Here is a 72,089-nt window from a genome sequence, read left to right as displayed (position 1 = left end):
CTCATGACCAGTCAGCTCAGTCTCAGCTTTTCCAGCCCCCACAGATTGAAGCTGTCCATTCTAAACTCATCCCTCTATCAGACGTAAGAGAAAACCTTGTGTTGTTCCGGAAGGCTGACCTCTTTGCCATTTGTTACTAAGGTGGTTCAGGTTGCCTGGCAACACCACAGTAGATTCTCTTTGGGAACAATTCCCATGTGGGCACCAAACCATATAGAAGTGATTGCAAATCATCACATGGGGAATGGTGCTGTGAAAGTGATAATCTGTGTCTGTGTAGGTGCATTAGGTAGGACTTTATATAGGGACATTAAACAATAGAAGAAGAAGAGGAAGAAGAAGATACCTCTCTTTTGGTGTCATTCTCTCATTTACCCCAGCTTTTGAGCAGTGCATCTCTCTTGGCTTCAGTGCAGTTTTTCCTGATTTATATTGGGGTAAGTGAGGGAGGAATTGTTTCCCAATTAACTCCTTAAAATGCTTAAATCTTAATTTCATTTTCCATGTTAACCAGTTATTGTAATGCACTTTTAAATGTGCACATTTCTCTATATTTATTGATTGGTTTATATTTTATTGATTTCCCCCACAAAACATAAAAAAAGAATGGTAAACGGTCTCGATGGGAGGGAAAGAGAAGGAGAAAGGAAGGCATGGAGGGGAAAGGAGAGCAACATCTTAGTTTCCATCCATTAGTGATTAATTACAAGCTTTTAAAAGTTAGAGCTGTTTTTTCTACATTTGTCGGAGATCCTTCTTCTTCCAAATGTTACCTTCTCTTTAGCTGCCCTGTCACTGTGCCAGGCTTCTACCCCTGGAGGCAATCAGCTTAGCTCTTTGCTAGGAGCTGAAAACCTCTTCTGTCACACAAGGGTAATTTGGAAACTCATTTGTGTTAAAAAGCCCCCAAATGGCTGAGACTTTAAAAACTGGCCAATAACAGACCATGAATCCCAGTGATAATGGAACCTGGGGACAAGTTAAAGGGAAAGAGTTCTGAACCATTCTTGTAGCTCTTTGCATCATGTGATACAGACTCAATAGACAGTCTGGTGTTCAGAGTGATGTTTGGGGATATTGGGTTTGCTGGTATAGCTGTGTATTTATTTCTGTTGATTTCTGTTTGGATTGTGTTATACTGGGACATTTGTGTTGATATTTGTGTGCGGTAAATAAGGGATTTGTGTTCCAGTTAGGGATTATGTGTGATTGGGTTTATTGGGTATGCTGGTTGAGTTGCAGTGTGAGTGAGTGCTTGTGATGATTTGTGTGGGGATTCTGTTGTGCTGGCAGATTTGAGTTGATCTATGTGGGTGTGTGCTGCTCTGAGAGACTATGTGTGCTCAGGTTTATTGTGTGGGATAGTTGTTTTATTGTGAGGGTGATAGTGTTGATTTATCAGCCTTCTTGATGTCATCTATTTTTCACCTTCCTAACTAATGTACTTATAATTATACTTCTTTTTGGGTTTTAGTCATTTTGTGCCTTAGCGTTTCTTATTTTCTCCCAATGTGTTTGTCGTATACTTTTGTATTGGTCCTCAGCTATTTGTCCATGTTTCCACCTTTTACCAGATTCCTTTTGGTTTTTCAGGTTTAATATACTTCAGAATGACACATGGCGTCACCATCCTGGAATCTTATTATAGAGATAGTCACCAAGTCAGTCATGGGCAATGTTTGGAATTTCAACCAATCTGCCCCATTTTTCTCACTGACAATTTATCTCTGTGGCTATTCGATGAATATGTCCCATTGAAATTACTTTCAGCATTTCAGAATCCTCAGCTTCTGCATTCTGCATTAGGTCAAAATTCTAAGAGGGGTTTATTATCTTCTGGGTGGCCCCAGGTTCTGTATCCTTGCTGAGAAATGAACATGCTATCTGATTAGCCTTTAGGGGAGATTTGGAGACTTGGGAGAAAGGTCAGAATTTGGGGAGAGCATGAGCTGTTTTATCAGGGATAAGGGAGAGACAGGACAGAACTGGGGGAGGGGGTGTCAAATCAGTATCTTAGATGTCAGTATACTAATGCAAGAAGTATGAGAAATAAGCAGGGAGAATTCAAAATGATAGTAAATGACCTCATCTATGACATAGTTGGCATCACAGAGACCTGGTGGAATAATACTCATGACTGGAATATTGGTTAAAATGTGTACAGCTAGCTCAGGAAGGACAGGCAGAGAAAAAAGGGAAGAGGTTTGGCCTTACATATTAAAAACTAACAAAATCATCCAAAGCACAGGACTTGGTGGTGACGGGGGACTTCAACTACTCAGGCATCTGTTGGGAAAATAACACAGCAGGGCACAGATTATCCAAAAATTTCTTGGACTGTATTGGAGACAATTTTTTTTTTTATTTTAGAAGGTAGAGAAAGCTACTAGGGGAGAGGCTAGATTTGATTTTGACAAATAGGGAGGAACTGTTAGAGAATTTGAAAGTGAAACGCAGCTTGGGTGAAAGTGATCATGAAATGGTAGAGTTCATGATTCTAAGGAATGGTAGGAGGGAGAACAGCAAAATAAAGACAGTGGATTTCAAGAAGGCAGACTTTAGAAAACTCAGGGAGTTGGTAGGTAAGATCCCATAGAAAGCAAGTCTAACAGGAAAAACAATTGAAGACAGTTGGCAGTTTTTCAAAGAGACATTATTAAAGGAACAAGAGCAAACTATCCCTCTGCGTAGGAAAGATAGGAAGTATGGCAATAGACCACGATGGCTTAACCAGGAGATCTTCAATAATCTAAAAATCAAAAGAGTCCTAGAAAAAGTAGAAACTAGGTCAAATTACAAAGGATGAATATGAACAAATAATATAAATATGTAGGGAGAAAATTAGTGAGGTCAAGACACAAAACAAGATCAAACTAGCTAGAGACATAAAGGGTAACAAGAAAACATTCTACAAATACATTAGAATCAAGAGGAAGACCAGGGACAGGATAGTCCCATTACTCAATGGGGGGGTGGGGAATAATAACAGAGAGTAGTTATCAGTGTTTACAGTCATGTTCGAAGGGCATAACGAGTGGTTTCCCACAGGGATCAGTCATGTGTCCGGTTCTGTTCAATATCTTCATCAATGATTTAGATTGGGGTGGCAACAATTTTCACAGGGGGGACACTCCACGAATTTTGGTAAGTAATCATGGGCCGCACATGTCTACTATATTAATATAGGGGCTGCGGGGTCTGGGACGGAGTTTAGGTGCAGGCGGGAGCTCTGGGCTGGTGCAGAGTGTTGGGGTGCAGGAGAGGGTGCAGGGTCTTGGAGGGAGTTTGGGTGCAGGAGGGGATTCTGACCTGAGGCATAGGGTTGGGGTGTGGGAGGGGGTGCGAGGTGCATGAATTGGTCAGGAGGCATTAACCACAGGTGGCTCCCGGCCGGCGGTGCAGTGGAGCGCTCAGTGCCATGGCCCCACACCACTCCCGGAAGCAGCCAGCTGCTGCTGGCATGTCTCTGTGTGCCCCTTGGGGGGAGGGAGGCAGTGGGTCTCTGTGCGCTGCCGGCACCTGCAAGCACCGCTCCTGCAGCTCCCATTGTCCGGTTTCCAACCAATGGGATCCCTGAGGGTAATGCTGGGGGGGGGTGCGCAGAGACATACCAGCAGCATCCAGCCTCTTCCAAGAGTGGCGTGGGGCCATGGCAGGCAGAAAGCCTGTCTGAGCGCCCTGCTGCACTGCGGGACTTTTAGCATCCTGGAGCTTGTGAGGACGCACCCAAAGAGCCTGGCGGGATGGTCAGAAATGTTAGACAGGCTGGATTTGGCCAACGGGCCATATTTTGCCCACCCCTGATTTAGATAATGGCATAAAAAGTACACTTATAAAGTTTGCATATGATAACAAGCTGGGAGGGGTTGCAAGTGCTTTGGAGGACAGGATTATAATTTTAAATGACGTGGACAAGCTGGAGAAATGGGCTGAAGTTAATAGGGTGAAATTCAATAAGGACAAATGCAAAGTACTCCACTTAGAAAGGAACAATCAGTTGCAAATATACAAAATGGGAAATGACTGCTCAGGAAGAAGTACTGTGGAAAGGTAACTGGGAGTCATAATGTACAATAAGCTAAATAGGAGTCAACAGTGTAACACTGTTGCAAAAAAAGCGAACATCATTCTGGGATGTATTAGCAGGAGTGTTGTAAGCAAGACATGAGAAATAATTCTTCTCTAGTCCGCTCTGATTAGGCATCAGTGGAGTATTGTGTCCAGTTCTGGGCACCACATTTCAGGAAAGATGTGGACAAATTGGAGAAAGGCCAGAGAGGATCAACCAAAATGATTAAAGGTCTAGAAAACATGACCTATGAGGGAAGATTGAAAATTGGGTTTGTTTAGTCTGTAAATGAGAAGACTGAGCGGGGACATGATAACAATTTTCAAGTACATAAGAGATTGTTACAAGGAGGAGGGAGAAAAATTGTTCTTCCTAACCTCTGAGGACAGGACAAGAAGCAATGGGCTTTAATTACAGCAAGAGAGGTTTAGGTTGGACATTAGGAAAAACTTCCTAACTGTCAGAGTGGTTAAGCACTTGAATAAATTGCCTTGGGAGGTTGTGGAATCTACATCATTGGAGATTTTTAAGAGCAGGTTAGACAAACACCTGTCAGGGACTGTCTAGATAATACTTAGTCCGGCCATGAGTTCAGGGGACTGGACTAGATGACCTCTCAAGGTCCCTTCCAGTTCTACGATTTGAGAGAGAAAGATCTCTAAATTTCAAGACATATTAAGAAAACGGTAAGTGCTATCACCATCAACTATTTTGTAATGGAGAGAACAGAGCCTCAGAGAAAGGAAGTGTAAGCCCAAGGTCAGGGAAAGAAAAAGCCAGGAATAAAACCCAGGTTTCTGCAATCAAATTCTACTGTCCACTCCACTGGAATCTGGTGGACAGATTCCAGTGGAGTGGATAATTTCAGATATTGTGGCTAATGTAACACATAGACATGATCAGGAAGCTGAAGGTGAGATGTGTTTAACCATAGAAATACTAGACAGCAGTAACATTTCCAATGTCAATTAACTTAGGCCATTTTGAAATTTTACCCAGCATGCCTCTGCTATCTGGAGTCTTCACTCAACCATTGGGATGGCAACAAGCAGAGAGAAGCCAGAAATGAAATTCTGACAATTTTGCAGTGGAAGCTAGACTCTAAATGGCAGAATTTGTTTTATTTCCCCTAGATGAAACCCACAGGAAACAAATGCCAGGGAAATCAAACTACCATGACAGAATTCATCCTCCTGGGATTTGGGGATCTCCCTGGACTTCACGTTCTTCTCTTCCTGCTGTTCCTAGTGATCTACATTGTGACCATGGCTGGGAACATCCTCATTGTTGTGCTAGTTGTGACTGATCAGCACCTGCATACCCCAATGTACTTCTTCCTGGGGAACTTGTCCTGCTTGGAGACCAGCTACACCTCTACCATGCTGCCTAGGATGTTGGACAGTCTCCTGACTGGGGACAGAACCATTTCTGTTACCAGCTGCATCATACAATTATATTTCTTTGGTTCTCTGGCAGGCACAGAATGTTGTCTACTATCTGTGATGTCTTATGATCGGTATTTAGCGATATGCAAACCTCTGCACTATGCAGCCCTGATGAATGGCAGGTTGTGCCTCCAGCTAGCGGTCGGGTCATGGATAGGTGGATTTGTGTCTGTTGCTTTTTTAATATCTGTGATTTCACAATTAACATTCTGTGGCCCCAACGAAATTGACCATTTCTTTTGTGATTTTAGTCCAATAATGAAACTGTCCTGCAGTGACACTCACTGGCTGGAGGTTTCGGCTGTCATACATTCCTCCCTATTCACATTTCCTCCATTTCTGTTGACCCTTGCATCTTATGTGAGTATCATCACCACTATCCTGAGAATCCCGTCCACCACTGGGAGACAAAAGGCCTTTTCCACCTGCTCTTCCCACCTCATTGTGGTGACAATTTTCTATGGAACCCTCATCATTGTGTATCTACTATTGGACTCTGATGCACTGAGGGTCTTGAACAAAGTGTGCTCTGTTTTCTATGGAGTCCTGACCCCTTTGGTCAACCCCCTCATCTACAGCCTGAGAAACAAGGAAGTAAAGGAAGCCTTGAGAAAAGCTCTCCTTAGATTTTTTGTCTTTTACAGGAGTACAGGCATTTCAGGCTAATCATAGATATATGAACCTGCAAACTCTGACTCATGTGTAGCCCTAATTCAGCTTTCTGTGCCAGTGGAACTCTAGACTAGCATGATCAGGACTTCTTGTGTCCAAGGGCAGATTCTACTTATTCGACTTATGGTCATGTGACATGTTTTGGAGAAAAATTAGTACACCAAGCCAAATCTTGAGACACGCACCACACCCCCATTTGCACTCTCATCTCTGAAGCATACAGAGTATCCTCCTTGAACATATAGTACTTATTCTTTGTGTGTGGATGACTTTCAAATTAATATGAGAATTACTTCATGCTAATGAAATAATTCAAAATGTGCTCTTTCAGAAAGTTCACATTTATCCTCTCTCCTGATTTGTCCAGAGTGATTTTAAAACTGGAATCAAAATGCAGTTCAATTAGAACGCATTTGAAATATGTATGTAGGCTTCATTTTGTTTTAATAAAGCTAAATTGTTAAGAAAGGTTGTGTCTAATCATTAGATTTGGAATAACTGGTGCATATAGCAATGTCATAGCTGAAATTCATTCTTAAGTGGGGCCATGGTAACATCAGAAGTAACTCAGCCGATCCTCACTCTTTCTCTCCTGGTAATTTCCATACGGCAGTTCTATTACCTGAAATGACTCCTTGAGAGAAGGTAACTGTACAGGCGGGCAAGAGTTCTCATTGACGACTTTACAAGAATTCAGTGATTTTAAGCTAATACATATGTGTATATTAATGGGTTAATCAGGGGATATCATCTTGCAAATTCTGCCTCACGTGAGTAGCCCATATTTATCTTTCTGTGACTGTTGAACTCATCAGAATCAGGACTTGTGTAGAGTCTGGGTGTTGCCTACCTGTGGCCATCTGACTTGTTTTGGAGGAAAATTAGGACAAGAAGCTATATCCTTAGACATTCACTATTCACTTACTCCCACTGTAATGTGTGAAGAATACTGTGCATCCTCGCTGAATTTGGATTATTATTCTCTAAGAGTGGATGGCTTTGCAAGTAAATGTTTTAATTAGTTCATGAGAATAAAATTTTATAATTGGGATCCTTAAGAAATTTGGCATTTGTCATCTGTAGCTTTGTCATGAGAGACCTTCAGAGTGGAATAAAACTTACTCTTCACACTTTCCGTAATGTTAACACTCATTTGAAATATGTGTGTAGGCCACATTTGAAAACATTAGGTTATAATGCAGCTAAATTGTTAAGAGAAGTTCCGCCATTAGATTAGGAATACATTTTGCTCATTGCCAAGCTCTGGTAAATAGCTCAGGTCACTTTTAAATGGGACCCCAGTGACATCAGAAGTAAATCAACCAATCCCCACTCTTCATCTCCTGCTAATTTGAATGTTACAGTTCTGTTACCTGAAATGACTGATTAAGGGAAGGTCAATGTGCAGGTGGGCCAAGAGTTCTCATTGACGCCTTGACCCCCATGAGTATTATTCACACAAGCTACCTGTTCTTGTGCGTCATCAGAGGGGTGGTGTGTCTCTGCTACACAGTCCCAGGACCAGCCAAGGGAAGGGTTTCTGACTCAGGAAGGCTCAGTTCCCTCCTCTCTGCTTCCCCCGGCTCCCTGGTAGTTGTTATTTGCTGCTGGCCAAGTCACTGGGGCTGCAAACTAACATTCTGCCATTCCCTGATCCTTCCCACTCACAGCCCATCAAATATCTGGACACAATATTTGTCACCATGGGGTCCTGGGGAGTAAGAACGACTCGTGAGAGTGGGTATTGAGAGTCAGTCCAAGTCGGGTACCAGAGGGTCAGAATCCAAGAAAGGCCAGAGTGCAAACCAAGAGGCAGGCATCAGGAGGCAGGCTAGGTCAGAAGCCGGAGTCTGGGATCTCTCATGAGCAGGGAAATGGAAGAGATTTTTAGCATAATTTCCGCTAAAGGCTTCGTTATCCACAAACCCTCGGACAAGCATTTTGGGTAACTGTCCCAAGAACAAGTTCTCCTGGTTACTGACCCTGCTGCCCGTGGGGATGCTAAACACTTTCATTCCCACACGGTCCACGGGGTATTTAGCATTAGCAGTAAGCAGGGCCTCCGCGTGCCCCAGATGGACTCCCGGGGCCACCCGTACTTTCTTCACAAAAAGGGACGCTGATACAATGCGCAGTTTAAAGCCTTCAGATGCACTGCCCATTAAACAGAAAGCGTCTTTACTGTGCTTCAGTTTAATTTTCACATCCACTCCGTTTAACAAAAGTTTTTCTTGAAAAAACAGGTCGCTGTGTAAATGGCCCAGCAGCTCTACCGTCTGCTTTGCACTCCTCACAAACCCTAGATTCCCTCCATCCAACTCTGTTTCTTCATGTTGTCCAGCAGTGTCTTTGTAAAACAGGCCAGCGGAAAATTGCATGGCGAGGGTGTCGTCGCTGTAATTGAGCACCGATTCTATAAAGGCCCTGTAAGGGTAGCAGTTGTTGCTTTGGCTTATGAGGCGGTCTCCCAGCGTGACATCCAACTGACTGAAAATAGAGGCCACGGGGTAATTCACCAGACCCACTTCGGCGTCCACGGCGAGTTCAGTTCTGTCTCCTTTTACAATCTTGCAACACAGGTACAGTAGCGTGTTGTTTAAATCCATATAATCTATGCCATTCCCTGCTATAAAAAAGTCAATGGGGGCAGACTCCGTAATGGCCGATAGAGGTGGCACCTCGATGTAGATGCTTTTCTCAATGCTGGTCTGCGTAGGGGCTATTTGAAACAAGTCTAGTTCGGATTTGGTGCACTCTTCAGACCCGCAGTGAACAAAAGCCATGTTGATTAAAATATGTCTCTTTTACCAGGCAGAGCGCGTCTCCTCTTTCGTCCAGGCTTCCTCTTGGACTTTTGCTTATGGCCGGCCCTGCGTGTCAAAGCCCTTCTTTTAAAGGGTTTCGGGGGACCTGTGCATCGCAGGTATGATGTATTTCTCTTTCTCTTCCTCCTTTTAATGTACATCAGCCCCGATCCTTCCTGTGAAGCTGTATTCCCCACCTTCTCCAGAACAGCCCGGGAGACGTGACCTACCACATCTTTAGCTATGTTTTGAGTGGCAGTTTTTACGTGGGGTTTAATAATCTCTAGCCCCCTCCTCAAAAGCGGTACGGCATTTCGAAAGAGGCTACGAAATATACCACCCACACCCGCTCCGTACATCATGGGGGCCCCATGATATCCAGGAAGGGCGTATCCAGCCTGGGCTTTGTAATAGTTCCTGTAGATGGTGGGGTCGCCATATTTTTTTGGGATCGCCATAATGGGTTTTGCTCTTTTTTTTTTTAGAAACCTCGCTCTCTCTGCGTCTGCAGATGCAGCTTGACGATCACCTTGCCGAAGCAAAATGAGACATGTCTGTTCTGATCTGTCTTTATTTCAATGGTAATGGTGTCAATGTGGTGTTTACTGACAGGGACGTAATGAGGTTTGTCGTAGGTAATGGTAACAAACTCGTTGTTCCTTCCTCGGACAGGGACGCAGTGTAACAGGGGAACAGAAAAGTCCCCCACAAACTGGTGTTCTATGATATCCGTGTATACATACAAGGAGTTAAAACCTCCTGTGATGTCTACCGAGAAGGGGAATTTTTGGACGTTGCGTTTGTGGCCCAAACCCAGAATGTTAGCTAGCTCCCGGTCAGTAGAAAACACATACATAAAATTGGTAGATTTAAGTCTCACTTTTCTACCCACAGGGTCGTAGTTCATGACCACCTCAGGCGGTCCGGGATGACGAACCACGTTGCTGTTCATATGCTCCAGTAATTCGGGTATGGTCGAGTAATAACCTCGTCGTAGGATGAAATTCCACGTTGTAGCTCCAAAGGTAATTTCGAAAGGGGTGTCTTCGTTGATAGTATTCCAGCTGTGCGGGTATTGTATTTCCACTAACCCCACCTCCCAGGCACCCGGGAGATCCAAGGGCTTAATTAGCCATATTGTAAAGTTCAAGATGGTGTTTTGGGGAAAAACTGCAGAGATGGCAGTGCTGGGCAAAGTAATGTAAAACCCGCCGTCACTCATTTTTCTCTCTCTTTCTCTGTCCTTGCAGAAGGAATCTTTTTTGTTTGTTTGTTTGTTGGTGTCTAGATGTCACAGAGTTGAGAAGCTTCCACCCAGCTGTTAAACTTATCAGGCCACCCCAACCATTTCACCAGTAGCTGCTTTTTTCTCCCTTTTCCTTTTTGTGCTAGAACTTTTTCAATTCTGTAAATCCTGTCTCCTTTGGGGTTTACTTTTTGTAATTCTTCAGGGTAAAAAGATCCAGTAACTGCCTCACCCTCGTAATCTTTTAAGCGGTATTCAGGTCTCTGGCCCCTGGTTAAGGCTTCATCCACTATGAATATCTCATCGATAAACGTCTGTTCATAACCTTTTTCAAAAGCGCCTTTGGTTTTAGATAGTCTCACGTGGTCACCTTTTCTAAAAGGGGCAACAACCGGTTTTATTTTAAAACCATCTCCGTAAACCGTTTTCCATACCTTCAAAGAATTTGAAGGGTTAACATCAACGGGTCTGGTACGTATAGTTCTGTGAAAGCTCTGGTTGTAACTCTTTATAAAGTCAGGTAAGACGTCAATGTAGCGAAAGGTGTTATGGGCTGTAAAATATCTCCACATCCTAGTTTTTAAAGTTCTGTTAAATCGCTCCACAACCCCTGCTTTGACTTCATTATTGGTAACAAAATGGTAAACTCCATGCCGCTTTAACAATCCACTTAAAGGTTTGTTTAAAAATTCTTTCCCCCGATCGGTTTGTAATTTTTGAGGCATGCGACCTTCACTGAAAATAGCTTTAAAGGCCTTGGATACCTCACCACTCGTCTTGTCTTTTAGGCCTAAGGCCCAGGTATATTTGGATAGAATGTCTATCACTGTTAAGATGTACTTAAAACTGCTGTTGTGTTTGGAGAACTGGTGCATAACCACCAAATCTGCCTGCCACTGCGCATCCACCTCTGAAACAGTGGTCTTGTTTCTTTTAAAACGTATTTGAGCCAGTTTGTGTAAAGTGTAAGCATCCTGGTCTGAAAGCCATGCTGTTACCTGTCTCCTGTTTAAAGTTTTACTATGCTTTCTGGCCGCTTGAAAAAGAGGGTTGACCCCGCCGAAGCTCCCAACTTCCCCGGGGGCATAATATATTTTCTTTAACACAGCCGTCTGTGTAGACATGACTGTTACCGGTACCGTCTTTTACTACCACAAGTATGAAAGGGAACACATTCATATTGACACATTTAAATAAGTTTTATTAATCGCCTGGTTTAACACGGCCATTTTTACAGCCACCTGTAAAAATGGATGCCATGACCCCTACCATAAGGGAGTCTCAGATGGCTCATTCTTCCATTTTGTCCTCTTCGGTTTGAGATATGTGTCTCAGACATGAGCAAAAGCAGCTGACGCACGATATGTTTACTCCCACAGGGCTTCCAATGTGTAAGTTCTTAAAGGCCTCTAAAAAGGCATTGTCGACCTGTTGAGAGATTTTCAGAAAAGAAACCGCGTAAGCACCCCCACTGCTTGGGGTTTTTTGTTTTTTTTTAAATTTACGCAACCCCCGGTTCCTACCCCATTACCCACCCCTCCTCGACCACCGCTTCTTAATCATTCATTTTACCTGAGTGCCGTCTTTTCCGTTCACTTTGTTCGCCGGTGCCTCCACCGAGCCGCGATTGCCTTCCATCTTTGAGGGGGTGGACAAAGAGAGGCCATCACGTTCATTGGGCTGTCTCACGAGGGTTTCGGGGTTGGGTTCCGGCGTATCCAGGAACGTCTGGGCCAAAGGGCTCCCCTCGGTCGCTCCCTCCTCCTCCTCGAAACTGTCGCTGATGCAACGCCTGCTCCACACAAGGTCAAACGTGGTTGGGGCTAAAACAATGTCCGACGTTCTCACGGGGGTGGTGAAGGAGTCCATGTTTCCTCTCAGCAGCCTTTCCGCGCTTTCGAAAACACGTGTCCTTGGTAAGAGATGGCAGCCTCCTCCCTCTTGCGCTGGGCTTTATGCGGGTAATGGTGCTGCACTCTGATTGGTGGAGGGCCTTGGGAGGCGTTCTTAGTGGGGTCACACAACTCCCTTCCGGAGGAGTCACCCCAACCCAGAAGTCACCCTGGTTGGTCAACATCTCCTCTCGGGGCGGTCCTGTCGGCATGAAACCCCACCTGATTGGTAGAGGGTGGTGGGGGGAGTTCTTAGAGGGGTCACATGACCCACTTCCGGGCGGGTCACCCCCGCCCCGGAAGTTACCCTAATTGGTCAAAATCGCCTCTCGGGGCGGTCCTATCAGGACAAAACCCCTCCTGATTGGTAGAGGGTGGTGGGGGGAGTTCTTATAGGGGTCACATGACACACCTTGCTTCCGGTCAGATGGCACCTTGACTCCGGAAGGAATACCCCTATGGGGTGGGACTTCCGGTGACAGGTGGGAGGGACCAAAGGACCAAGGGGTGGGGCTTAAGGGGTCAAGGGGCGTGGTTAGGGTTTGATTGACGGTAGGGCCCTTATACTACTCAGAATTCTCAAGCTGTCCTCCGAAGTGCTTGCAACCCCTTTCAGTTTGGTGTCATCTGCACATTTTATAACCAGAAATGTATAAAACAGATGTGTATGGGAGGTATCTATCTATCTATCTATGAAATTTATTGAATCCTGAATCACCTGTAACAAAAAACTCAGACCTCTAACACTTGGCCTAAAGTAATAACATTCTTTGCATGTCAATTTGTGACAGGGTGCTGTATTTGTTTTGTCCAAACACTAGAGGGAGACAGAAACTTGTGCACATAAATGGTGCATTTTATACTAGGTTACCACATCCACTAAAGTGCAAAGGTCTTCCTGAGCAACCAAAGATGAGATACTGGAGCCAGCTGCCTGCAGCATTCACAGCAACTACTGCTGCACTCGACTATGGAAGAAGTTTGTAGACCTGAATAATGTTAATCTTGTGCTATAAATTGAGTTACATTAGGTGTCAGGGTATGGGTTAGGACAGGGGACAAAATTCACTTGCCTGTGAATCCTTGATCCTCAATGTGAGTAATGCAAGTAGCACCATTAACATCATAGGAAGTTTGCCTGAATAAGAATTCAGTCAGACCTTCAACATTTGGCGTTGACTTTGAAAGGACTTGGGGGTTGCTATGGGTGGCTGTTGTGGAGAACACATATTGCAGAGGCTGTTTCCAGGCGATGGCAGAATGGCGGCAGAAAAATGGCTGGCTGGTAAAGAGCAATCCCTTCTATTGAGGGTGATACATAGGAAAGGATAGGGGGTTCTGAAGTAACAATACAACTGTATCCAGATCCCAGCCAGGGGACATGTTCTGCCTGATGGCCAGACTGCACACAGCAGGTTTGAACTTTTCATGCACTGTGGAGGGCAGATCGCAGCCCTGGAAGGGCTGGGAGATGAAGGCAGAAAGAAGATAGGCAGTATGCAGGAGGAGGAAGAGGGGAAAAATCTGTCTTCTCTCCAGCATGCGAAAAGACTGGGAGAGAGCCTGAAATGTTGAAGGAAAGAAGGAACAGGCAAGAGGTAAAGACGGTCCAACTCCGTCAAAGATACTGGAGATACAGTAGGATTGAAACTGCTTCCTAGCATGCAATGAGGGTGATGGAGGGTACCCCAGGCTGAGTGCCCTTTGACAACATCTGCATTCTCATGCTGCATCGGCATGCCAGCATCACATGGCAGCAACATGGCAGAGCACAACTCGAGAACACAGTCACTGCAGAGTAATGGCTTTGGAACCACAATCATATTGACCTCTCTGCTGCTTTGTCTGATGACCAGCCGACCCCTCCTCAGCTCTTCCATCACCACAGATCGAAGCTCTTTGTTCTAAATCCCATCTCTGTATCAGATGGCGAAGAAAACCTCATGTTGTTCTGGGAAGCTGACCTCTTTGTCAGTTGCTACTAAGGGCGGCTAAGGGTGCTGGGCAACATCACAGCAGATGCTCTTTAGGAACAATTCCCACATGGTCACCAAAATATATATGGAGGTGATTGCAACGCACATGGGGAATGCTGCTGTGAAAGTGATAATCTGTGTCTGTGCAGCTGCACTGGGCAGGAATTTATAGAGAGACATTAAAAATTAAAGAAGACGCTGCCTCTCTTTTGGTGTCATTTTCCTCTCACTAACCCGTTTTATAGCAGTGCATCTCTACTGGTTTCACTGCAGTCATTCCTGATTTATACTAGGGTAAGTGAGAGTGGACTTGTTCCCTAATTAACTTCTCAAAAAACTTAAATCTTCATTTTATTTTTCATGTAAACTCAGTTACTGTAATTCACTTCTAAATGTGCACATTTATTTTTATTTATACATTTATTTCCATATCTATTTTATTGACACCCCCCCCCCACACACACACACACACACAAACAAAAGTTATGGGTGAATAGACGAAAAGAAGAAGAAGAAGAACAGAAAGTTAAAGAAATTGGATGGGCGGGTAAAGAAGAGAGGAAGCCAGGCAAGGAGGGCAAAGGAGAGCAACATCTTGATTTACATCCACTAGGGATGAATGAAGACCTTTTAAAAATTAGAGCTAATCTTTTCAAATTTCTCAGAGGTCCTTCTTTTTCTAAATGTTACCTGCTTTCTAGCTGCCCTGTCAGCCAGGTCACTATGCCAAGCAGATTGAAGGCAATCTGCTCTAGTAGCTGAAAGCTTGTGCTGTCACAGGAGTGTAATTTGTAAACTCATGTGTGTTAAAAAGCACCAAAATGGCTGAGAACTTAAAAACAGGGTGATAACAGACTGTGAATCCCAGTGATAATTGGACCTGGTGATAATCTAAACAGAAAGAGCTCTCAACTGTGCTTGTAAATGTTTCCATCGTTTCATGTGGACTCAACAAACATTCTAGTTTTCAGAGTGATGTCTGGGGTTATTGTTTGTGTTGGTTATGTTGTGTGCATGATTGTGTTGATTTCTGTGTTTCTTGTGTTGTATTAGGACATTTGTGTTGATTTGTGCAGATGTGCACTGCAGTAAGGGGCTGTGTGTTCTTGGGGTTATTGTGTGTGATAGTTGTTTTAGTGTGCACATGGTTGTGTTGATTTGTCAGCCTTCTTGATGTTATACATTATTCGTTCTCTTTTCCTGTCCACTATAGGAGCCACACTTTTCTTCATCTTTCTCTTGCTCCTAATGTACTTACAATTCCTCTTCTTATTCCCTTTTATGTCCCTTTCTAGGTGTAACTCATTTTGTGCCTTAGCCTTTCTGATTTTGTCGCTACGTACTTGTGGTATTCTTTTGTACTCATCATTAGCTGTGAGTCTGTGCTTCCATCTTTTACACTATTCCTTTTTTCAGAGTAGAAGCCGTGTTAGTCTGTATCCCCAAAAAGAACAGGAGTACTTGTGGCACCTTAGAGACTAACACATTTATTAGAGCATAAGCTTTCGTGGACTACAGCCCACTTCTTCGGATGCATATATTCCTTTTGGTTTTTAGGCTTTGTATGTTTCAGAATGACACACAGAATCACAATCCTGGAATTTTACTATATAGAAGTTTGGAATTTCAACCCATCTGCCTGATTTTTGCCATTGAAAATATCCCTCTATGGCAATTAGGTGAATAAGTCCCATTGAAAAACTTTCAGCATTTCAAAAACCTGAGCCCATTCATTCTGGATTAAGTCAAAATTCCAAACTGGGTTAATTTCCTTCTGGTTGTCCCAATTTCTTGCATTTCATGTTCACAATGTATATGAGTCATGCTCCTGCACACAATGGAAAATTATTAGAGTCTCCTGATTACACACCTGAAGAAGTTTTTATGCATGTGCCTGTTTGCACATGTGCGCACGTATGAAAGTATTCCAAAGTCTTTTTTTGCAAGTTGAAATTTTGGGTTCTAGTTGTGCATTTTATTGTGTGGTGGGTGAGGGCATGTATGGCTTTGGGCACTAATTGTGTGCCAGATTATATGTGTGAAGACCATCTTTCTCTATTTACACGTATGTTACATCATTACATCATATTACCAAATTACAGTCCTGTCTGTGCTTTCTGGCAGCAGCAATGGGGCTACGAACATGGGGAGGGTGAAATAACAAGCCATGACAGCTGTGCTTTTAGTAGCAAATCTCTAATGGTCATCAGAAGCCTTGTATCTAACAGGTGACTACAGAAATCAACAGACCCTGTGAGGGGTGTGTTCTCTTTTTTGGATTATTGAATATCCCTATGGGTTTGTTTAATGGAGCAATTTCAAATTTTAATCTCAGTGGAAACCTAGAGGCAACCGTGATATCCTGGTCCTGTTGCCCTTGCTGAACACACTCTGGATTGTTGTCACATTATCCAGCTTCTGAATCCCATGTTCTGCGTAGCCCTGTGATCTAGGTAGTGACTGGTCACTGTTCCTAGCTCACTGTCTCTGAACAAACGCCCACTGCTTCACTCCAGGGTGAGGGGTGAGCCATTAAGTATTGATGGCCCTTGATGACTTTGTCACTGCTTCCAGGCATAGCTTCTCCACAACCAGTTGCATGTTTCCTGATACAATAGAGATGAGCTCATCCAGGAAGATGATTACAGTAAAAAAAAAAAATCATAAAACCAAATGGAATTAACAACTGGACAAACATGGATTCCCCACACTGTCACAGCAACCTTAGCCACGGAAGTATTGGCAGACCTCCTTAATATAGTGGTCCCACCTAGGCTTGTTAGCATGCTGTTTCAGGGCCAGATGTTCAAAGTTACTGAGAGTCCTAACTGCAGGTTTAAGTGCAGGGATAGTTCTCAAAATCTGGCCTTGGGCACTTTTGAAAATGTTATCCATAATTTTTAGTTGTCACAAGGCTCTCAGAAATAATGGTGCATATCCTGGAAGATAAATGAACACACTATCTGATTCTTTGCAGAAGAGATTTGAGAGATCTCTGGGGTGTGAAGTTAAAAATGGAAATGTCTAAAAATGTTCCGTGCTGTTAAAAAACAATTGATGCCATTTCTGCAGAAATTGAGATGGAAATATAAAAGTATGCTGTGACTGAGGCATGGCTAGGTTCTCTTCCAATTGTGCATTGAAAGTTATGCATGCTCTCATGGCAGCATTATGGCATTTATAAGTTATACAGCACTCACTAACAGCGATATTAAAGAACATTGTCACATGTCTTAAGTATCATCTCCACTTTACATGAAAGCCATGGAGCATCTGCAGAGCTCTTGTTTCATAAACCTCAAATCATATTAAGAGAATGGTAAGTGGTAGTGTCGTCAACAATTTCACAGAGGCGGGAACAGAGCTACAGAGAGAGGAAAGGGCAAGCCCAGCATCTGGGAGTGGATGAGCCAGGAATAAAACCAGGTCCCTAGAATTAAATTATAGTTTCCACTCGGCTGGAATCTGCTGAACTCTGCAATGTAAGTATGTGAAAATTAGGTATAAGGCCAGCAATGGCCTTTGGCTGGGGTTTTCATAGGAGCCCAGGAAGTGATAACCTCAGACACTGCAGGTAAAATAATACACAATCATGCTCATGAGTTCTGAGGCTAAGATGTGTTCAGCCGTAGAGATACCAGACAATAGGAATATTTCCAGTGTGCTTCAGCTCAGGCCCTTAGGAAAATTTTCCCCGAATGCCACTGCTATCTGGTGTCTTGACTCAACCATTGGGACCGCAACCAGCAGGGGGAAGTCAGAATTGAAATGTGGACTGTTTTGAAAAGGAAGTTAGATTATAAATGGCAGAATTTGTTTTATTTCCCCTACATGGAATCCACAGCAAACAAACACCATGGAAATGAAACTACCATCATGGAGTTCATCTTCCTGGGATTTGAGACCCTCCCACAACTGCAGATTCTTCTCTTCCTGATGTTTCTAGTGATCTATGCTGTGACCGTGGCCAGGAACATCCTCATTGTTGCACTAGTTGTGGCTGATCAGCACCTTCACACCCCCATGTACTTCTTCCTTGGGAACTTGTCCTGCTTGGAGACCTGCTACACCTCCACCATCCTGCCCAGACTGCTGGCCTGTTTCTTTACTGGGGACAGAACCATTTCTGTCACTGGATGCATCACACAATTATATTTCTTTGGTTCTCTGGCAGCTGCCGAATGTTGTCTCTTATCAGGAACGTCTTGTGACCAGTTGTCATGGTGCGTGACTCACCGCTGCGGCGCCTCCTGCTAGTTGTCTCAGGGAATTAGCGGTTCTAGCCTCCAGAGCACCCTCTGCAGGCCGGTGTCCCACTGCCGCTGGCCTCCGTGTCCCTCCCAGGACCCGGTGCCCCTTGTCTTTGGGGTGCTTCCCCCGGCAATACCCCCACAGTCTCAGGGTCTCCCCACCCAGCAGAACCCCCAATCCTCTATCCCCACCTTGCCTCAGTCGTGGGCTACTGCCAGTCATCATCTAGCCCCCGCTCACTGGGGCAGACTGCAGTTTAAAAGCCACTCATCATAGGCAAGGGGGGGTTGGACCTGCTGCCTCTGCCTACCCGTGGGCTGCCCCTTGCAACCCAAGTACCTAATTAGCCTTCCACTAGGCCGCAGCCTGGGGGATTTCCAGGCCGGAGCTCCCCAGCTCCCTTGGCCTTCCCCCAGCCCAGCTCCACTCCTTCTCTCAGCTCCCTGCAGCCAGGTCCCTCCCTCTCAAAAGGCTAGAGAGAGAATGTCTCTGGCTTCTGGCCCCAGCCCTCTTATAAGGGCCAGCTGGGCCCTGATTAAGCTGGCCACAGCTGTGGTCAGCTACCCACTCACTTCCCCAGCCATTCTTAATCCCTCTTACCCTGCTGCAGCCCTCTCCAGGGCTGCTATCACTCTTCCAGGGCCGGAGCGGGTGACCACTCCGCTACACTGGTATTTAGCGATATGCAAACCTCTGCATTATGCAGGACTAATGAATGGCAGGTTCTGTATCAAGCTGGTGGCCACGTCATGAATCGGTGGATTTATATCTGTTGCCTTCTTAATAACTATGATGTCACAATTAACATTCTGTGGCCACAATGAAATTGACCATTTCTTTTGTGATTTTAGCCCAATAATAAAACTGTCCTGCACTGACACCCACACTCTGGAAGTTACTGCTTTCATACATTCCTCCATATTCACATTTCCTCCATTTCTGTTGATCCTGGCATCCTATGTTTGTATCATCACCACCATCCCGCGAATCCTGTCCATCACTGGGAGGCAAATGGCCTTTTCCACCTGATCCTCTCACCTCATCATGGTGACAATTTTCTATGGGACTATAGTCATTTTGTGTCTGCTATCAGAGTCTGATTCACTGAGGGACCTGAACAAAGTGTTCTCTGTCTTTTATGGCGCCCTCACCCTATTGGTCAATCTCCTCATATACAACCTGAGAAACAAGGAGGTGAAGGAAGCCTTAGAAAAGCTCTCCTTCGATTTTTTTTCTTTCACAAGAATACAGATATTTTAAACTAATATCTATATCCAGGGGTGGCTCCAGGCAACAGCACAGCAAGCGCATGCCTGGGGCCTCTATCCATAACCATAGAAGACCAAGCCAAATCCTTAAAAATATATCCCCTCCACTCCCACGCTCCCACTTTAAGGTCTGATCAACACAGTGTATCAAGAAAACGATGTGCCTGACCTTGGATTACCCATTCTTTGAGTTTGGATGACGTTGAAAGTCAATACCTTAATGTGTTAATGAGAAGAACATAATTTTAAAAGTACTCTTCTTGAAATTTAGCATTTGCCTTCTCCTTGTTTTCTCCTGAGTGATTTTAAAACTGGAATAAAACATACCCTTCACACATTCCATAACATTAATCCTCATTTAAAATAAGTGTAGGCCACATGTGAAGCTATTAGGTTTTAATGAAGCTATGTTTTTAGAAAAGTTGTGTCTAATCATTAGATTAAAAATAAATTATACACATGGCCAAGTGAATAGCTCTGGTCACTTTTAAATGGGACCCTGGTGACATCAGAGGTAAATCAACCAATCCCCACTCTTCATCTCCTGCTAATTTGAATGTTGCAGTTCTGTTACCTGAAATGACTGATTAAGGAAAGGTATATTTGCAGGTAGTCCAAGCACTCTCATTCATGTCTTGGCCTTCGCGAGTGTTATTCAGGTTTCCATAGCCACCAGCTACCCACTCCTGTGCTTCATCAGAGAGGTGGTGGGTCTCTGCTACACAGCCAAGGGAAGGATTTCTGACTCAGGAAGACACAGTTCTCTGCTCCCTCCTTCCTAACCAGTTTAGTAAGATGAGGCCCTGAGTCATAAACTCTTGGTATCAGAGGCCCGGTATGAGGCCTGAGGCCTCAAGTGAAGTAATGGTCAAGACATTGCTAACATAAAGCAAAGTTAAGCTGTGAGCCAGAGGAAGGCCCGGCTCACAGAAGTTGGCAAGAAGAAGGCTGCTAAAAGCACATATTCACATATAAGCACTAATAGGATGAACGTGTGCCAGGATGGCACCAGAACATCCACGAGATAACAAGGAACAGGCAGACCCATCCTAAAGACAGGGTCAAAGGGACAATACGATGGATGGACTTGTTTGTTCTAACCAGCTTGTACCTGGGGAGAGGCGTAGAGGGGTTGTACCTCAATGCATCAGGAGTTATGTGTAACTCGTTTGTACCTGTGTATAAGAATGCATCCCTCAGTGGATGTCTTTGTCTGGCCTAGGAGGCAGTGGAGAGTCCCACCACTGACTGAGCTGGTCCACTGTTAGGGGCATGTATTCGTAGTATGTCCTGTGGTGTCTGCGGGGAATTATTACTGTGCTTTGTTTGACAATAAACCTGGCCGGGTGCCTTTGTACCTTATCAGAGTCTGTGGTCATTGGGGGGGGGTTCTCTTGGGGTCTGCTGTGCCAGCTATCTGCGCAGAGCCGGGGCAGCACACAGAGGGAACGAACACACGCACGCAGCCAACTGTTATCATCATTGAACAGAGCAGAGCACCACACCAGTGGCGTCTGACAACACCCAGAAGCAGTAATTTGCAGTTGTCCAGGTCACTGGGGCTGGAAACTAACATTCTGCCATTCCCTGATCCTTCACGTCCAAAGCCTGTCAAATTTGTCCCCATCTTGCTTAAAGTGCGGTGCCCAAATCTGGACACAATAGTTGTCACCACATGGCCCTGGGGAGTCTGCCCGACTGGTTGGAGTGAGAATCCCTCACTTATGCTGGTGTAAATTATGAGTAACTCCAGTGAAGTCATCACAGCCACACTGGTGTAAAACTGCAATAAGTGAGAGGAGAACCAAACCTGGTGGTGTGGGTGGGGGGGAGGAATTGCTTCTTCCTGGCCTCATGGGCAATTGCCTCACACCATGAGGGTTCATTACCTGGATAATGTGCTTATAGGGTCATGTTCTCCTCCCGTTTACACTACTGTTGATTTGATTCTATCCACAATAATTCTACTGACTGGAAAGGAAGCCACTCATATGCCACCAACTTTAGATTCATCTCCAGGTTCCCTGCTACCAACTATAATAATATTTACACACAGCCTCATACAGTGGGAGCAAATCAAAACTGTCCCTGTGATTTTACACTGATGTAGACCCACTAAAGTCAAAGCCATTAAACAGGAAGGTGTTGTATCATGGCCAGTAAATGCAAAGTCCAGTCTGAATCTTAATGTATTAACCTTCACATGGTCACACGAGGGGGTAGCTATTATAATCTTCGTTTTGAAGAAAGGGAAGTTTATTCTGTTTTCTCATTTCTAGGAACACATGAGAGTGTGAATGATAGCCTCACACAGAGTCAAAGAGAGAGCTTCTGTGTTCAGTAATATACAAATAAAACTCATTATGACAAACAAGCCCAGGTTTATTAGTATTGCCAACTCAGCAGAGAGAAACATTAAAAGGAACAAGAAGTGAAGGGGGTGAAGTATGAAGTGGAATGATTACGGAAAACTAGAACAAAGATGATCCTAGTGATTATTGGAGCACTTGGCTATGAACTAGCTGCTCAAGAACACATTGGGGGTGCAAGACATCATGATCAGTGACCTCCACAAGACAGACACTATGAGAATTTCAAGGTGAGTAAAAGGAGAGTGAGTACAGATGAGCAGCTAAAATGCAGGAATTCTGCAGAAGGTTTAACAACATTCCAGACTACCCAAACCAAAGGCATTAATTTGTGGTCAGCATTTATTGTTGACTTGTGGGGATACATTTAGACAATAGGTTTCTCCTTTTTAAGCTTAAAGATCTTGTATGTTGTGAAGGCTACTTTTTTAAGGAAAATTCTCATGATGTAATACTGAAGGATAATAAGAATAATAAAAATAAAGTTTAAATTGAAGCATTATCATTATTACATTTTTAACACAACATCTTATAATTATTATATCATTTAAACCACCATTAGTAGCGTAAAAAAACCACAACATTTTCTTTAAAAATTAATCTGAGAGAAAGAGAGAGAGAGGGTGTGAGGGAGAGAGAGAGAGAAAGGTCAGTCCTAAATTTTATTGACATATGTTGCTGTTGTAAACCCCGGTGATTCCAAGACTGGAGAGATAAAGAGCAATTAGGGTAGCCTAAAAAACCCACCATATATTGTTTTTAAATCAACCAGATAGACAGACAGATCACTATCAGTCTTGAAAATGTATTGAAAGATGCTGCTGATACAACCCCAGTGAAAGACAACTTCTGAGAGATGATGAAATCCTCCCCTTGGTAAAGGGTCTACACCAGGCGTCGGCAACCTTTCAGAAGTAGTGTACCGAGTCTTCATTTATTCACTCTAATTTAAGGTTTCACATGCCAGTAATACATTTAAACGTTTTTAGAAGGTCTCTTTCTATAAATCTATAATATATAACTAAACTATTGTTGTATGTAAAGTAAATAAGGTTTTTAAAATGTTTAAGAAGCTTCATTTAAAATTAAATTAAAATGCAGAGCCCCCTGGACTGGTGGCCAGGACCCAGGCAGTGTGAGTGCCACTGAAAATCAGTTCACGTGCCGCCTTCAGCACACGTGCCATAGGTTGCCTACCCCTGGTCTACACAAAGGCTACAGGCCACTTCTTTTACATTTCACTGGTGAAAATAGGGCCTAGGTGGGGAAATGAGTGACACACATGTGTTAGGTAGACCCTCCGCACTGTGGGAAAATTCACCATTTCCAACTCCCTGCTACTCCCATTGATATCAGTGGGTAATAAATGGAGTTGACTGCAGTAGGAACTGGATGGGTTCTGCCCCATTAGCTCACATTTCCCCAGGCAGATATAGGGTCCATCCATCCCAGAGTCAGGGATTGCTTGGCCCTGCTGCCCTTATTTGTACAGGTAGCTCTTCCTGACAGCAGGTGTCCCGTTGTATTTAAAAGAACAGCTCTAGTAAGTAAGAGCTGTTTGTATGACCTGTGTTTCACAGCATCATGCCACAAGATAAGTTTCCATTATCTTGACTTTATTGCAATGTGCAATAGCTACATACAAAATAATTTGATATTTGTTATGAAATTCATAGCCTCACTAGTAGATTTCCTCAGGGCCTCCTTCACCTCTCTGTTTCTCAGGCTGTAGATGAGTGGATTGGCATGGAGAGTCAGGACTGTGTACAAGAGAGAGAACACTTTGTACAGGTCTCTCAGTGTGTCCGTGTCTGGAAGCAGATAGACAATGATCAGGGTTACATAGAAGATTGTCACCACTCTAAGATCAGAGGAGCAGTTGGAAAAGGCCTTTTGCCTCCCAGCGGTGGAAGGATTTTTGTGGATGGTGATGATGATGCACACATAGGATGCCAGGATTAAGAGAAAGGGAGGCAGTGTTAATATGGAGGAGAACAGGAAGATCACAAAAGCCATCAGGCGGGTGTCACTGCAGGACAATTTTACTAACAGGGTATAATCACAAAAGAAATGGTCAATTTCATTGGGTCCACAATAAATCATTTGTTATATCCAACATGTCGTGATGGTGCAAGCCACAAACCCATTTACCCAAGACCCAGCTGCCAGGCAGAAGCAGATGCTGCCGTTCATAATAGGGTGACCAGATGTCCCGATTTTATAGGGACAGTCCTGATTTTTGGGTCTTTTTCTTATATAGGCTCCTATTACCCCCCACCCCCATCCCGATTTTTCACATTTTCTGTCTGGTCACCCTAGTTCATAAGGGCTGAATAATACAGATGTTTGCATATCGCTAAATACCGATCATAAGACATTGCAGATAAGAGGCAACATTCCACAGATACCAGAGAATCAAAGAAATACAGTTGTGTGATGCAGTCAATAAATGAAATAGTCCTGTCCCCAGTCAAGAGACCAGCCAGCATCCTGGGCAGGTCTTCAAGCAGGACAAGTTCCCCAGGAAGAAGTACATGGGGGTGTGGAGGTGCTGATCAGCCACCACTAGCACAATGATGAGGATGTTCCCAGCCATGGTCACCAGGGCCGGCTCTAGCTTTTTTGCTGCCCCAAGCAGCAAAAAAAAGCGCCGCCCCCCGAACCTCCCCAACCGAGCGCCGTCGGAACCCCCCCCCAAAGCGCCGCTCCCCCGCCGAGCACCGCGCGCCGGAGCCCGCCCCCCCCGCCGTACCGAGCGCCGCCGGATCCCCGAGCCCTGTGCTGCCCCCCTCCCGCCGAGTGTCGGAGCCCGCCCCCCCCACCAAGCGCCGCACCGTGCCGCTGGAGCACCCACCCCCGTGGACTGCTGCGCCGCGCTCCCCCCGCCGCCCCTTACCAGGTGCCGCCCCAAGCATGTGTTTGGGTGCCTGGTGCCTGGAGCCGGCCCTGATGGTCACAATGTAGATCACCAGGAACAGCAGGAAGAGAGGGGTGTGCAATTCCTGGAGATTCCTGAATCCCAGTAGGATGAATTCTGTGATGGATGTTTGATTTCTCCAGTCTCCAGTCCATTATAAAGTAAGAGTAAATCCATGGAAGTCTAAAAGGCTCAACATTTGAATAGCTTTGTGTATGGCTAGATTTTCCTCTCACTCACCCCACATGGACAGGTATGGTGGGTCTAGGTCTCCTTTCACTCGCCCCAGTATAAATCAGCAGTAATCCTATTGCAGTCAAGGGGGCTGATTCTTCGGGGGCTCACTTTGATGTTAATCCAGAGTGACTCTACTGAGGTCAGTGAGCCATATTCTCCTGTCACTCATCCTGTTGTAAATCAGGAGTAACACCACTGAAAGCCATGAGGCTTGGTGCTCCACTCACACAACACACTTTGAATTAGGAATAACTAATGAAATCAATGGGCCCAAATTTATTCTCACTTATGCTGGTGCAAAATCAAGAGAAACTCCAGTAAAGGCACAACAGTTACATTAATATATGAAAAATGTTCACAGAACAAGATGTTAACTCCCCCCTTTACACACCCACACATACACCAAAAAACTAGGGTTACCATACGTCCTCTTTTTCCCGGACATGTCCGGCTTTTCGGCAGTCAAACCCCCGTCCGGGGGGAATTGCCCAAAAGCCGAACATGTCCAGGAAAATGGTGGCTCTGCTCCTCCCCGACTCTTCGGCTCTGTTTAAGAGCCGGGCTGCCCGAGTGCTACCGGCTTCGGGCAGCCCCGTGCCTCCGGACCCTGCGCCACCGGAGCCCGAGAGGCTCCCTCACCTGCAGTCTGTGCCCTCGTCCATCTCCTCTAGAGGGTTTTATGTGCAGAGGTTGGGATTTGTAAGGGAGTCGAAGAGCAAACAGCATTACCTTAAAGCACCTAGAGGAGCTACAGAGATCAATGAATGCACAGCATGTTAACGTGCTTTAGAACTCGCACCTCCTATACAGCAACACCACCAGCCCGTCCATGTAGACAAGCCCTCAGTGAGCCAACTCGATTTCCTTAGGCTCCTTGGAAAATCCCATGCATAATCTTTATTCACATGCAGAGTCTGGTGACTTCACTGGGACACATGATTGAATAAGGAAGAACCACAGTCCAATCACTTCATATTTTATTTGACCTTAAACATGTTAGCTTGAATATCGGGATTCTGAGAAACCCCTGATGTTACTGACAACTTTCCTCAGGGCCTCCTTGACCTCTCTGTTTCCCAGGTTGTAGATGACTGGGTTGACCAGGGGCGTCAAGACAATGTAAAAGACAGAGAACACTTTGTTCAGGGCTCTTGGTGCATTGATATCTGGTAGCATATAGACACATATCAAGGTCTGTAGAGAGGGTTCGTCAGGGCTCTTCCATATCTGGGGCAGCAGAGAACCACACCGCCACCCTTAGTCCCTACACTGGCCCCTGGGGAATCAGTCGGACCACAGGAGTCCTGGCTCAAGCTGTCCGGCAGGGGCTGAGCAAACATAGATAACAGTTAGCAGTTAACAGGCCCAGGCCCTGGGTCAGGGCGGGGCAGTAAAGAGTTCAAGGCTCAGGCCCTCAGGCAGGGGCTGAGCTGCAGTTTATATAGGTACAGCAGAAATGAGTCTAAGGCTTAGATCCTCAGGCAGGGCTGAGCAAATGCAGGTAAATAGCACAACTGGGGCTTCAGGATCTGAGCGGCCTGGGAGAGGGGGAGACTGCCACCCACATGTTGGGTGGGAGCGGGGGACGCAGGCCCTCCAACTCCACTGTGTCCCAGCCTGGGGCCCTAGCAGCGGCCAAAGGCCTGCTGCTGTGTCAGTGGGGATCCTGGCCGCAACAGAGTGACATGGGTTCCAGCAGTTTTGTAGCCAGACTCGGGTTGGCTGCCCCCGGGCTACTTCCCAACTCCTTCTCTGGAGGTACCTGGGTCAAGGTGGTGTCCTCAAGGGGTCGATCACCATTGGACCCTCAGGGTAGCTGGCGAGGGGTAGGTTCAGCGACTCTCCCACATGCTGGTCCGCGTCAAGTATCAGCCGGTCATGCCAGTCTCCAGGTCTGCCGCTGGTTGCTGGAGTCTCCCCAGTGGGAGCTGGGCTGGAGGCGTCTGGCCTCTCCAGCGGCTGCCTCTTGAATGAACTCTAGGGTTGGGCTCTTATACTTCCTGTCTGGCACCTGACCCTCTGGGGGGTGGGCTTGGAGTTCTCTGGCTTCGCCCATTCTGGTGTCTGGTGGAGCTCATGCCTCTCCGGGGTGACGGGGAAGCACATCACCTCCCTTCAAGATCCCATAGTAAATTGTAATCACAGTAAGGTGAGAGGAGCAGGTGGAAAAAGCCATTTGTTTCCCGGTGCTGGACAGGATTCTCAGGATGGTGCTGATGATGCAAACATAGGATGTCAGGGTTAATACAAAGGAACCAGGGAGAAGGCTCAGGAGCATATGAAAGCCACCACCTTCAGCCCACGGAGATCACTGCAGTTGAGTTTTATTACTGGGTGAAATCACAAAAGAAACTGTCAATTTCATTTTGGCTGCAGAAAGACAATTGTGACATCAAAATTATTACTACGGTGATAGCTGGAAACCCACTCATCCAAGACCCAGCTGCTAAATGTAGACATAACCTACCATTTGCTATGGCTGCATAAAGTAGCGGTTTACATATGGCTAAATACTGATCGTAAACCATCATGGATAAGAGTTAACATTATGTACACACCAGAGAAGCAATAAAATAGAACTGCGTGATGCAGCTGCTAACAGAAATGGTTCTGTCCCCTGTCAGGAGACCAGCCAGCATCCTTGGCAGGACGGTGGAGGTGTAGCAGTTCTCCAAACAGGACAAGTTCCCCAGGAAGAAGTACATGGGGGTGTGGAGGTGCTGATCAGCCACCACTAGCACAATGATGAGGATGTTCCCAGCCATGGTCACAATGTAGATCACCAGGAATAGCAGAAAGATAAAAATCTGCAGCTCTGGGAGATCCCCATATTCCAGGAGGATGAATTCTGTCACTGTTTGATTTCCCCACTCTGCAAAGTCCATGAACTGTACATAGAAAAATTAAACAAAACCTCTGCACTATAAATTTGATGAAGTTAGAATTTTAATACACAGTCAATAATTAAACACATAAATATTCATAACCCCTCCCCTTTCCCTAGTGTTCAGTAACACATGTTTGAGCTGAGAACCCTGTAAACATGCGTTTTCTGGTCTCTCTGTTGCCTGAGGCAAGCATAAATGCACCTCTTCATTTCATAAGCCACCCACTCTGTTGCAGTCTCCATTTCTTCCAACCCTAACTATAAGACCCTCTGGGATTAGAAACTGGGCCCATAGGCCGGGGTGGGCTTCTGACAGTTCCACATTGCCACTGCAAGCTTAGTTGGGAGGAGTCTGTGAAGCTAGGCAATGCAAGAAATACCACCCAGTAGGGCCTGAGTGGTGGACCCTCACAGCTCAGTGATTGGCTGATGCTGGCTGAACAACAATGCAGGCTGCCTGTCTTATCCTGCACCAGACCCAGTTTGATGTAGATCCTAGACTCTGGCTTCTGACTCTGTTTTTTCTGTGATTTTACTGTTTGCTTGCTGTCTATAAACTGGTGCCTGACCCTAACTTCCTGACATCCTGACCTGGTGGGACCCTGACTCTGCTATTTGCAACTTGGTGCTTGGCTCTGACTTCCTGGCATTTTGACTTGGCTCACTCCCAGTCCCAATGCTTGTCTCCTGATTATGATTTTGCAGCTGATGGGTGGGCACAGCCTGCCTTCAGCCCGGCCGTGACACTAACTCTGGTCTTGCAGACACCTTTATTCAACTTTTTCCCACTTGTTTGGACAGAATGCAAACCCGTGTTGAAATAAAGCAAATCTAAACTCAACCTCCTTTCTTTAGCAATGTGGGACAGGGTGCAGATTTTCAAATGTATTTGAAGCTTGCTAGGGACCTAACTCAGTCAATGGGATCATGTACTTAGCATGTGTAGACGCTTCTGAAAATCCCACACTGGGTACCTATCTGCATCTTTAGGTGTCATTAAACTCCTTTGAAAATCTTCACCCAGGACTTCAATTCGTGTATATTGTCAGAACTGCTACAAATTCCAAGAACTATGCCAATGTACACTTGCTGGAGGTCTGGCCCATTAACTTCAATGGAGCGCCTCTGATTCACATCAGCTGGCCAACAGATTTCCAAAGTTACACTGGTTTACCACAGGTGCTCCATTGACGGTGGTGGCATGGACCCTGTGTATTTAAAAATGAGACAATCAGTGTTTAAACAGCTCCACCTTGTGGAAGAACTCTACCTCTTTTTCTTCTGTTAAGATTTCCTTGATCTTCCAACTTGTTCTGCTCACATTATAAATACGAAACGGTAGGGCATGCCAGTTAATAGGCAAAAGCACACTAAAGCCATTTCTATCACCCTTCTTAAAGAGCAAGATATTGATATTTGATTCATATCCTTTAATTATATACTTGTGACATTGACATTTCTCAACAGCTTTGCAAGAACTGGAGCCCAGCAGCTAGCTTCAAGATTATATGTGTATCAAGTAGGGATGGAAAAAAGCTTTCTGGTGTCTTATATTTGTTTGACATGGGAAGCGTCTATAATTGGCAAAGGTGCCTACCAGTGAAGAAGGTAGATCACATTTGTTATTCAGGCTGGGATTTTGAAAGGAGCCTAAAGTTCTTAGGCACTGAAAATAACATTTTCCAAAGGACTCAGAGGTCAGATTTTAAGGATATTAACAAACTTGACTCCTCTTGATTTGACTCTGGCCTGAAATGACTTAATTCACAGCACTCCCACTTCATAAAGATATGAAGGTGAGGTTCCCCACTAAATCCTCTAGCCCACAGACATTTCAGATTTTCAGAAATAACTTGTCTAAAACCCTAGGTAGGTAGATTCCTGCCAGCCAAGGAGCCATCAATTTCATCACAGGTTATAAGAAGTGTATTAAATGGAACTAGCTGAAAAATTTTGTTGACTTCTTTTTTTTAATGAAAAATGGCTAATAAATTAAACAGAAGGAGGGCTCTGGGGACCTCGAAAGCTTGGCTCTTTCACCAAAAAGAAGTTGGTCCAATAAAATACATTACCTCACCCTCCTTGTCTCTCTAAATGTAAAATATCAATGTTCATTTAAATATTTGGGCTTTTCTTTGAAAAAACAAAATCTAAATATCATTTATTTCCCTTTGGCTCTCCAAAAATCTAAAAGAGGATTACATTCTTGGGTTTGCAGGTTTTTGACAAAAACATGAAGAAAAAAAAAATCACAGAAAAATGTTGACAAAAGTGATTTTCATTTGCTTTGAAGATTTGATCAGAAATTGAAATGTATTTGTGGGCAAGCTCTAACGTTCAATATCTAAATGTTTTTCAAATAGATGACTTCAAATCATGAAGAGAACCCATCGAAGCACTGAAATCTCAAGGAAGGAACAGCGCTATTTCAGGGTCTGTAACCAACCAAGTTCAAGTAAAAACGTCTGGATCTTCCCAAGTAAATTCCTGCTAGTTCTGACTCCATTCCAGGAATTGATGTAAAAACATCTTTACCCAAAATAACTACAAGAAGTGGGCGTTTTACCCATAAAAGCTTATGCCCAAATAAATCTGCTAGTCTTTAAGGTACCACTGGACTCCTTGTTGTTTTTGTGGATACAGACTAACACGGCTACCCCCGATACTTGTCACCCAGAATATTAGCTTTCGAGGCCTGAATTTTCAAGACACTTTAATAAATATACCACAAGGCAATGAGAGAAGAGACATTCTTGCTTTCTTAATACAGTCAGAGTGAGCCACATACATCTACTGCTAAATAGATTCCCAGTGGGAGATAGTCTAAGACAGAAATTGAGAAGCAGGGGAAGAGAGTCTCTGATATACCTCAATTATCTCAGTTGGTTCCATTGTGTGAGGGAAAAATCTTGCATTTGGTAGATGGGAAAGAAGATCGATTTATATATATTTCATCTTCTCTAACTCCTCAAATCAGTAAGGCACTTATATGTAAGTATGTGACTGACATCAAATGAAGCACTCATGTCCTTAAAGGCGTGCCCATACTTCTTGTTGAATCGGGGCTTTGCTTTCATTTCAGAGATGAAGGTTGGTTTTACCTTTCTGACAGGTGAATTACAAGCTGATGCCAGTCCTTGATTCAGGTTTTCTGGACCAAGACACAGGATCTGCAGTCTATTTTCTATCAAATAAATCAATGCTTTCAGTAGGGAGTCTGGTATCTTCCTCAGTCTTTTAAGTTCTGCTGACCTGGTTGGTATATTCCGGCCCGTGTTGTTTACAAAAGGGAAAAAAGGATTCTCTTGATTCATTAATAATCCTTTATGGGACACGGTGAGCTCTCCAATGGCATTTCGGGTCCTGGGAATTTTAAATTGATGAGCATGGAACATTTATCACAGACAAACTTAAGAGGGTGCAAACAACAGTGTTAATGATGGAGAACTTCCAACCTCAAAGGGAAAATCATGGTGAAAGGAAAACTAACCTCAATCTCCTGATAGGATAGATGAGGTCTATGCCATGTTTCCTATCTATGGAACTTACCAACACCAAAGTATCTGAGCACCCCCAACATTTAAAAGGTTTATATCCTCACAGTTCCCCAGAGAGGTACAGGAGGATATTATCCCCAATTTACACATGGGGAACTGAGGCACAAAGAGAGAAAGGGTAGATGTAAAAAGGTGTAAAGATGGAGATAGGCATCATGGGGTAGTCACCTAAGTGATTTAGGTGCCTAAGTCACATCAACTTTCAATGAGAGTTAGAGTCCACATGTTTAAAGGTTTTGGGGCATCTAAAGATGCTGACAGAAACCTAATGGGATTTTCAAAATGGCAAAGCATCTAACTCCCATTGGTTGCAGACACACTACTGCTCGTAGTGCCTATTATATAGGATAGATCAGTGGTCCCCATACATTTTAGGGTTGCGCCCACCCTTTACCCCTGTCCATGCCCCCCCAACCACCAGAGCCAGGGCCGGGAGTGGGGCCATGGCTCCGGTGGGCGGGATGCAGACAGGGATAAGGGGGTGAAGGCTGGGGCCACAGCAGGGAGTGGGTCTGGGGTCAGAAGTGGCGCCTGGGCTGGGAACAGAGCCGATACCAGAGGCTGAGGCCTTGGCTTCAGACAGGGCTGGGAGCAGAGCAGAGCTGGGAGCAGAGCAGGGCTGAATGGTGCCCCCTCCCTGCTCCCCATGGGTCCTGTCCCCTTGGATGTTACAAAGAAGCCCCTCCTATGACTTCTCCTTTTATACATTGATACAATAAAGTTACGTATCACACTCCAGATGTTAGTTACCACCCTTATTCTCTTACTTGCTAGTTTGCACAAAACATCTTCATCCATTATCCTGTCATTCACTCCTTATGTTACGAGGGGTCAGTGTCTTCTTATACTATCTCTTACAACTGTGTTTATGCAGTTACTTAAGAGATCTGTATGTTTTTGTACCATCCTCTTATTTTGGGAATGTGCTTACTTGGTTATCTGATACCTGGTGCATTGCTATTTTGCCAAGGCCAGGCCTATTCCAGTTCCCAGCCTTTGGTTCACACTGTTTCTTATGCTTAGGGCTCCAGCAATCCTTACAGTCACAGCATCCATTATACATTTGTCTCTTAACCTTTTGTGTCATCTTATAACCAGTATAGACCCCATTTTACCATTTGTTACTATTCTTTACCATTTCATTTATTAATTAGTCTAAAAGCCTTGGAAAATAAAGCTATATTTTTAATTTGCTATGTCATTTTTGATCTCTGTTTTGTGAGATGAGCTGGTGAGTTGCTTTTTATTGTTTTGTTTTGGTTTTCATTTTGTTACTATGGAGGATGTGATGGGTTCCCCCTGGGGTGCCACCTGGAACTGGGGTGCCGCTGAGCCCTCTGACCAACCAGCCTGGGCTCCCTCTCTCACACTGTGCTTCTGTGACAAGTTGCAAAGACCTCCAAGCTTGTACTTTCACCAGCCTTCACCCAGTGACACGCAGGCTCTCTAACCACCAGCATCCCAGCCTAGGAATCCAGAGCAGTACCGTCCTGTCCTGGTTAAAGCTGGCCAGTATATGGGTTTAATACCTGGTCCATCTCTCCCTCAATGTGAAGAGGACCATGCACACTTGTGGTGACCAATCTTAGTTTTCCCCCAGACACCTTAGTCAAATGCACATTGGTTTGCATTAAAAAATAAAATAAGTTTATTAACTACAAAACAATAGATTTTAAAAAAAGAACAGGAGTACTTGTGGCACCTTGGAGACTAACAAATTTATTAGAGCATAAGCTTTCGTGGGCTACAGCCCACTTCTTTGGATGCATACGAAGAAGTGGGCTGTAGCCCACGAAAGCTTATGCTCTAATAAATTTGTTAGTCTCCAAGGTGCCACAAGTACTCCTGTTCTTTTTGCGGATACAGACTAACACGGCTGCTACTTTGAAACCTGTCAATAGATTTTAAGTGATTATAAGTGATAGCAAACCGATCAAAGCAGATTACCTAGTAAATAAAACCGCAAACTGAGTTTAACATACTAGATAGGTAGGATATAAATTAACAAATTCTCATCCTGAGAGATAAACAGGCTGGCAGATTCTTAAGGTACAAGCTGCCTCAGCTTTGCAGCTTGGGTTTTTCCTAGGTTTTCATAAACAGGCTAGAAATACCTTTGCCTGGAACCGTCACTTTCCCCCTGTTGAGTCTTTATTCCTCAGGTGTTTACAGGTGTGTTGTTGTAGGGAGAGTGAGTCCCAGCGTGATGTCATTTCTCCCCTTTTATATCTTCTTCCCAGTGCTAGAAAGCTCTTTTTCCTGTGACCTGGGTCAGACAGTTCCCATTGTGCTATCTCTGAGAGGTTTCTATTGTACACAGTTCTGTGGTAATCTTTGTGCTTCTGTGCATTTTCTCAATAAGCCATTAACATTGTTTGGCATTTTTACTATTGTACCTGAAAGGCTGCTTGTGGGTGTTTTCAACCTCACAATATGTTTCAGTAACACATACATAGGCAAACTTCAACTTCACATACAACAATAGCACATACAATCCAATGAGATATTAATGTCTAGCAGATCAACACTTTTAGAATCACAAGGCCTACTTTGTACAAAACATATCCTAATTACATGATAGTGGAGAATGTTGGGGTGCCAGGGTGTCACAGATGAGACCAAACATTTTGAAAGAGAAAAGAAAATCCTAATAAAACAGCCTTTCATATATTGTGTGTATGTGTATGTGTGAAAAGTTGTTAAGTTTTTAATTTTTGTAGGGTTTTTTGCATTTATTTTTGTGATATAAACATTTATTGAAATAGATTATCATTTTTTTTATTTACCTAAGCAGTTTCAGTAAATAAAAAATTGTGCTAACCATTTAGAGAATACAATTTCACTAAAATATTGTAAATAAAAAAACCTGTCAGTAGTAATACAGTACAAAGTTAAATAAAAAAAGACAAAAATGGGACTATTTCAATGTTCAAATGAAAATAATGTCTAGGCTTTTATTGTATATTATTGTAAATTTTATTTTTTCGTGTTTTCAGCAATGTTATTGAACGTAGATAGGAAAACACAAAGGAGAGAACTTTAGCACCCAAATAACGTTGAGTGGCCCCTAGAACAATGCGGGGAAATTTGCCACTTTCATTGCAAATTCAGTTTTCCATGAAAACTTTTCTCAGTGCCCCTTCACATCTTTGTTCCTCAGGCTGTGAGTTCAACATGGGGGTTAATATCCTGTAAAGCACCGAGATCAGTCTGTCATTGTCCAGCGAGTAGCTGGAGATGGGCCTGACATAGGTGAGGATGGAGCTCCCGTAGTACATCAGGACGATGGTCAGGTGGGACCCGCAGTTGGAGAAAGCTTTGAGCCTCCCTTCTGTGGAGCGTATCTTCAGGAGGGTGGAGATGATGTAGATGTAAGACAAGATGATGCACAGGAATGGGATCCACCCAATGAAGACCCCGACGGCAAGCAGGATGATTTATTGAAGGAGGTGTCTCTGCAGGAGAGATTGAGGTGGGGCGGGATGTCGCAGAAGTAGTTGATCTGCTTGGCCCCGCAAAAGGTCAGCCGGAAGGTAAAAAATGTGTGCACTCCAGAGTTGAGGAAGCCACTGGCCAGGAGGCACCAGCCAGCTGAAGGCACAGGGTTTTCCTCATGATGACCAAGTAGTGCAAGGGGATGCATATCTCTACGTAGCGGACATAAGCCATCACCACCAGGAGGATGCACTCCATACTCACAAAGGCCAGGAATAAATAGAGCTGGACAATGCAGCCTGCATAGCTGATCCTCTTCCTTTCCACCAGTAGGTGCACCAACATCTGGGGACATTGGTGGTGGTGTAGCAGAGGTCCAGGAAAAAGAGGTTCCCCAGGAAAAAGTGCATGGGGGTTCTGGATCTGGACATCCGTGCAGACAATGATGATGATGGAGATATTCCCCACCAGGGTGCACAAGTAGGTGACCAAGAAGACCCCAAAGAGCAAGAACTGAAGCTGCTGGAGGTTGGAGAACCCCATGATGATGAACTCAGTTGGGGCAGTTTCATTTGCCATTTTCTTCACAGCTGAGAGGGATGACTCCAAAGGGAATAAATTTAAGGAATGAGGCTGAGGTTGTATGCCCAGTCTTTATTACAGTTTATGGGAACTGAGCATCTAAATCTCTTAGGTAGATTTTGAAAAACTCAGATGTAGGTTGTTTGTGAACTAGGACAGAACATTTTAGGGGATAATTTCAGCTTAAATTGTGCAATATCAAGGCAGGCAAGTGTGTCTGTGTGTCTCCTCATGTGTGTATTTGTATTTGATTGCATGATTGTGTTTATTACTGTATCTGGTTATGTGTGTTTGTGTCTGTGAGAGTTTTATTGTGTATATATACGATCTGTTCTGAAAACATCCACTCAGTGTGCAGCGGCAGTCATCTGAAAACATCTACTCAATGTGCTACGGCAGTCAAAAAAGTGAACAGAATGTTGGGAATTAGTAAGAAAGGGATAGATAATAAAACAGAAAATATCATATTGCCTCCATATAAATCCATTGAACACCCACATCTTGAATACTGCGTGCAGATGTGATCGCCCAATCTCAAAAAAGATATATTGGAATTAGAAAGGGTTCAGAAAAGGGCAACAAAAATTATTAGGGGTATGGAATGGCTGCCATAGGAGGAGAGATTAATAAAACTGGGACTTTTCAGCTTGGAAAAGAGATGACTAAGGGGTGATATGACAGAGGTCTATAAAATCATGAGTTGTGTGGAGACTGTAAATAAGGAAGTGTTATGGAAGTGTTATTTAGGGGCGACCAAATGAAATTAATAGGCAGCAGGTTTAAAACAAACAAGAGGAAGTATTTCTTCATGTAATGCACAGTTAACCTGTGGAACTTGTTGTCAGGGGATGCTGTGAAGGTCAAAACTATCACAGGGTTCAGAAAAGAACTAGATAAATTCATGGAGGATAGGTCCATAAATGGCTATTAGCCAGTATGGGCAGGGATGGTGTTACTAGCCTGTTTGCCAGAAGCTGGGAATGAGCAACAGGGGATGGATCACTTGATGATTACTTGTTCTGTTAATTCCCTCTGGGGCACCTGGCATTGGCCACTGTCAGAAGACAGGATACTGGGATAGATGAACCTTTGGTCTGACCCAATATGGCCATTCTTATGTATATGTTTGTCACAGTGTTTGTGATTGCAGTAGTGCCTATTTTCTATTATATATGGATATGGTTGTGCTGTGTGTGGTGTTCTTCATGTATGCGATTGTGTATGTGATTCTGTGTGATTGTGGTAGTGTCTATTGGTGTTCAATTGTGTATGCATATAGTTATGAATTTTTGCTAATTTATATGTAGGTGTTTGTTTGTACAGTTGTGTGTGCTTTTGTGTGATTCTGGTATGGTCTCCATGTGTGTTTTTCAATGTGCATATATATGATTGTATGTGTGTATTTGTGGTAGTGTCAGTGTGTGTGTTTAATTGTGTTTGCATGTGTGTAAGTGCAGCAGAATATGTGTGTGGATTCTGTGTCTGTATATGTCTGTGGTTTTTTTTACTTACCTATTTCTACTCAATACAATTTTGGGTTGCAGATATAAAATTCCTCATTGATCAAAGAGAGGCTAATCCCTATCTATAAGGCTGTGGGATGCTATTTCAGTTCTGGGTTGGGCATTACAGGAGGAATCCTGTCTCAGATACAGCTCTGATACTAAAGTCATAAAGCTCTAAAACACTCTCCTATGGCTGGTGTGTGTAACATTTTCATACCAACCTTTTCCACTGCCACCTCCAGGCATTTTCCATTCCACCTCACAGCCAGGCAGCCCACACCATTTCCTTGTCTATATCCCGCCCGGGTTCATACCCAGGTACATCACTGAATATGACAAATATGAATGAATATGAATATCACGGATAAACCGAATAATACTTTTCAGTGGTACAAGAATGAATTAACTCGTTCCCCTTATCTCTTGCTAATCACTCATTCACTCACTAACTCCTATCTATCTATCTATCTATCTATCTATCTTCATCACCTTTATCAGGACTCTATGTCTTTCTTTCATTCGTTCTTTCGTTCTGTAGCGGGGTGAACACCCGCTCCAGCCCTGAAAGGGTTGGAAAAGCCCTGCAGAGGGCTGGGGCTGCGAAAAGGAGCAAAACCCTGGCTGATTGGGGGAAGTGGCTGCAGCTGGGGCCTTATAAAAAGGAACTGGGCCTTATAAGAAAGCCTGGGAAGCCAGAAGGAGCAGTATTCCTCTGACTAGAGAGAGAGACAGGCCTGGCTGCTTGGGAACTCACCCAGGGGACCTAGAGTGAGGCAGGGCTGGGGAAAGGCTTTAGGAGCTCGGAGGCCCTAGCCAAGTAACTCTCCAGGCTGCAGGGCCTAGTTCAAGGCCCATCTAGGTATTGGGCTTGCAGAGGGGCAGCCTGAGGGTGGGTAAAGGCAGCCAGTCTAAACCCCTTGTTGCCTGTGATGATCAGCTGATAGACTGCAGTCCGCCCTAGGGCGCGGGGGCTAAACTGAGACTGGCAGTAGCCACGACTGAGGCGATGTGGGGATAGTGGGTGGGGAAACCCAGTAAGACTGTGGGGTACTGCAGGAGGCAAAACACTGAGACAAGGGCACCGGGGTCCTGGGAGGGAAACGGGGGACAACGACAAGCGGATCACCGGCCTGCAGAGGGCACTCGTGGGTTGAAGAGCTAATTCCTGAGGATTACTAGCAGGAGGTGAGTCTGCTTTGCTACACTTTTTTTCTTTCTAGAGTGTCTGTTTCTCTTTTGCTCACTTTCTATGTCCTTCCTGTCCGGGGCCACCCCCTATTCTCACCTCCTTACCTAATTAATATCCCTCTCCCACCTGTGCCATAAAGCATGCAAGCCCCAAGACTTTCAGACCGTCACTAAGGGCTTATCTACGTGGACACTTAGTGATGGGGTGTAAACCTACTCCACACTAGACTGCTGTGTACCCAGAGTATGTCTAGACATTGCTGCCACACACTAACAGTTCCCCTAGTGTCATTTGATCTAGCCTGCTTTGCAGCGGGAGTAACTGAAAGTGCACTCGGGAACTATTATTGCACGACAGCAGCATCCACTTAGATATTTTGTGCACGGTAGAACACCCCAGCTTGTGGCAAACTAAGTGTTCATTTAGACGAGACCTGACTCTCACACTTAGTCAAGTTATACTGAGTTCCCAGGAACTGTGGATTTGCCTTGGGATGCAGAGGCCTGGCAGACATAAGGGAGGGATGGGAAGTGTAGAATATGGGGCTGCCCAGATGAGCAGAAGCCCAGCCAACATATTTAATATGGCATTCAGAGTTGGCACTGGTGAAGGGGGAGGATTTGTAAAGACATGAGCTGTCTTTGAAATGGGAGCTGGATGCCTAGCTATCCCTTGTGCCTTTGAAAAATCTCCCCCTCTGAGTAAGATTTTTTTCAAAGCTGCCTAAAAGATTAGAGTGGCCCAATTTAAGTCACTGTAAAGGGACACAATTTTTCAGTGGGTGGTGCTCAGTACTTTCTGAAAATCAGCCCCCTTAAAGGCAGCACAGATTAGACAACTGAAAATGGAGGCATCCAAAATCACTAAGGTCCAAATTATTTCAATGTGTGTTAGACACTTAGATGTTTGAAAATCCCACCAGGTGCCTAAATAGCTTTAAAAATCTGGCCCATCACTTCCTTTGAAAATTGTGGCCTTAGTTATCAACATACAAGCACAACGGTCTGCCACAAACAAATTCACAGATATAAATAGACACAGAATCACAGAAATGTAGTGCTGGATGAGATCTCAGGATGTCATCTAGTCCAGCTCCCTGTGCAGAGGCAAGACTAACTAAACTTAGATCAAGTCTAACAGCTGTTTGTCCAACCTGTTCTTAAAAAATCTCCAGTGACGGGGATCTCACATCCTCCTTAGGTGACCTGTTCCAGTGCTTAACTATTCTTATCGTTAGAATTTTTTTCTTAATATCTAACCTGAAACTGTCTAGATGCAAATAAAACCAATTCCTCCTTGTCCTAACCTCAGTGGACATGAAGAACAATGGATCCTGTCCTCTTTGAAACTACATAAGAATGGTCATACTGGGTCAGAAAAAAGGTCCATCTAGCCCAGTATCCTGTCTTTTGACAGTGGCCAATGCCAGGTGCCCCAGAGGGAATGCACAGAACAGGGCAATTATCAAGTGATCCATCCCCTGATGCCCATTCCCAGCTTCTGGCAAACAGAGGCTAGAGACACTATCCCTGTCCATCAAGCTTGGGTGACCAGATGTCCCGATTTTATAGGGACAGTTCCAATTTTTGGGTCTTTTTCTTATATAGGCTCCTATTACCCCCCTAACCACTGTCCCGATTTTTCACATTTGCTGTCTAGTCACTCTACTAATAGCCATTGATAGACCTATCCTCCATGAACTTATCTAGTTCTTTTTTGAACCCTCTTATAGTCTTGGCCTTAACAACATCCTCTGGTAAGAAATTCCACAGGTTGACTGTGCACTGTGTGAAAAAATACTTCCTTTTGTTTGTTTTAAACCTGCTGCCTATTAATTTCATTTGGTGACCCCTAGTTCTTGTGTTATGAGAAGGAGTAGATAACACTTCCTTATTTACTTTCTTTACTTTTTCTTTACTTATTTACCTTGCAGACTATTGTTATAGTTTTCCTGTGGACTGCCTTATGCTGGGGGCTGTGTTTCAAACCGAGGACTTGCCGGTTAAGGATTGTCTAAGAATCCACTGAAGGTGGCCTCAATGTCTATATAAGTATTTCTGGAGTTTCTGCTACTTACCATGCAGGAGTAATCAGAATTGTGCATCCAATTACCTGGGTGGCTTTGAAAATCTCAGCTATTGTTCTGTGCTGAACTTTTGTTACTAAGTTTTTTATTATTTTTATTTTTATCATATAGCCTTTTGAATTAATTCAGGCTGTGCCAATTTGGCTTAGTCAGTGCTGGTGTCACAGGCACACGTGTCTAAATATTCTTACATCTTGGAGTAACATATATTTATTATTATTATTATTATCTGTACTGGGCTAGCTTGATTATCACTTCAAAAGTTTTTTTTCTCTTACTTAATTGGCCTCTCAGAGTTGGTAAGACAACTCCCACCTGTTTATGCTCTCTGTATGTGTGTATATATATCTCCTCAATATTTATTCCACTCTGTATGCATCCGAAGAAGTGGGCTGTAGTCCACGAAAGCTTATGCTCTAATAAATTTGTTAGTCTCTAAGGTGCCACAAGTACTCCTGTTCTTTCTACTAGCAGACAGTTCAGCAAGCTAATTCAGCAGACCTCGATGTTACTCACAAAGAAAGACCATAGGCACGGTTCAGTGGCAAAGGCACTCGATCAGGTTTATTGTCCTCATGGCACAGCCCTAGCTTCCCATAGAAGCTACAGGTATGCTAACACATGAGTGCCCCATGGCAAGGAGCAGCTCAGTCAGCAGCGGGAATGGTCTGCTGTCCCCTTGGCTTCACAAAGGGTTAAAGAGAGGTACCCCATCATTTATAAACTGAGACGAACAACATATGTACCACCTCACGTGTTTGTTCACCCTCAGCTTGTTACCTCTCCTTGTACCTTGCTCCAGGTGTCTTGGACAAAACATCCCTATCCATTACTTCTGTCAAGCCCTCTTAAATGATGTTAGGTCAGGATATATATGGATTAATCTTTTGAAGTGTGTTCTCACACACACACACACACAGTATCTGTTGCTTCTTAGGAGTTCCTGTGTTTTAGCAGTGCCCTTGCCAAGGTCATGTTTCGGACAGTGAACTTGTAAGCATCTGATTTCATACATGGCCTGAGTTTAGTTTACTGCATAGCCTAACTTTTTTGATTATGGTTCAAGCCTCATATCTTGTATCAGGCACAGTGCTTCAGGATCTCTCTCTTACATTCTGTGGGATTTGACCCTCTGTCCTCATTTTGCACTAATATTGTATCAGATGCCCAGAAGTAGGGAGCACCTAATGTGTGCTTTCTGATAAAGGAATGGTCTAACCTAGGAAGTCATACTCATGTGAATTCACATGAGGATTCTCAACTATGTATCATTAGCTCAGATTGTCTCTATTTCATTCTATCTATATCTATCTCTATATATCTATATCTAAAAAGACCTTAGTTTATCTGCATTCTTGTGAAAGACAGAAATTTCCTGACAGCTTGTCTCAGGGCCTCGTTGACCTCTTTGTTTCTCAGGCTGTAGATGAACGGATTGACCAGAGGAGTCAGGACTGTGTAGATGACAGAGAATATTTTGTTTAGATCTCTCATTCTGTTTGGTAGCAGATACACAATTATGAGAGTCCCATAGAAAATTGTCACCACGATGAGGTGGGAAGAGCAGGTGGAAAAGTCCTTTTGCCTCCCAGTGGTGGAAGGGATTCTGAGGATGGCAGCGATGATACAAATATAGGATGTCAGGGTTAGTAGAAATGGGGGCAGTGAAAACACAGAGGAGAAGATGAGGGTCACAAGTTCTAACAGATGTGTGTCAGTGCAGGACAGTTTAATCATTGGGGTGAGATCACAAAAGAACTGGTCCATTTCATTGGGGCCACAAAAAGTTAGCTGTGATATCAAATATGTTGTCACAGAGCTAACCAGAAAGCTATCCGACTGTTTAATTAAAACAAAGCATCGCGAAGGCCCGCGGTGGGTGTTGACGTGATGTGATTTCTGCCCAGTGCTCTGGGCGGTGCGCCGCGACCGGCTCTGTTGCTAGCTCAGTGCAGAACTTGAAATTCATGAGGGTTGAATAACACAGTGGTTTGCATATTGCAAAATACCGATCATAAGACATCAAGGCTAAGAGATAACATTCTGTAGACAGGGGACAGCTAAACAAATTGAACTGCACTAAACAGCTGTTAACAGAAATGGTTCTGTCCCCTGTCAGGAGACTGGCCAGCAGCCTGGGCAGGATGGTGGAGGTGTAGCAGGTCTCCAAACAGGACAAGTTCCCCAGGAAGAAGTACATGGGGGTATGAAGGTGCCCATCAGCCACAACTAGCGCAACAATGAGGATGTTCCTGGCCATGGTCACAATGTAGATCACTAGAAACACCAGGAAGAGAAGAATCTGCACTTCAGGGAGAATCCCAAATCCCAGGAGAATGAATTCTGTGATGGTCGTTTGGTTTCCAGATTCAATATTTGTTATGTTTTGCATCTAGCAGGAATAAAACAAACTCTGAAACAAAAGACAAGGAAGCAAAACTTTTGTATTTTAATATAATGTTAAAATTTTAATTCCAAGTTGTTCAAAAGCTTCCATTGTGGGTTACTAGCCCAATGGCTGGCTCAAGAAGCTGGACTGAGAAGGATAATTCTCTAGTCACTCTGATGGTGCAGACATCTGAACTTTGGTTTTATGTATTTTATGTATTCATAGATATATAGATTCCAAAGCCAGAAGGGACAATTGTGATAATTTATTCTAGCCTGACTCCTGGATAACACAGACCCTAGAACTTCCCCCAAATAAATCCTGGAACAGATCTTAGAAAAAAAAAAAAAGTCAGCCCAAATTGCTTTGAATTTTTAGGACATTTCCTTTTCATTCATTAGCTGCGAGGGCAGCCATATCCTGAGCCAGGCCCTAATATTTGGCGAGGATTGACTTTTCCATCATTGGCAATTTTATATCAAAAGTGTTGTGTTTTTTTTTTTTAAAGATCTGATGTAGTTCAAACAGGGATCATTTTGGGAGATTTCTATGGCCTGTGTAATATAGGAGGTCATGATACCTTCTGGCCTTAGACTCTAGGGATCTATAAAAACCCTTCAAGATCAAGTATTCTCTGTCAGGTATTCCTGATACAGGTTTTTTTTTTTTCTGTTTCTTTTATATTAAATGTTAGGGTATTTGGAGAAAAAATTGACCTCAGATAAGGGGTTGCCCACAATTTGTTACCCAACTTCCTAAAATAGGCATGTTGTTGGACTGAAACCTGTATTTACATAAACCAATATAAGTGACCGTGACAACTCTCCTCTGCCTAATTCTTGCTAGGAGCACATAGCACTTTCTTTCTTCTCGCTCCCATTGCCTACAGCACTGTCTCTTCAGGGATAGGTCACTGGTATGAAAAGTGGAGGCACGCTTGGGGTATGATGGATTGCACCCTTAGCAAGTTCGCAGATGACACTAAGCTGGGGGGAGAGGCAGATATGCTGGAGGGTAGGAATAGGGTACAGAGTGACCTAGATAAATTGGAGGATTGGGCCAAAAGAAATCTGATGAGGTTCAATAAGGACAAGTGCAGAGTCCTGTACTTAGGAAGGAAGAATCCCATGCACTACTACAGGCTGGGGACCAACTGGCTAAGCAGCAGTTCTGCAGAAGAGGACCTAGGGCTTACAGTGGATGAGAAGCTGGATATGAGTCAACAGTGTGCCCTTGTTGCCAAAAAGGCCAACGGCATATTGGGCTGTATTAGTAGGAGCATTGTCAGCAGATCGAGGGACATGATTATTCCCCTCTATGCTGCACTGGTGAGGCCATATCTGGAGTATTGTGTCCAGTTCTGGGCCCCCCACTACAGAAGGGATGTGGACAAATTAGAGAGAGTCCTGCGGAGGGCAACGAAAATGGTTAGGGGGCTGGGACACATGTCTTACGAGAAGAGGCTGAGAGAACTGGGGTTATTTAGTCTGCAGAGGAGAAGAGTGAGGAGGGATTTGAAAGCAGCCTTCAACTACCTGAAGAGGGGTTCCAAAGAGGATGGAGCTCAGCTGTTCTCAGTGGTGACAGATGACAGAACAAGGAGCAATCGTCTTAAGTTGCAGTGGGGGAGGTCTAGGTTGGATATTAGGAAACACTATTTCCCTAGGAGGGTGGTGAAGCACTGGAATGGGTTACCTAGGGAGGTGGTGGAATCTCCATCCTTTGAGGATTTTAAAGCCCGGCTTGACAAAGTCCTGGCTGGGATGATTTAGTTGGTTTTGCTCCTGCTTTGAGCAGGGAGTTGGACTAGATGACCTCCTGAGGTCTCTCCAACCCTAATATTCTATGATTGTGACAATGATGTAAAAAACTCCCATTTTTTAAAAAGCTGGCTAAATTGAGTCAGCTATTCTGATCTGAAACACCCTGAGACACTTAATGTAGTCAGAGCTTAAGATCTTCACAGTCACCTTAGCTCAATTCATTAAATAAAGCTAATAAGAATTTTGAAAGCATAGTTTTTCATTGTATAAATAGTGCCATGAAGAGAGGAGAAGGTATAGGTCAGCCGTTCTCTGTTATGTACATTGCCTGTTGCTTAATTTCTGGATAGAATTTATTCTAACTTCTAAAGCCCTAAATGAAATGGAGCATGCAGATCTGATACCACCTGCCACCCCTAGTGAAAGGAGAAGGTACATGTGTTCCATCATCTAGTTTTCTGGGTAGAATTTAAGATGTTTGCTCTACTCCTATACTGTCCACAAGTAAGACATATAAACTTGAGACTGTCTCTCTGCCCCATATTGATACAACCACAGTCAGTGGAGAGCCTCATGCCACCACCTCCTCAATATAATACAGAAGAAGCTGCTGGAAGAGTATTCTCCATAGGGGACATACATTGCTGGAATTAATTTCCCCGCTTGATCTGAAATACCCATCTCAACAGATTTAGGCTAAGGTTGGTAGAATTGGGAATTGATCTGCAATTGTGTTTTGAGGCTCATAAACAAATAGCATTATTCTGCCATGTGACCAAGCACAGCTTTCTAGACGCACATTCAGAAATGAAGCTGAAACTGTCTCCCTCTCTTGATCACATCTGTGGTTTATATTTTAATCCTCAACAAGTGTAGAAATGTTAATAAACTTGTTCTAGCCCCCACCTCCACCCCCAGGATTTCCTATTTGTTCATATTTCTCATAGACATTTTGCCTGGGATTTTCAAAATAATCCACACTGGTCTAATTCTGATCACCTTTGAATATCCCACCTGAAATTCAGTGGGAGTTGGTGCCTGAATTCATTAGGCTCCTGGGAAAATCCTACTGCTCTTTCTGATCTCTACTATTGGAGAATTGATGGCGCACTGGTTTTTATCAGTTTTTCATTGGCCTTTTTGGCAGGGATATCAAACTCCAAAGTTTAGGTCTATCAGTTGTCCCTTATGAAACCTAGCTGATATGTCACTCAGCTAGCATAATAAGGATAGAGAAATGTAAAAATAAATTAGAGTTTTTAATGGGAGCTAGGTGCCCCATGCCCTAAGTCATGTTTAAAAAAATCCTAGCCTAAATAGATAAATAGATCTAAAACTCTAAAACCTAGAAGAGGTAGAACGGTCAGAACCATTACAGAACACTATAGGCTGAATCCTGAGAAGTGCTGATCATTTACTGAGCACCTAGTAGTTTGGTAGGTAGATTTCTCAGCAGTTGATATTCCCAGACCTCTCCATCTTTATCATTATTTTTTATGTTATCCTAGTGCCTAAGAGCCCTAGTGTTGGATCAGGACCCCCATTGTGCTAAGTGCCATACAAACAGAGAACAAAATATGGTCCCTGTCTCAAAAAGCTTGCAATCTAAAACCTGGTCTACACCAAAAACTGGTCAACCTAGTGACTTCACACAGGGCTGTGAAAAAAGTCATGCTCTGTACAATGTAGTTAGGTCAACATAACCCCCACTGTAGGTGCAGCTAGGTTGATGGAAGATTCATGGGCTGACCTAGGTACTGCCTCTTGAAGGGGTGGATCTGCTACATCAATGGAAAACCCCTTCTGCTGTTGTAGGAAGTGTTATGGTTGTCAAAGCTGGATCCCCACTTTGAACTTTAGGGTACAAATGTAGGGGCCTGCATGAAAAACTTCTAAGCTTAACTACCAGCTTAGCTCTGGTTCGGCTGCCACCATTTCAATGGATTCCCTTCCTGGGAAGCCTTGAAAAACCTTCACCAAATCCCTGGTGAAAACAAATCCAAACCCCTTGGATCTTAAAACAAGGAGAAATTAACCATTCCCCCTCCTTCCTCCCACCAACTCCTGGTGAATCAAGTTCCAACCCCCCTGGGATCTACAACAGGGAGAAATTAACCATTCCCCCTCCTTCCTCCCACCAACTCCTGGTGAATCAAGTTCCAACCCCCCTGGGATCTACAACAGGGAGAAATTAACCATCCCCCCTCCTTCCTCCCACCAACTCCTGGTAAATCAAGATCCAAAACCCTTGGATCTTAAAACAAGGAAAAATCAATCAGGTTCTTAAAAAGAAGACTTTTAATTAAAGAAAAAGGTAAAAATCATCTCTGTAAAATCAGTATGGAAATTAACCTTACAGGGTAATCAAACTTAAAGAGCTCAGAGGACTCCCCTCTAGTCTCAGGTTCAAAGTACAGCAAACAAAGATAAACACTCTAGTAAAAGGTACATTTACAAGTTGAGAAAACAAAGGAAAACTAACACACCTTGCCTGGCTATTTACTTACAAGTTTGAAATAGGAGAGACTTGTTTAGAAAGATGTGGAGAACCTGGATTGATGTCTGGTCCCTCTCAGTCCCGAGAACGAACACTCCCAAACAAAGAACACAAACAACAGCCTTCCCCCCCCCCCCCCCCAAGATTTGAAAGTATCTTGTCCCCTTATTAGTCCTTTAGGTCAGATGCCAGCCAGGTTACCTGAGCTTCTTAACCCTTTACAGGGAAAAGGATTTTGGAGTCTCTGGCCAGGAGGGGTTTTATAGTACTGTACACAGGACAGCTATTACCCTTCCCTTTATAGTTATGACAATGGTACTACAGTGCCACAGCTTCAGTGTTGTAGTTGTGCTGTTGTAGCTGCTTTAGTGTAGACATATCCTCAGTTTAAGACAGACAAAAGATGGAAACAGACAGATGGGGTATGTAGGGAAACAATCAAAAAGTATTGGTCAATTGATTTACCTCTAAGGCAGGTGTGTTTCATGCTGGATTCCCTGATGTCACGTCTTCACGTTTCAGGAACCGCGATTGTCAGAGCTCATCTTCTATTCACACCTCCTTCCTCTGCTTTGGATCCTTCAATAAAGGGACTTATACATGTCTGAGATGATTTTCCGTTTCTTCTACCCTGATTGGTGCATTTTGCCTCTTAGCGAAGAATGAATCTCTCTCCTGCAGCATTATTTATTATCTGCATGAAAAAGTGGAATTTCCCTTGGCAGTTCAGTGGCTGGGAATTTTACATGACTGTGAAAGGATAGTGATAATATTGAGTGGGATTCTCAAAGCCACTGAGGGATGTGGATGTCCAATTTTCAATAACTAAAATGAGAACTGGGCATCGAGCTCCTGTAGGGACTTTGTAAATCTCAGCCATATTTATTTCTGGAGAATAATAGGAGCGACAGGAGCACAAAAAATTGGTCTAAAGAGGAAAGCACTAGAGAGAGAACAGCTAACCTGAAGGGATATCACTCTGTTTGGCAGTTAGATGAGATGAGTGTTCTGGTATAGGGGAACTATTAACTTACCAGTTCTAAGAGTAAAGTTCAAGCACCTGTGTGACAATTTGGGGAATCTGTCTGTAGAATTTATGAATTCTGGGTGAGATTATGAACTTTGTATATGTCTGTGTCAGACCACAAATTCCATTTTGATTGCAGAGCTGGTCTTTACCTTCCTACTGTCTTTTGACCTCCATCTTGAACTAGAGTTTCAGAAGGGTGCTGGCACATGGATAACAAAAGAAGGTCACTGATGTTAATTGCCCTCCCATTGAAATGGAATATCTCTAAATAATAGACTGGCTCCCAACCAGGAGAACTGGTTTATCTGGGAACAGGGCCTGAAATCACCTGAGAAGGGGGAGCAGGACCTGACCTGGCAGAAGGGGCTAAATGTTATAAAAGAGCAGGAACTGTTCTTCTTCAGGGCCATTTTCCTCCAGCTCAGGAGGAGGGAGAAGCATCCCCACATGTACGTGCTTGATGAGGCAGCGGACCCTGTCTACCCTCCTGAACCCAAATGGTCCCTTAAGAACTCCCAAGGGAAGGTAGAGCTAGTGAAGGGCATTTCTGTGTATGTTATATGCTTTGCGGTTTCCACATGTGTCCTGAAATAGTTAAATGGTGACCCAGAAGGCTCATTCCTTTGGTGGGATTCTGGGAGAGGGTGTGTTTAAGCTATGTGGGGGCGGGGGGGTTGAAGGATCTGCACTGAGCCCAGGGGTTCCAGCTCTCAGGACAAGGTGCTAGACAAAGGGTCTGTGCCCTAGGAGTGTGCCAAGGGACCCCCGAGATTGGGGCAGTGCCTGGGCTCCATTCAGGTTCTATAGGTTTAAAGCATGCAGGGACCCAACAGCTGATTTCTCTCACTACAGTGGCTGAAAAGGAGTGCTCGTTTTGGACAGCCCAATCCTAGAATCTCTTTGCACCTCTATCTCATTCTATTGACTTCAACAGGCTTTGGAGCAGACATTCATTTCTCTCTGGTACAGCCTGAATAGGATATACAAGAGGATGGGATTTAAGATAATTAGCTACAGATTTCAGGCAATAAGAACAAGAATAATAAAATCACTGGTGGCAGTTTTTGGCTGTACATTTTGAAAATTCGGTTGAAAATCTTTGGTTTTCTATTGTCAAACAAAAAAGGTTTATTTTTTTCATGAAAAATCACAAGTGTCTGCATAATGGTGCTTTCCTCCCACCTCTGTTTTTTTACCAACTTCTGCTATTTCCTCAAAGCTAGTGAACCATCAATTGGTAGGGGGTCTGTGATGTTGGTGCTGAAGGTACAGTTGTCAATCCTCTCAGATGACCACATATAAGCAGCTGAGGTTAGTTACACTAGACTCTGTAGACAATATATGTAGGCTAAAGATGATGAGACTTATTCTATTTAGACTTGTGCCTTGCATAGTCATTGATATCTTTGAAAATTGGAAACCCAACCTCCTCACCTGATGTAAATTGGTTGCCTACAGCTAAGGATGAGGATCCTTGGGTGTTTAACAAGCTATCATCACTGTGAGCACAGTCTCTGGTTCATTTTGCCCTAACTTCCCACAGGTGTAAATTGCTGTCATTAAATAAGGAACACAGATGGCCTGGTTCTCATCTCATTCACCCAGGTGTAAATGAGGAGTAACTCCTCTGGCAATGATAGTGCTGATTCCCCTCTCACTCGCACAGGCATAAATCAGGAATCACTACTTTGGTATCAGTGGGGTAATTCTCCTCTCACTTAGTTTGGGATAAATTAGGAGTAGCTCCATTGCAGTCAATGGGCCCAATCCTCTTCTCACTCACCTTGGCATAAGCCAGGAGTATGCCCACTGGACTCAATGGACACATTGAAAGTACAATTAGTCCCACTGTGGAGTATTTAGGCTGAGATTCTCAAAGGAACCTAAGGGGGATTTTTAAAAATTAATGGAAATTGGGCACCCACTCCTGCAGTGTCTTTCAACCAGTCAATGAATTTAGTTCATGATCAGCTTATATCCCAAAGGAGAGTATGTCTGCTCCTTTTGCAGTGACTTCTCAAATGTCTTAACTTCTCAAAGCCTTTTGTTTTCTGGGCTGGTGCCTCCAGAGCAGTGTGGAGAAAAGCCTTTTTCAGTAACCTGGGCATTCTACTGTTGACTGACGGAGTAGGGCAATATATCTCAGAAGGCCTCAATATGCAGCCATTACGGAGGGGCTTATGACCATTTAGCAGCCCTTAGGTTCTTTCCAGTAACACTCTGGGCCAAATGATTCTGGTGGGATAAATCCAATCCTCACTACATTTCTTGGAAATGGGAAATATTAAAATACCCAAGATTAACATGGCACCTCCCATTTCAGTTTATGAGTTTTGAAATGCAGCACTGTGAATGATCTCAGAATGAGGTGATGGACTTTATCTCTTTATATTTTATTGGGCTTCCCAATGGTAGAGAAGTCTGACCAGGTTTTACCAGTGGATAGACACATGAATAATCTACTTTAGTTCATGTTCCAACACAGCAACTGAGATGTGTTTCCCATAGATAAGTATACCAGCCCTGTTTTGCAGATGGAGAGAGATGGAGACATTGTGATATATTGGCTAAGATATGGTCTCTGGGCCACATGGTTTTATTAGGACATAAGTGGTGAATAGGCCTTTTTCTGAAATTCATCCCAGGTGAAGGGGTACCAGTTTACTGGTGTGGCATGCTATTGATGGAAACATGCTCTGACACATTAAGGGTTGTAGCAAAGTATTATCATTCTGACACTACTGCCTCAAACAAAACCCACTTGGGGCTACCAACAAGACTTGGTCATCCAAGGTGTGTTGTAGAATCATAGAATTGTAAGATTGGCAGAGGTCTTCTAGTCCAGTCCCCTGCACACAGGGTGACACACTCCACAGAAGCGAGCCTCCTAGCCCAGGTCAAGAGCACTGTCTACACAGCTATTTTTAGAGAAATAGTACTGGCCCCGATAATCCAAGTCTATCGACCTGGGCTGGGATGTTTACAGTCATGGTGTGTGTTGATATACCCATATAGACACCTGAAAGTGACACTAACCAATTGGGATATGGCAGGCAGCCAGGTCAGGACCTTGCCCCACAACCAAATGCTTGCCTTTGAGTTTTTGTTTCTTTATTTAAAAGCACAGAGAGACAAATTCTGTTATTTTTTATTTAACTGTTTAGAGATGGATGCTGAGCTTATGGCATGGCTCATCCTGCTCCAAGCAAGTGGCCAAAACTTGTGGACTAAGGCAGGGAAGTGGCTGCAGTACCAACCGTGGTCCCATAGGCTGCTTCAGTGCAGCCTCACCTGACACAAGTTCTCAATCCAATTCCCCCAGAGGTCGATTGACGTCAGTCGGAAATAGACCAGACCCTACACCACCGTATTACAAAACACAAAACAAAAGTTCAGGAAAGTAAGAATGCGGGGGAAATACTTGAGATGAGTAGAAGATACAAAAGAATCCTTAGGGAGAGTTGCTTTAAGAAAAGTTATGAAGATCTGAAGGAGAAAATATACTATAAAAATAACAGGGAAATAAGTAACAACCTAGGTCTACACTGTTTATTTATATTTAACAGCAATAACAGAAAGGCCATGCTTTGTGGGGAAAAAAGGCAATTTCTGGTTATGGAATGTGAGAAAGTTCATGTGGTGTGTCCCAACAGTTACAGAATATTTCCTGATAAGTTAACAGTATAAATAAAAATAATTAATCTTTTGGGTATCAGAAGGCTTTCCTAATATAGATCCCTTCTAATTAAGTCTCTAGCTCTTTGCCACTATATTTGCTAGATTGCATAACTAACACAATATTCTCCATTCTTCATCAAACATACAGGGTCAGGTGGAGAGAGCCTCCGAATGCCAGAGACAGTTGTGAACATCGAAAATTATTTACAAGCGTCAGGTATGTGGAAATGTGTTCTTTACCTTGGTTCATTTTGGTAGAAAGTACAGTAAATGATGCCATGGGAGTGTAAAGTCAGGGCTTCGGTTTTACCTATCAGCATACAAGGGTCCTACATTGGTAGGAGCCGAACATCTACCAGCAATATTTAATCTCACAACACCATATGATTCCAAAAGAGTAGAAGAGTGCTAATATTGTGGCAATATTCAAAAAAGGCACAAGGGCTGCCCTGGGTAATTATAGTTACCCTGACATCAATCCTGGGAAAAATAATAGAAAAGGTGATACATGATACACTTAAAAATGAATTAAAGGACAAGAATACTAATAATGCTAGTGAACATGTTTTTTATGAAAAAGAGGTCTTGTCAAACACACCTCATTTTTCATAAAAGTAAAAGTTTGGCTGATAATGATAATTACATAGATGCAATATACTTAGACATCTGTAAGGCATTCTCTTTAGTATTGCATGACATTCTGATTGAAAACTCACCGCTATACAATATCAATAAAGCACACATTAAATGGATTAAGAACTGGTGAACTGACAGATCTCAGAAAAATAGTTGTTAATGACAGTCAAACACTGTTGGGGTTTATGCTCCATCGAAAATGTCAGCCAATACTAGCAAATAAATAAACACTTGGATGTCACCATTATGGGCACGGTACTATTGGATGGATAGATAGATAGATAGATAGACCGTCAATTGCTTGGCTACACTTTGGTACATTATGAAATATATTCAAGAGACCAAATAACCAAAGTCAGTCTTGTTTATCAATATGCTACAGGGAAAAGTTTTTATATGATACCAGTCTACAAAGAGCAGTCCCGTGCAGCAATGTTACATTCGCCTTACGCAGAAAGTGTTCTCCCAAGATTACACATTTCAGTTATTACTTATATGATTTTACAAGTAACACATTTCTTTACACATTATTATAATCCAACCCATCAATTCATTCCAGTTCCCTAACTTGTAGTTCTGTTTCTTCCTTATCTTTGTTTTGGATACTAGCATTCCAGGTACTGGTCAGTGAAGGTACCTTCATAGCTTGTACTAAGAAAGAACAAATGTATCTTATTTTGACAAGTCTCCTACCTATTGTGCCAAATGCTTACTTCAGCAAATGCAAAGTGTTATGGGATACTTAGCATAAGTGAACAGGACTATGGTGTATGACAGATTAAGCTATATCACTGTTACAATATTTGTGCTTAATATTATTGGTGCTTAATGCATACTATATGTATATATATATATATATTGCTGATAATACATACAATTATTATGATATATATGTATATGCTAGCCAGCATACATTAATAGATAGCTAGATCTATTTAATGCATTAGCTTTACCACATTCTGCTTTGTTTAATGAACTCACTATCTTACCTTCTTAGCTCTAACAGGTAAAGGCCTTTACGAATAAAGGACGATGGAAAATCAAACCACAGTGACTGAGTTTACCCTATTGGGACTTTCAAATGACTCACAACTCCAGATTCCACTCTTCCTGGTGTTTTTAGTTATTTACCTAATCACTCTGGTGGGAAACATATTGATCATTCTGGTAATAAAGGTTGATCCTCATCTCCACACCCCTATGTATTTCTTCCTGAGCAACCTATCCTTTCTTGATATCTGTTACTCTTCAGTCACCGTTCCGAAGATGCTGGAGAACTTCCTGGCAAAGCAGAAGACGATTTCACTCAGTGGCTGCATTGCTCAGATATTCTTCTTTATTTTCATGGTTGGGACAGAGATTTTTCTCCTCTCAGTGATGGCATATGATCGATATGCTGCCATATGCAACCCTTTAAGATACAGCACCACTATGAGCCACCAGGTCTGTGTGAAGATGGTGTTGGGTGCATGGATATCTGGTTTCCTGGATTCCTTGTTCAACACACTTTACCTTACCGACTTGAGTTTCTGCAGTCCCCATGAAATTAACCATTTCAGCTGCGAACTGCCACTTCTGCTGCAGCTCTCCTGCTAACGAGATGGTGATACTCTGCTTCAGTATGACATTAGGCTTTGCCTCTCTCCTCCTCATCCTGACTTCATATATTTGTATCCTCTCCTCCATCCTCGGGATCAGATCCTCGGAGGGCAGGCGCAGAGCCTTCTCCACCTGTGCCTCACATCTCACTATAGTTCTGTTGTTCTGCGGGACGGCATTCATCAGGTACATGAGACCTGCCTCTGGATATTCTTTTGCTCTTGACAAGCTAGTGTCCGTGCAGTACAGCATCTTAACGCCCATGTTAAACCCCATCATCTACAGCCTGAAAAATAAGGATATGAAGCTGGCTTTGAGAAAACTGTTGGGATAGATGATGTCACATGTGTGATGAACCGGGGAAATGTCTGTATTACTTTTTTATGTGCGACTCTGTTTTCCTGTTCAGTGTGGTTGTGGTACCTGACTGAATGCATGAAGTTAGATCAAAAGGGATTGCAAAGGGGAAAGCAAAACAATAGCCTAGATAAGTGTACCTCCTCAAACAATAGCCAACTTGATAACCATGAAGAGGGATTCCTCAGCTCCAAACAGCAACAGGGCTCAGCCAAGGCCGAGAATCTGGAGATCACAAGACAGTGAGCTGTTAAAGGTGCCCCCAGTGGAAAGAGAAGGGAGAAGTGATTGCATGCAATGAGGCTGACACAGACAAATCTCACATGGCATAGCTTCTGGTTGGCCTTGCCATGCATCCCATTGCCTTGGGCAGTGGCTTCCTACTGTTTCCAGCTATCACTACATAAAGGCACATTTCATTGCTTCTTCCATTTAGCCTGAACAAAGGATTGCTAGTGAGCCCATCAGCTTTAACCACGTCTATGATTCATGGCCGCTATTAACAATATAAATGTCCAATCCTTTTCTGAATTGCACTAATTTCTTGGCAAATCATAGCTTGGAATTGTAGTGAAGACAGCATTCAGGGAGAAATTTTCCTATACTGAGATTTCTTTGACTCAGATTCTTCATTACTGTCAAACCCCTTACACAGACTTAGACTGGAATTCACAAAGCCACCTAGGGAATTAGGAACTTCAATGACATTTGGGTTTATAACTCACTTAGGCTCCTTTGAAAATCTCAATTCTACTTCGCTGATACCTTCTAGTTACTTTGAAAATCGCAAATGCTGCAATGAAGGATACTATATTTACTTAGTCCAGCCTTGAGTGCAGGGGACCGGCCTAGAAGACCTCTTGAGGTCCCTTCCAGTCCTACACTTCTATATTGAGCATTTATAACACTAATAAAATAGGTTACTATTGCACTCATAGAAAGTTTCATTGCTCACTTAACTCTCTTAAGCTCCTTTGAAAATACTAGCAAAATGTTTAAGAGACATCTGATTCCTTTTGACTGAAGATATTTTCTTTCTCTCTATGTACTCTACCTCCTAACAGACTAAAACCCAAAGTTATTTTTTTAGATGTACTCAGGCAAATGTCTCCTTGGAGTCGATAGGAGTTTTGCCTGTATAAAGATTGAATAAAAATTCATGAGATAGGATCAAATCCTATCTCAGTTAGAGATGGAACTGAGCTAGGAAAATTGCATCCAGATTTTGAAATCTAAAAAAAATTGGTATGGGTTTCCAGTGTGGGTTTTCAGATCCAGAAGATCCACAGTTTCATAATTCAATGGCTGAAAATTGAAGTTAGGCAAATTCAGACTCGAAATTTGGTGTACATTTGGAACAATTTACCAAGTGTTGAGATGGATTCTCCATCACTGTCTATTTTTAAATCAAGATGAGATGTTTCTATAAAAGATCTATTCTCATTCAATCAACAGTTTTTGGAGGAAGTTCTGTTATACAGGTGGACAGACTAGGTGATCCCAATGATCCATCCTCACCTAGGCATCTACAAAAAAAAAATACAGGGATTTTCAAAAGTGCCTAATTTGGCTAGTTGTCCAACTCCCATTGGATTTCAGTAGGGGTTAGCCAATTTACTTCCTTGCACTCCTTTGTGAATCCCAACCTCTATTTTTAAAGTTAAGATGTGCAGGACCCAGTTAAAGTCAGATAGACATCTTTCAAGATAACACCTTTATTGTGGTTAGGAATTCACACATTGGCTACGTCTACATTGCAGACCACTTGCAGTGGCATGTAGGGTATGTGTAGCTATACGCCACAGTGAAAAACAAGGCTGCTTCCACACTGTGGTGTGTACACATGCCAGTGAAAGGCTCAGTAGCAGTGAAAGACAATGGCAGCAGGGAGGCAGTGGGACACAACCTGGCTAAAAGAAGCCATGCAGATGAGAGAGGCACTGCTTGGGTGAGTAGACGGCCATATAGTGCCTCATCATCTACACCGCTATTTATACCCATGCTGGGGGGCGAGCCATATATCTACTCTACACACTGCTGAAAGAAGTGTGCAGTGTCAACGTACCTCCAGAGAGAGAGACACCTGCTAAGACCAGAGTGAGGGACTAATTGAAATATTTTGCTTATAATTTTCTTCAGAGATGCTTTTAAGGGAAATGGATTGTTCAACATTATCTATGGGTCTTACCCTCTGTTGCTTTTCTGTTGTTAGCAACAAGAACAAGGTCAAGGAAAGTGTGGGCCCCTTACTGAATGGGAGAGGCAAACTAGTGACAGAGGATGTGGAAAAAGCTAATGTACTCAATGCTTTTTTGTCTCTGTCTTCACGAACAAGGTCAGCTCCCAGACTACTGCACTGGGAAGCACGGTATTGGGAGGAGGTGACCAGCCCTCTGTGGAGAAAGAAGTGATTCAGGACTATTTAGAAAACTGGACAAACACAAGTCCATGGGGCCGGATGCGCTGCATCTGAGGGTGCTAAAGGAGTTGGCTGATGTGACTGCAGAGCCATTGGCCATTATCTCTGAAAACTCATGGTGATTGAGGGAGGTCCTAGATGACTGGACAAAGGCTAATGTGGTGTCCATCTTTAAAAAAGGGAAGAAGGAGGATCCAGGGAACTACAGGCCAGTCAGCCTCACCTCAGTCCCTGGAAAAATCATAGAGCAGGTCCTCAAGGAATCAATTTTGAAATGCTTAGAGGAGAGGAAAATGATCAGAAACAGTCAGCATGGATTCACCAAAGGCAAGTCATGCCTGACTAACCTAACTGCCTTCTATGATGAGATAACTAGCTCTGTGGATGAGGGGAAAGCAGTGAACATATTATTCCTTGACTTTAGCAAAGCTTTTGACACGGTTTCCCACAGTATTCTTGCCAGCAAGTTAAAGAAGTATGGGCTGGATAAATGGACTATAAGGTGGATGGAAAGCTGTCTAGATCATCGGGCTCAATGGGTAGTGATCAATGGCTCCATGTCTAGTTGGTAGCCAGTATAAAGTGGAGTCCCCCAAGGGTTGGTCCTGGGGTCGGTTTTGTTCAATATCTTAATTAATGATCTGGAGGATGGCATGGATTGCACTCTCAGCAAGTTTGCAGATGACACTAAACTGTGAGGAGTGGTAGATATGCTGGAAGGTAGAGATAGGATACAGAGGGACCTGGACAAATTAGAGGATTGGGCCAAAATAAATCTGATCAGGTTCAACAAGGACAAGTGCAGAGTCCTGCACTTAGGACGGAAAAATCCCATGCACTGCTATAGACTAGGGACCGAGTGGCTAGGCAGCAGTTCTGCAGAAAAGGACCTAGGGGTTACAGTGAATGAGAAGCTGGATATGAGTCAACAGTGTGCCCTTGTTGCTAGAAGGCTAACGGCATTTTGTGCTGTATAAGTGGGAGCATTGCTAGCAGATCGAGGGATGTGATCATTCCCCTCTATTCGGCACTGGTGAGGCCTCATCTGGAGTCCTGTGTCCAGTTTTGGGCCCCACACTACAAGAAGGATGTGGAAAAATTGGAAAGAGTCGAGCAGAGGACAACAAAAATGATTAGGGGGCTGGAACACAGGACTTATGAGGAGAGGCTGAGGGAACTGGGCTTATTTAGTCTGCAGAGGAGAAGAATGATAGCTGCTTATCATAGAATCATAGAATATCAGGGTTGGAAGGGACCTCAGGAGGTCATCTAGTCCAACCCCATGCTCAAAGCAGGACTTGAAAGGGGGTTCCAAAGAGGATGGCTCTAGACTGTTCTCAGTGGTACCAGATGACAGAAAAAGGAGTAATGGTCTCAAGTTGCAGTGGGGGAGCTTTAGGTTGGATATTAGGAAAAACGTTTTCACTAGAAGGCTAGTGAAGTACTGGAAAGGGTTACCTAGGGAGGTGGTGGAATCTCCATCCTTAGAGGTTTTTAAGGTCAGGCTTGACAAAGCCCTGGCTGGAATGATTTAGTTGGGGATTGGTCCTGCTTTGAGCAGGGGGTTGGACTAGATGACCTCCTGAGTTGCCTTACAACCCTGATATTTTATGATTATATGAATCTATGATCTCTTACTATGAGCTGAGTATAGCTAATTGTGGTCTTCACTTGCAGCAAAGGGGTATAGCTTTGGGGAAGAGATCTATCCATGTCCATTCTTTAAGGGCTTTTGGGGAATCATTCCCTAGAGCCCTGCACAACTCAGAAGCAGAGGACCAGAGGCAACACTTAACTTGATTGTGCTGTGTGTTTCTAAAGTTTCATCAAACTAATGTGAAATCAGAGACACAGGGCAGAATGGGATGCCAGGGACTCCTGACTTCTAACCCTGGTCATATGGGAACGATGCATGTGGTTCCTACCCACTGACAGTATGTTCTTATCATTTCTCTATCCAGGCATTGTACATATTGTGACAGACCCATGACCAGTGGGATACAGGAGTCTGGTAGAGGGCAAATATACTGGTCACTGGATGAGTAGTTTTCTGTTCCCTGAGTGACCAGAGCAGGGGCTGCACTAGAATAATCAGGAACCTGCTAGAACCAGTTAAGGCAGGCAGGCTAATTAGGACACCTGGAGCCAATTAAGAAGAAGCTGCTAGAATCAATTAAGGCAGGCGAATCAGGGCACCTGGGTTTTAAAAGGAGCTCACTTCAGTTTGTGGTGCGAGTGTGAGGAACTGGGAGCAAGAGGCACAAGGAGCTGAGTGAGAGGGTGTGCTGCTGGAGGACTGAGAAGCACAAGCGTTATCAGACACCAGGAGGAAGGTCCTGTGTTGAGAATAAGGAAGGTGTTTGGAGGAGGCCATGGGGAAGTAGCCCAGGGAGTTGTAGCTGTCATGCAGCTGTTACAGGAGGCACTATAGACAGCTGCAGTCCACAGGGCCCTGGGCTGGAACCCGGAGTAGAGGGCAGGCCCGGATTCCCCCCAAACCTCCCAATTGACCTGGACTGTGGGTTCTTCCAGAGGGGAAGGTCTCTGGGCTGTTCCCTAACCCACATGGTGAATCTCTGAGGCAAGAAAATCCACCAATAAGCACAGGACCCACCAAGATAGAGGAGGAACTTTGTCACAATATGCAGTCTGTGTCCTATGCTTGTCCATGATGTCAGGTGAGGCCAGTGCACAGGCCATCTCAGACCCTCGTGTAGTTCCACTTCTTTATGCATAAGAGCTTAGCATGTAAGTAGGGCTGGGAGGGAGTGAAGAATAGGATGATGATTTAAACATGACCTTCCTCATGGTAATAAGGCACGTAGCTTCACTAGAAATGGTTTTAAAAAATCCTTTGGCTGGAACAGTTTTTCATTGGGAAATGCAGTTCTATCGAAACACAAATATTTGTTGGAAAGTGTCGATCTCAACAACACTTTTGAGGAATATTTTCAACTCTCTTGTTTTGTTTTGATTATGGCAGAACATTTTGTTTCAACTATATCTTTTTGATTAATTTTGTTTTGACTTTTATATTATATTAAAATAAAACACAGAAATATACATAACAGGTCCTGGTTCAGAGACTATACTGAGCTTGAGTATCATGTGATATAACAATGCTAAGGAAAATAAAAATAATGACGGGCAGATGGCAAAAGGTTTATACTGGTCTTATATAGAAGGAACTCAAGCAGCAAATGTAGAACACAAATATTAAAAAGAAGCAGATGAATCAGAAAAATTCCCAAGGGAATCATCCAAATCATGTGTATCAGAGCAGAAGAGATTTAGTAACTTTGGGATGTTGAAAAAATATTACCAAGAGAACGTAAGAATGGCATACAGGGTCAGGACAAAAGTCCATCGAGCCCAGTATCCTGTCTCCGGACAGTGGCCAATGCCAGGTGCCCTAGAGGGAATGAATAGAACAGGCAATCATCAAGTGATCCATCCCCTGTCGCCCATTCCCAGCTTCTGGCAAACAGAGGCGAGGGACAGCATCCTTGCCATCCTGGCTAATAGCCATTGATGGACCTACCCCCCATGAACTTATCTAGTTCTTTTTTTAACCTTGTTATAATTCTGGCCTTCACAACATCCTCTGATGAGGAGTTCCACATGTTGAATGTGCATTGTTTGTTTTAAATCTGCTGCCTATTAATTTCATTTGGTGACCCCTAATTCTTGTGTTATGATAAGGAGTAAATAGCACTTCCTTATTTACTTTCTCCACACCAGTCATGATTTTATAAACGTGTAGCATATCCCTCCTTAGTCATCTCTTTTTCAAGCTGAAAAGTCTCAGTCTTATTAATCTCTCCCCATATGGCAGCTGTTCCATACCCCTAATCATTTTTGTTGCCCTTTTCTGAACCCTTTCTAATTCCAATATATCTTTTTTGAGATGGGGCGATCACATCTGCACGCAGTATTCAAGATGTGGGTGTTCAATGGATTTATATAGAGGCAATATGATATTTTCTGTTTTATTATCTATCCCTTTCTTAATAATTCCCAGCATTCTCTTTGCTTTTTTGACTGCCGTTTCAGATTGACTGGATGTTTTCAGAGAAGTATCCACAATGACTTCAAGATCTCTTTCTTGAGTGGCTACAGCTAATTTAGACCCCATCATTTTATATGTATAGTTGGGATTATGTTTTCCAATGTGCATTACTTTGCATTTATCAACATTGAATTTCATCTCCCATTTTGTTGCCCAGTCACCCAGTTTTGAGAGATTCTTTTGCTCTTCGCAGTCTGCCTGGCACCTATCTTGAGTAGTTTTGTATCGTCCGCAAATTTTTCCACCTCAGTGTTTACCCCTTTTTCCAGATCATTTATGAATATGTTGAATAGTACTGGGTCCAGTACAGACCCCTGGGGGACAACAGTATTTACCTCTCTCCATTCTGAAAACTGACCATTTATTCCTATCCTTTGTTTCCTGTCTTTTAACCAGTTTCTGATCCATAGTAGGACCTTCCCTCTTATCCCATGACAGCTTACCTTGCTTAAGAGCCTTTGGTGAGGGACCTTGTCAAAGGCTTTCTGAAATCTAAGTACACTATATTCACTGGATCCCCCTTGTCCACATGCTTGTTTATCCCTTTGAAGAATTCTAGTAGATTGGTGAGGCATGATTTCCCTTTACAAAAACCATGTTGACTCTTCCCCAACAAATTATGTTTGTCTATATGTCTGACAATTTTGTTCTTTATTATAGTTTCAACCATTTTGCCCAGTACTGAAGTAAGGTTACCAGTACCAGTAAGGGATCACCTCTGGAGCATCACATTAGCTAGCCTCCAGTCATTTGGTACAGAAGCTGATTTAAATGGTAGACTACAAACCACAGTTAGTAGTTCTGCAATTTCACATTTGGGTTTCTTCAGAACTCTTGAGAGAATACCATCTGGTCCTGGTGACTTATTACTAATTAGTTTAGCAGTTTGTTCCAAAACCTCCTCTAATGACACCTCAATCTGGAACAGTTCCTCAGATTTGTCACCTAAAAAGAATGACTCAGGTTTGGGAATCTGCTTCACATCCTCAGCTGTGAAGACCAATGCAAAGAATTAATTTAGTTTCTCTGCAATTGCCTTATCGTCCTTAAGTGCTCCTTTAGCATCTCAATCATCCAGTGGACCCACTGGTTGTTTAGCAGGCTTCCTGCTTCTCATGTACTTAAAAAGAAAATTTGCTGTTACTTTTTGAGTCTTTAGCTAGCTGTTCTTCAAATTATTTTTGGCCTTCCTAATTATATGTATCTTTAGTGTCCTCATGGCCAAGATGGAGTCTGCTCTGCAGGCAGCTCTGGCCAAGAGAAGGCGCGCGCAGGAATGCAGCAGGAGAAATCCCTTCCACCCCAGAGGCACCTGTTCCAACCCCCCCAGAGTGAACACACACCCCCACAGGAAAAGTACAATGGATATGACAAAGGGAGATATTTATTTACAGAGGGATAAGAGGAGAAATACAACAAGGGGAAATATAGGGGAAGCAGTAAGACAGGGCTGCATCCAAACCAAGGCCCCACGGACCCAGTGGCAGCACAGTCTGGAAGGGCAGACACCAAGCAATGTGTCTGCACACAGAGTTCAGGAGTCCCGAGCAAAGTTCCAGTCCAGTGGTGAGTCTTGGGTGCTCCTGGTTGTCTTCGGCGCCAGTGAACTTTCCCCGAACAAACCCCTCTGGTGCCCTCTTCTGCCACTCTCTGCAAAGCCACACAGAGCGACCACCTCCCCACTTAACTAGCTACAGCCTCCCTCCTTGTTCCCAATGCAGAGTCACAAGCCCCAGTACTCACAGTCCCATGCAGCTCTGGGCAGCCGTGATACTGGGTCCAGATCTGGCCTGTCCTTCTTGGGCAATTCCTCCCTGGCACAGTGCTCCTGTCCTGGCTCCTGTCCTGGGGGGTCCCCGATCAGCCCTGTCCTTCCCAGGCTTCAGGCAGGTTCTCTGCTGCTTCACTTTTCCAGGGCCTGCAGGCTGCCTCTCCCTCTCCCTGGAGCTCCAGCGCTGCCCCCTGGAGTTTCCCTCCTTTTTCCTTACTCTCCCCCTCCCCCTTAAGAAAAAGATTTAAAGGGGCCGTGCTCTCTAAACCCCAAAGGGGTTACATATATTTGTACACTACATTTGCCAGAGTTTATGCTCCTTTCTATTTTCCTCACTAGGATTTAACTTCCACTTTAAAAAGGATGCCTTTTTGCCTCTCGCTGCTTCTTTTACTTTGTTGTTTAGCCAAGGTGGCACTTTTTTGATTTTCTTACTATATATATATATATATATTTTTAATTTGGGGTATACATTTAAGTTAAGTCTCTATTATGGTGTCTTTAAAAAGTTTCTATGCAGCTTGCAGGGATTTCACTTTTGGCGCTGTACCTTTTAATTTCTGTTTAACTAGCTTCCTCATTTTTGTGTATCCCCCTTTCTGAAATTAAATGCTACTGTGTTGGGCTGCTGTAGTGTTTTCTCCACCACAGAGATGTTAAATTTAATTATATTATGGTCACTATTACCAAGCGGTCCAGCTATATTCACTTCTTGGACCAGGTCATGAAATACCTCTCCTCTTGCGGGTTCCAGGAATAGCTGCTCCAAGAAGCAGTCATTTAAGATGTCATGAAACTTTATCTATAATGAGCATGTTGAACAGACTTCAGGCTATGTAGCTCATGTGTGTATGCCCCTCATATTGCCATGCTATCTCTCAGCACCCCACAGTTTTTAACACATTTATCCCCATACTATCCCGGTGTGTCAGGCACAGATATTAATTTTATTCCCATTGTATGTCTGGGGAACTGAGACAGATTTAAAGGCCAGATTTTTAAGGGTATTTAGGTGCCTAGTAGGGTTTTCAAAAGCGTCTTGACACCTTACACCCATTGAAATCAATGAGCTTTAGGCAACTAGGCACTTTTGAAAATAGCACTAGAGGCCTAAATACCTTTGAAAAGCTGACCCTTGGGGACTCACTCAAGGTCACACAAGACGGTTGCTGCAGAGGTGGGAACTGAAACCTGTTTTCCTAAGTCCCCGGATAGCACCCTAACAAGTGGGCCATCCTTTCCACACCAGGCTCTGCCAATAGAACCAAGCTTCCTACTCTTAATTCCCCAGGTTAAGTCCCCAGATAACATCAGCACAATTTATCATCTATGCGGAGACAAGATATGGCTTTACACAGAGAGAACTTTTAGTGCACAACATAGAGGGTAGGTCTACACTGTACACTCCTTACAATGGCATGTAGAGGCACATACACTGCACACAGGTAGAGTAGACAGTGAGGCCCTGTTGAGGTGAGTAAAGACAGACCAGAATCTTAGGGTCTGCCTACACAGCTCTCTACATGCCCAAGCAGTGCCTCCCACGACTATACCAAGCAGTGACTATCTCTCACTGACACATGTAGCTACACACCACTTGCTTTTCACTGCTGTGTGCAGTTACACATCGTCACTGTGCTGTGTGCTGTGTAGAGTGTGACACGGGGAATTATTTTTTCTTGGTGAAAAATACCCTCCCCATCAATTTTCTCAGCACACTTTTTTATCTCCTTGTTTCCCACAGTCCTTAGGCTAGGTCTACATTGTTACCTTGCCTCAGTGAGTCACAGCTGAGAACACCAAATTCAGGAGAAACTGCTGAGAAATAGGGCAGACTCATCCCAAACTGGAGGTTATTCTATCTTTAGATTATAGCAGGCCAGGACCATAAGTAAATTTCTGTCTCACCACATTTTGGTTAACAGGAAGTCAATAATGCAGTCTCCTTAGGCATATAGAGACTGGACTCTATGATGAGTGGTTACTGAAAGCCAATTTCATGAAATATAGGGTCCTTCCAATCTCAAGATATCAGCCACTTAGTCAGGTCAATATAAACCTCAGATCTACCCAATCATCATGTTGGTGCCAAACCTTTAGTCACTAAAAGCTAAAGGTTTAATAATAAAAGAAAGAATAAGAGAGTTAATCATGGTTAATAGATCATATACATACAATAATTGCAAAATCCTTATACCAGGTTTATAGCAGCAATGGTTTAGGCTGCTGGCTTGTAAAGTCTCTCTGGTAGCTTCCAAAAGATTGGAAGGTCCTCAGTCCATAGTTCTAAATGCTCCTTTTTGCTGTAAATCCACAGTCCAGAGAATCAGGGCAGGAAAGAAGCAAAATAGAGTCATCTCGGGTTTTTTTTATACCCTTTGCCATGTGCCTGTAAATTTACTGGCTCAAACACAGCTCACAGTCTCTGTTTGTGGAAAGTTACTGGCCTAAGATGGAATCCAGGATCACATGAGCATATCACATATCCTTACGTGCTTTGGTTACTCACAGAGGCAGCCATTACCCGTATTCTGGCTGAGGCATCCACACAAAGGCTTACTGGGAGGGATAAGTTTCTTCTATGGCCCACTGTTAGAGTGAAGTGTCTTTAGGAGGCCATCAAGCTTGAATAGTCCATTCACAATGGACTGGTGAGACTGGATGTAAACTACTTTGTGGGTGTTACCCCAGGAACAAATGCATTTGAGATACAGATGTATAGCCAATATTCATAACTTCAGATACAGTGATGATACCTGGATTTAAACAGGATAATCTTATTTAGCGAATCATAACTTTTCTATTGTCATGTTACAAATATACTTTGCTCAAGATATGTTGTATTGTATAACAGTGGCAATATCAATCATACAAATGGTCTTACTTCAATCATACAGCATCAAATACATTAGAAACTTTTGCGGGTGTTTCAATGTCAGTTAGGGGTGCTAAAGCCCTAGACACATTTGCCAGCATAGATTATTTCATTACTGAAATATGGTAATGGCTTTACTATTCAATATTATTCAAACGTCTATATTGCATGAAGAAACTTGCAATTCACAACACTCAGCCATGGAATATTCCAGGCTATAAAGAAAGGATAATGCCTTGTGAGTGTGTAAGCCCTTGTTCCAAGTGATGGGGTTTGAGAACAAAAGTGTGCCCAGGACTGTGATGGGAAATTAGCACTACCTGAAAAGGTAATTTAATGCACCTCTGCCATCCTTCTGCCTGCAGAGAGCTAGAGGAAGCCATGCTTGGATTTGCTATCATTGCACATGCTGCTGCCTTGACATGGTTTCATGATGAATTTTTGATCCAGACTATCCTGAGTAGCATTTTCCCCAGGGCATCTTTTATCTCCTTATTTCTCAGGCTATAAATCATCGGATTCAACAGTGGTGGCACCACAGAGTAAAACACAGCAGCCAGCAGGTCCTGATACAGTGAGGACATTGACTTTGGTCTCATGTAGGTGAACATTGTGGTGCTCATAAATAACGAAAATACAATCAGGTGGGGCAGGCAGGTGGAGAAGGCTTTGTATTTGCCCTGTGCGGAAGGGATTCTTAGAATCATGGAGAAGATCTGAATATAGGATACAAATATTGAAACAACAAAAAGGAAACCAAAAAATAAAACACAGACAATAACCAAAATTTCATTAGCTGATGTATCGTAGCAAGAGATCTTTAGTAGCTGTGGGATATCGCAGAAGAACTGTCCAATAACATCAGAGCGGCAGAAAGATAACCTAAATGTGTTACTCGTGTGCATCACTGAATAGAGGACAGCACTGATCCAGCACCCAGATGCCATCTGGGCACACATTGTCTTGTTCATGATCACCCTGTAATGTAGGGGACGACAGATAGCAACATAGCGGTCATACGCCATGACCACGAGAAGAATCATTTCTGCAAAAGCTAAGGTGAGAACCAAAAAGACTTGGGCAACACAACCAGAGAAAGAGATCAATCTGGTGTTGGTTAAGGAATTGGCCATGGATTTAGGGACTGTGACAGAGATGTAGCAGATATCTAGGAAGGACAAGTTTCCAAGGAAGAAGTACATGGGGGTGTGAAGTTGGTGGTTGAAGACTACAGCCATGATGATGACCAGATTCCCCACCAGGGCTGCCAGGTAAATGACTAGAAATACCACAAAATGTAGAATCTGCAGCTCCCGGACATCAGAAAATCCCAGGAGAAGAAACTCGGTCAGGGTGGTTTGGTTGGACATTTCTTGCCTGGGACACACTCTGTAGAGAAATGGACATGGAAAGAAAGAAAGAAGACGTTAAACAGTTTATACGTATTGTGTAGCAGAAAAGATACAGGGGACTGAAGAACTACAAATGGACTCTCCATTTTTTTTTTACTTTGCTACATGGATGTACATTTCTTATTATGGTTAAGAGGAGGTTTTATTTTGAAAGATAACAATTTAGAAAATTTATCTTTTTATTCAACAGACTGACTAGCTGTATATATTCCAAATTATATCTGCTGACTCTACTGACCAAAATGAGTTATATTATTTCTTTTCCTGTGAAACCCATAGAAGCAACACAGCTATAGAAGATTAGCATGTATGATCTTCTGGTTGATTTATCTGCTTCAGCAAGAGCATTCTTAGCTAAGTTTCAAATACAGGCACAGTTTTGCCCTCACTTACACCTGAGGTATCACACTCTTAAATCCCACACCTACTGACATCTGTGCAATCCAGCTGCCTTTAAATTCCTCCCTCAGTGACACACATGCTAAATACTTATTTTACAGTCTACCTCATACAACTCCATTGTCTTTATTTTCTGCCCTCAGTGACATCTGTGCAACTGAAGTTGAGATTTTCAAAGTGGCCAAAGCGGTTTAGAAGTCCATTCTGCTATAATTAATAATTGATCATCCAAATCCATTTGGTGACTTTGAAAATCTCAGTCTATATTTTTGCAGATGAAGATATGCCTCAATGAAGAATATCTGTGTATCTCTATAGGCGTTGTATCCCACATGGAAGACTTAGTACTTTGTCTCTTTATGATCTTAATTAAAGATTAGGAGAAGTAAAGGATGGAAAAATCTACTAGATCATCTAACCCATCTTCCTGAGTTCTACCACTAGGCCTTTTTCTTGTATCATATCCAGTGTTGTTTGTGAAATATGAAGCAATAGGATTTCCAATATTTGTTCCATGCATTTTAACTGTTTATAGCTTCAGGCCAATTCCTCTGGTACCACCCAATGCAGCAAAATCAATAGTTCTCTTAGCAACTCAATGTCAGAAATATTTTGGAAACATGGACTGAGTTGAGAGATAAGCATTAAAAATTAATTTGAAGACTGTATTTGTTGATTTAGGAAGAAAATTTAGAAGACTGAAGTATGTAGTAAATAGTGACATATTTTCAGAATGTGAACACCAAATAGGAAGATGAACTATTTAACACAAAGAAAAGAGGGACAAGTAAAACTGATGGGATAGAATTAAGATAGGGAAATTTAGCTGGAATGTCAGAAAAAATTCCTGATATTGAGGCCCATGAGCCTCTAAATTAGACTTAGAGCATCGTTGGCACATTCAAAACCAGAATAGACAAAATCAATGGTAAATATCCTATATGTCTGCATGTTTCCATATGCAAAGTAGGAAATATGTGATGCAGATATTGAATTGTATTGTATATCTGAGCATTGCTGTAGATCAAATATATAATAAAATATTGATGTTGAGAGAGTGAATTGATATGTCTTTTTCTTCCTAGCTAAAGTTGCTCTTAAAAGGTGTACATTAAATTTGAATGGTTCAATACTGGTCAGACTGTTAAAGTAAGAGTACATGTGCATAAATTGATTTAAATACTAATTTCCTGTGGTCTTAATGCTTCACATTATTTTAATAGTAATGCCACAATTTATGCATTTTGTTTAAGGGGTACATTAGTTACTTCAGATAATTAACCCTAATTTAACCAACACAAAACTTAAAAGCGAGGAAATGTCTGTTCTGTATCATCCTGGAGAAAAATCATGGAAGTATTCACTGTGAATGGGACACCATGTCCTATCCCAACATACATGTACAGATAGAGAGAGAAAAAGAGAGAGAGCGAGAGATGCACCTTCCACTTCAGAGAATTGTAATTATAGTTATAATGCTGTAGATCAAACATACAATAAAAATAGTGATTTTAAAGGAATGCATTCCGTTTAAGAAAGTGATTTTCTTTTAGCAGTAAAAACAGGAAATAGTTTACATTTTCTCTGGAATTTGTCTTGTTAATTTTCCTCACTGAAATTAAATACATTTCCAACAATTTAATAAAGCCAAGATTAAAGGAGTGCAGGACACTTACCGTGCTGATGTATGCGGGTTTCTTCCAATGTACAGTGTCTTTCCTCCTCCAACCTCAAGTCAATAAAAAAAAAAATCTGTCATTACACCTCTACTATCAGTAAAAGATTCCTGGTGCTGGGGAAGGAGATTTATCCAGGTCTATTCTCCCAGGGACTATGGGACATGCTCTCCAGAGCCCTTCATAGAGCAGGGCCCCAAGCAGAGGCCCCTGGGCAAAATCTAACTTCTCCATCCCATGTGTTATTGCAGTTAATTAAAATAAAGTGAGAGCAAAGACAGAGACCAAGGTCTAGAGCAGTGGTTCCCTAACTTTAACAACATGTGAACCCATTTCACTAAAATGTCAAGTCTCGCGAATCCCCTCCCAAAAATGAACAGGAGTACTTGTGGCACCTTAGAGACTAACAAATTTATTAGAGCATAAGCTTTCGTGGACTGCAGCCCACTTCTTCGGATGCATACCGAAGAACGGATGCATATTTTCCTGGGCTGTAGTCCACGAAAGCTTATGCTCTAATAAATTTGTTAGTCTCTAAGATGCCACAAGTACTCCTGTTTTTTTTGCGGATACAGACTAACACGGCTGCTACTCTGAATCCTAAAAATGAATATTTCCAGGGATTTTTTCCTTTACCTGAGTATAAATTATAAGAGCAGTGATCTTGGAAATATAAAATTTGTTTTTATTACATGCTTATTACACACTCTTTATTATTAATTATTATTTATCATTACAGTATTTTTATTACATTATGAAAGTGGCAACACTCTTCCAAGATCTCACTTTCATAGCTTGTATCACTTTGAATAAGTCTGTTATAAGACAAGGCTCCTATGTTTCATCAAGGAGTTTCATCAAGGAGTATCAGATGTGAAACAGCATGAAGATATTTAAAAAGCCAACTCAAAGAGTTCCTCCTACACAAGCATTCAGGTCTTGAGCATTCCAGGCAAACAACGCATGTTACAACAAAGCTTAAACTTGTTCTTCATAATAATTTTAAAAACAATACTAGCTGCCTATTTAATTTTAAAACCAGCAAAAAATATCCACCATCCTTTCCATTTCTTATAAGGAGTCTTGAAGTTTAAATCTCCTCAGTGTGATAGAGATGCTTGCTTTGATCTGCTTAGCTCTTGGAAGTCCAGGGGCTTCGGGCTGCTGGTCCCTAGGGACAGCTCTGTCCGCCATTAGGGAATTTTTTCCTGAGAATCCCCTGTGACATTTTGCGAACCCCCAGGGGTTCCCGAACCCCAGTTTGGGAACCACTGGTTTAGAGGACTGAACTCAGGGCTTGGACCCAAAGCATCCTGAGTTATAATCCCAGTCATGGATACAATAAATATGTGTTTGTTATCTACCGACAGAAATGTTCCAACTTTCTACTCACACAAAACTGAACACCCTTGCCCGTCCCTCCTCCAAGGCCCTGCCTCTCTTCTGAGGCCCCGCCCCCCACTCACTCCATCCCTCCTCCCTCTGTTGCTCGCTCTCCCCACCCTCACCCGCTCACTCATTTTCACCAGGCTGAGGCAGTGGATTGGGATGCAGGAGGGGGTGAGAGCTCCAGCTAGGGGTGCAGGCTTTGAGGTGGGGCCCAGAATGATGGGTTTGTGCTGAAGGAGGGGGCTATGGGATGGGGGGTGGAGCAGAGGTGCTCGTAGTATGGGAGTCGGCTCTGTCTGAGGCAGGAGGTTGTGGTGTAGAAGGAGGTGTGGGCTCAGAGCCGGGGGTGTCGGTTCTGGGGTGGGGCCAGAAATGAGAGGTTCAGGCTGTGGAAGGGAGCTCCAGGATGGGACAGGGAGTTGGGGTGTGTGTGGGGGGGGTGAGGGCTCTGGCTGGGTGTGCGGGCTCTGATGTGGGGCTGGGGATGAGGGATTTGGCGTGCTGGAGGGGGTTACAGCCCTCTGGCTCCAACATGGAGGTGCGGCCAGGTGGCTATGCACACTGCCCTGTCTGCAGGCACCGCCCTGCAGCTCCCACTGGAGCTGTTTCTCAAAGACCAAGACCAAGTTGACGCCTGGCCAGTTGTCCTCAAAGCTGATGAGCCATCACCTATTAAGTGGCCATTCTTTGGCAAGAAACAGGGGTTGGCACAAACAGATCTGCATCGAAGCTTGGTCTATGGGACAAACTTATGTCTGTATAACTACATCGCTCAGGGTTGTGGATTTCTTTTGTTGACATAGCTTCCACCTCTCGGGGAGGTGGAGTACCTGTGCTAATGGGAGAAGCTCTCCTGTTGGCGTAGGTAGCATCTTCGCTAAGTGCAACACTGATGCTGCTGCACTGATGCAGCTATGCTGCTGCAGTGCTGTAAGTGTACATCCTTTGCAAACAACTTTGCAAGCCTCCCCCCACACTAGACTGCAGATGTTGTATATTCCCTTACTGGGACAACAGACCTTTGTTATCTGAACTGTCCGGGAGAGGGCTGGACAGTGCAGTACAGAATACACAGTTTTGGTGGGTGGGAAATCCAGGACTGGGAGCATATTGGGGTCACCGATCATGTGGTAACTAAGACTGGCAGAAGTCAGATTGGGCTGGCAGACTGCAGCTATACACAGACCTGCCGGGTGTGACTTGCACGCAGGTGGCTCTTTTGTGAGCGGCCCAGGTGGGAGCTACATCAGCAAGGCATTGTAAGGCACCCAAGGTTGCAGGGCATAGGTGTCCCAGGCCCTCACTGGGCTGGATTACACCCCAAAATGTCATCGCCCCCATGGGCCTCTGGAGAAAAATGTAATTGATTCTGCTGTGTGCTGTGGAATCATAGCTGAAATAATATGCTGCAGAATGTAAAAATAGAAAACTGATTAATATTGCTCCAGCGTAGAATGAACTCACTGATTTGTCCGCAGCTTGACCTATTTTTTTAGGGCACTGGGACTCTTACCAGGATCTCTGTATCTGCACTAAATCCACTATCCCCTTCTCTCTACCCCATTCCATTCTGCAGTGCATTTCAGCCACTCCCTAGAGGGTGCCCTGCTGCTCGTAGATGAGGGAATCCATTCTCCAAGTCACATTCAAGGACTTGCCCATCTTGGTGTAAATTATTGTAAATAACAGACAACTTGGGGTGGCATGTCCTCTTGCCCAAAAAGAACTTAATACAGACCACCC

The 72,089-nt window shown here is 43.5% G+C and overlaps 2 protein-coding genes and 4 pseudogenes across 2 annotated transcripts; 3 read left to right on the top strand and 3 right to left on the bottom strand.

Moving 5' to 3' along the window:
• Positions 1-5,202: 5,202 nt before the first annotated feature.
• On the top strand, positions 5,203-6,188 carry LOC128846965 (olfactory receptor 6N1-like). Its single transcript, XM_054046262.1, has one exon. It carries the CDS (start codon positions 5,203-5,205, stop codon positions 6,178-6,180), a length of 978 nt encoding a protein of 325 aa, XP_053902237.1. The 3' UTR covers positions 6,181-6,188.
• Positions 6,189-17,935: 11,747 nt separating this feature from the next.
• On the top strand, positions 17,936-19,620 carry LOC128846776 (olfactory receptor 11A1-like; annotated as a pseudogene).
• A 4,007-nt stretch (positions 19,621-23,627) lies between these two features.
• LOC128846775 (olfactory receptor 6B1-like) lies at positions 23,628-27,674 on the bottom strand (annotated as a pseudogene).
• Positions 27,675-34,697: 7,023 nt separating this feature from the next.
• Positions 34,698-35,604, bottom strand: LOC128846774 (olfactory receptor 5V1-like; annotated as a pseudogene).
• Positions 35,605-53,412: 17,808 nt separating this feature from the next.
• LOC128846721 (olfactory receptor 5V1-like) lies at positions 53,413-54,313 on the top strand (annotated as a pseudogene).
• Positions 54,314-65,898: 11,585 nt separating this feature from the next.
• LOC128846773 (olfactory receptor 14C36-like) lies at positions 65,899-66,840 on the bottom strand. The gene has a single exon (XM_054046016.1). The coding sequence runs from the start codon at positions 66,838-66,840 to the stop codon at positions 65,899-65,901; it is 942 nt and encodes a 313-aa protein (XP_053901991.1).
• Between the last annotated feature and the right edge of the window lie 5,249 nt (positions 66,841-72,089).

This window comes from Malaclemys terrapin, chromosome 12 (genome assembly GCF_027887155.1).
Source record: "Malaclemys terrapin pileata isolate rMalTer1 chromosome 12, rMalTer1.hap1, whole genome shotgun sequence".
NCBI lineage: Eukaryota > Metazoa > Chordata > Testudines > Emydidae > Malaclemys > Malaclemys terrapin.
Note: the sequence above shows the minus strand (reverse complement) of the source record. Positions and strands in the feature narration are given on the sequence as shown.

Excerpts from the sequence above, each read along its gene's own strand:
- LOC128846965 (XM_054046262.1), top strand. The coding sequence starts at position 5,203 with ATGAAACCCACAGGAAACAAATGCCAGGGAAATCAAACTACCATGACA.
- LOC128846773 (XM_054046016.1), bottom strand. The coding sequence starts at position 66,840 with ATGTCCAACCAAACCACCCTGACCGAGTTTCTTCTCCTGGGATTTTCT.